General features: G+C 44.7%; 3 protein-coding genes across 3 annotated transcripts in view; all 3 read left to right on the top strand.

The window, feature by feature from the left end:
• Nucleotides 1–39,457: 39,457 nt before the first annotated feature.
• Nucleotides 39,458–43,951, top strand: cstf1 (cleavage stimulation factor, 3' pre-RNA, subunit 1). The gene is made up of 6 exons (XM_083660791.1): nucleotides 39,458–39,495; nucleotides 39,903–40,123; nucleotides 40,227–40,504; nucleotides 40,595–40,792; nucleotides 41,071–41,461; nucleotides 42,784–43,951. The coding sequence occupies exons 2-6, from the start codon at nucleotides 39,955–39,957 to the stop codon at nucleotides 43,041–43,043; spliced, it is 1,296 nt and encodes a 431-aa protein (XP_083516917.1). The 5' UTR covers nucleotides 39,458–39,495; nucleotides 39,903–39,954; the 3' UTR covers nucleotides 43,044–43,951.
• Nucleotides 43,952–50,300: 6,349 nt separating this feature from the next.
• Nucleotides 50,301–63,643, top strand: cass4 (Cas scaffold protein family member 4). The gene is made up of 7 exons (XM_083660980.1): nucleotides 50,301–50,408; nucleotides 59,410–59,811; nucleotides 60,526–60,609; nucleotides 60,784–60,936; nucleotides 61,046–62,383; nucleotides 62,517–62,597; nucleotides 62,829–63,643. The coding sequence occupies exons 1-7, from the start codon at nucleotides 50,403–50,405 to the stop codon at nucleotides 63,243–63,245; spliced, it is 2,481 nt and encodes an 826-aa protein (XP_083517106.1). The 5' UTR covers nucleotides 50,301–50,402; the 3' UTR covers nucleotides 63,246–63,643.
• A 2,951-nt stretch (nucleotides 63,644–66,594) lies between these two features.
• LOC310798587 (constitutive coactivator of PPAR-gamma-like protein 1 homolog) overlaps nucleotides 66,595–72,089 on the top strand; it is a 26,637-nt gene continuing 21,142 nt past the window's right edge. The window contains exons 1-3 of the mRNA XM_083661127.1: nucleotides 66,595–67,201; nucleotides 68,347–68,593; nucleotides 68,698–68,780. Of these exons, the coding sequence (XP_083517253.1) occupies nucleotides 66,728–67,201; nucleotides 68,347–68,593; nucleotides 68,698–68,780 (804 nt within the window). The 5' untranslated portion in view covers nucleotides 66,595–66,727. The remainder of the gene's footprint in view (nucleotides 67,202–68,346; nucleotides 68,594–68,697; nucleotides 68,781–72,089) is intronic.

The following is a 72,089-nucleotide window of genomic DNA, read 5'->3' as shown; positions in this document are numbered from 1 at the left end:
ACGAAATTAATTCTGTTCTTTTTCTATAGTTTTTTTTGTACTGCTATTTTACATTGAAGTCAATGGTGAGTGGCTTGTGTTTTCCCCTAGTCTGGGCACCTTTCACCCCGCTTTTTGTCATGGGGCGTAAACCACGGAACCAGAATGAACACCGGAAGGCAGTGCGCCAAAAAACGTCTTTGTTGCCGTTAGCTTGACGTCTCTTGCCTCGATTAATTGTCTGATGCAAAGCTTCTGTATTGGCTTGCAATATGTGAGATTGTGAATCCGCAATGTTTCTAAAAGAACTTCTTCAAAAACTTCGTTCGGAATCGGTGCGTCCATCTTTTGTTTTGTTGTTTGCCGTTCTGATACTTGTGTCAAATTGTCAAGTTAACGTAAAAGTTGATGAGCTAGAAACGCTGCCCTTCCTGTCTAGGGCGGGCTCTAGGCCGGAACCAGGTAGGGTGACAAAATCAATTGTGAGCGGAAGCCAGGCTCTTTCTCGCCGAGAAGAGCCTGGTGACGCGAGGTTAGTTTTCCCCTAAAAAGGGGCACGGCCTTCACGTTTTGCGAAGTACCCGGATGTGCCGGTCTGCTCTATCGGCGCGTGGCAAGATGGATTTATCATGATCTTGTGATTCCGCGCAAATCCAGCTGCCTCGCGCAGGTTAATATACTGAGTGACAGCGGAGGAAACACAGCGGCAGCATGATTCACACCACATGGGAGGTTGTGCCCACTGAGGATGAGCTCAGTTTAATCTGTAAGGAGTTACTGCTCGGAGAAAGCTGCCTCTTTGATGTTTCCTATCCTCTGCACCTGCACCATCTAGTCTGAGTCCATAGTGCTGCTGGGTGAGATGCCACCACTGGTGTATGGTTTCTTAAAGGAACTAATTACGCTGAAGACGCCCCAGGGCAGGGCCACACCTCTGTGGGTTAGGGCCAGGGGCCACACCTCTGTGAGCCTGCAGAACAATGGATTAAAACTGTGCTCATCTGCTTTGATGTTGCACATCGGCCTCAGTCACCATCTTCTAATGAAGGCGATGAGTTCTTTTGTTTTTCGGCCCAGAAACCACATTCACTTTGTTTTACAGTGGAGGTGAGGTGAGTGAGTCCCAACTTTTCAGCCCCACAGTGACATCTATCTATCCAGGTTTCACTTGAGCTGTTTAGAGACAGAAACAATCAAACAGCCTGACAAAAGAAGGTTGAATGATTGAGTAAAGGATGAATGAAAGAGAGAGAGAGAGAGAGAGAGGGGGACGAGGTCCATCATCTTGACTAGTCAAACCCACATGAGGGTGTTGGTTTTATAGTGTTAAGAGCCATTGCTTTACTCTGACTTCTTGTTCTTGGCCTCATTTAAAATTCAAACCGGCAGGAGAGTTTTGTAGATTTGCTATTGGATTGCGCCACCTTCATTTTTGGGGCTATTCAGTAACAATGAAAACATCTTGCCGGGTCAAGAGGTCACAAAGTTACAGGAAATACTGCTAAATGATATGATGGCAAAATGTTTATTTAAGCGTCTCTGTTTCCTCTCAAATCCTTTCATGGCTTGACAAATGAAGCATATTGCTTTAACACGTGTGTGTGTGTGTGTGTGTGTGTGTGTGTGTGTGTGTGTGTGTGTGTGTGTGTGTGTGTGTGTGTGTGTGTGTGTGCGTGCGTGCGTGCGTGTGTGTGTGTGTGTGTGTGTCCCCTAAAGTGATATCTCTAATAATATGCTGCACAGTGGGTCTTACAGCTGGCAGTTGAGAGCCTTCCAACACTTCTAATAGCATGTATTAGGGCTTCAGTCGAGGGTCTCAGGTCTATGATTAAATGAGTTATGACTGTAGGGCAAGATTAATGTGATGCTGAACTCTAGAAGTCTATGGATAAAACGCCCAAATCTGCAATCATTTATCTGTTGCTCCAGGAGGGACGATTAGATAATATCTTTCTTTTTTTTTCACTCTCCATTCACTGCCATTGTATAGAGGAACAGGTCTGAAAATCACACTTCTAGCATGTATGAACTCAAACAAAGCAGATTCTGAGAATATATATATGTATATATATATATATATATATATATATATATATAAACACTAGTCATTCTGCTTAATTGTTTTTGAAGTGAATAATTGTGTCAACAAGTCCCCCGAAATCTGGTCAAAGGAAAGAAATAACAGTTGAACGACAAAAGTAGTAGGCTATATTTACCCTAATAGGCAAAAGTGAGACTTATTTTTATATTGGCTGAATCTGAATTGGCTGAACCTGAATCCCCTGCTGGAACTGCTACTCGTGACCCGATCCCAGATAAGTGGTTGAAGATGGATGGTTGAATGGATGAAACTGCTCTGTCAAAGTCCTGTCTCCCAGCTTTTTTATACCATAAAGCCATACAGCCAATGCCATAAAGCACAATGAGGTCACTATAAACTTACTATCAGATACCACAGACACACTCCCTATGAATATTACAGTGACGTCTCATTCGTTGGAAGCACTAGAAGCACTTAAAACCTAATGTTTGGAGATGGCAACTTACTCTGGTGTGTTGATCCAGATGATGTCCAGGTGGCAATAATAGACACACTCCTTGTCTTTGTAACTGTAACATGTGCATCTCTTGGCACGCCTCCTGGGTCCCGGCTGGTTGCAGGAGGAACAGGAGCGCTGCTCAGACCGGGAGCCCACAGCGGCCAGGCCCACCGTCTCCACCTCCCTTCCCTGGCTCACATCTCTGCTGGATGGGGCACCTGCAGCATCACAGGGTTAGGGACGGTTCATTTGAGAGCTGAATTCTCTTTATACTATTTGCATACATTGAAATAGCATTTCCTCATGAAAAATCATAAATATAGCGACTTACTGTGTCTGTGGTAGTCAACAGTAGGTTTATAATGATAATTTGCACGTATTTCTTGATACCCTATGCAAGAATACCATAAGGCCTGTAGTATTACTATAAGATTTTCTGGGGTACTACCATACTAGTAGGCTACATTGTGTTTTTTTTTGTTTTTTTGTGATAGATAGTATAACATAGTTCTGAAATGTATTTTAGTCCTTTTAAATAAGGGTTCAATGACATAATTTGACATATGAATTTGACAAGAGCTGGTTTCGTATGGATTAAAACTATGTAGGCTATATCTTACACTTTTGTTTTGTCTCCACACACAAAAAAGTATAGCCTACTGAAAATAGTTGGTATAGGCTACTTGAAATTGTATATAGTTGTCACCGTTTGCCAGTTATGGCCAATTCTTTATTCTGATGAGAAAGTAGGCTAGTTACAACCTAGCAGATGTGGTGTGTGTGTGTGTGTGTGTGTGTGTGTGTGTGTGTGTGTGTGTGTGTGTGTGTGTGTGTGTGTGTGTGTGTGTGTGTGTGTGTGTGTGTGTGTGTGTGTGTGTGTGTGTGTGTGTGCGTGCGTGCGTGCGTGCGTGCGTGCGTGCGCGACCCACAGAGAGATCATAATAGTGACAACACAGATCATATATAGTGACAACACAGAGAGATCAGATGATTGGTCAGCATCGCAAAACTCCTGCCTAAACATTAAGTGCACAGGTGTATTTGGACCCGCAGCTATAGTTTGTGACTGTCAATTACTTATTCATAGGTTATCCTACTCACCGTTTGCCAAAAGTGCTGTGACCACGATAAGAAACAAAACTCCCACATCAACCGATGACACATTAGCCATCACACATGAACCAGATCAAATCACTAGGAGAAAGGATTTGAAATTGATTGAAAAATCCCAAACGTGAATCCAAAGGGTCCGAGCCGAGGGTCTTCTAAGTCTCTCTTGGAAAGTGAAAAGAGTCCCGATAGAAATTATGATTTTTTTTCTTCAAACACCTAACTAGTTGCTGGAAGGTCGTGGCGCTGAAGATGTACGACACTGAGTTTGCTTCCCACAGCGAGGCTCCCGTTTTATGAACTGACAGATCAGTGTCAAGACAGACATAATACAATGTACGGCTTCCTGTGACGCATTTCAAAATAAAAGCCTTATTGCCATACAGCTTTTTTTCATCGTCACACCTGGGAGCAGCTCCACTGGAGCAGTTGGAGTTAAGTGTCTTGCTCGATCATGGCACCTCAACAGTAGCTGTTATAGACGGTTTTCACCAGCTGCAACCCCACAGCACTTCCTTTTTCTCAGCTTCTTCTTCTGTGTTTTATGGCGGTTGGCATCCTTAAATGTTGCATTACCGCCACCTGAATTGTATCAGCTTCACAGTGCTAACTATTGACAGTGTCCACTTTCTCAGCTATTCGGGGAAAACACTGACATAGCCTACTTCTATTTCTATTTTTGCTATGTAAACGTTTAAATGTAAAGATAGGCCTATGCGTGCAATAACGTACTGATAGTCAGCTTACTCTGTAACATGTAGCTTTTATTAGCCTCTCAGGCTAGCTCCGGGACGCAATCTTTTTTTTCCCATGATGGCGAAGGCATGACCCGCCCCTCTCTGCCTCTAATTTGCTGACTGCACTCGGCTGCTCTCGGCTGCTTCCCAGGCGAGCCAGAAGTCATCTCAAACGAGCCTATACTTTCATTCAATGTCACGATGCTGCGGGGGGAAGTAGGCTACTTCATAGCTTAACTACGAAAATAGTGTCCGCTGTTTATCTCCCTTTCTGCTGCAGCATGTTGAAGAAATAAATGTTCAGTTTGAACAACACCCATTCTGGTCATTATAGAGCAAGATGATCGCTTCCACTACCAGGGCCGCCCAGAGGGATGGCAGTGCCCCTGGAGGGATCCAGCTCCTCTCCCCTCCTCTCCCCCTGGTTCCCCCCCTCCTCTCCCCCTCTCTCCTCTCCCCCCTCTGGTCCCCCCTCTCTCCTCTCCCCCTCTCCTCTCCCCCTGGTTCCCCCCTCCTCTCCCCCTCTCTCCCCTCTGGTCCCCCCTCTCTCCTCTCCCCTCCTCTCCCCCTGGTTCCCCCTCTCTCCTCTCCCCCTCTCTCCCCTCTGGTTCCCCCTCTCTCCTCTCCTCCTCTGCTCTCCTCTCCTCTGGTTCCCCCTCTCTCCTCTCCCCTCCTCTGGTTCCCCCCTCCTCTCTCCTCTCCCCCCTCTCTCCTCTCCCCCTGGTTCCCCCCCCTCCTCTCCCCCTCTCTCCCCTCTGGTCTCCTCTCCCCTCCTCTCCCCCTGGTTCCCCCGCTCCTCTCCCCCCTCTGGTTCCCCCTCTCTCCTCTCCTCCTCTGCTCTCCTCTCCCCCCCTCTCCTCTGGTTCCCCCTCTCTCCTCTCCTCCTCTGCTCTCCTCTTCCCCCCTCTCCTCTGGTTCCCCCTCTCTCCTCTCCTCCTCTGCTCTCCTCTCCCCCCCTCTCTCCTCTCCCCCTGGTTCCCCCTCTCCTCTCCCCCCTCTGCTCTCCTCTGGTTCCCCCCACCCACCCCCATCCGCGGTCGCCTTTTATACACGTCTCAAACAACGCAGGACAACGTGATTGGCTGGCTCAGATTTGAACAGATCTGAGCCAGCCAATCGCGTTATCCTGTGATGACGTAATGTCCTATGACCCATGACCGGATGGACCATATATGGACTTCCTCCCCCCCCTGGCTGCGCTATCATAGCTGCTGACTGTTACTGCACTATCAGTCAGATCCGTGACATGGACGTTACTCTGCAGAAACTACAGTAACAAAATCACGAATTGCTCTGTTTTTGGAGCTCTGCATGTCTGTGTTTGTCTAGTTAATGTGTTAACGTTAGCTAACGGCTAACATTCGCTAGTTAGCCAACCAACCAGCAGCTAACATTAGCTAGCTAGCTAGCTTACCGGAAGCGATATTTTTTTTGGATGACGGCGAAGGCATAACCCACCCCTGGCCCTCTCTGCCTCTGATTAGTGGCAGCGTTATAAACCATAGATATGACTATATTAAAAACATAAACACACTGGCGTCTTTCATGCAGGCTAGCAAGCGTAACTGCTGTATGTCTGAGTCTGACCCACTGAGTTTGACGGTCTGACCACAGACTGTAGAAAGAGATGTAATGCAGGATAGCCAAGCGAATGTGTTTGGATGGAAGTTTGACGCTAGGCCAATCAGAGGCAGAAAGGGGCGGGTTATGCCTTCGCCATCATCCGAAAAAAGAATATCGCCTCCGGGACAACAACGCTTCCTACCCAGCGTGTGCACGTCTTTCCGACAGGGGTGGTTGTTATGGCAACTATCAACAACAACAACAACTACTACTAACTACTACAAGACATAAAGACCGAAATAGGCTACCTTGTTAATGTGTCTGTCGGAGACACGGCCTAACGTTAACATTTAATAAGAGCCGAATATCAGCCTGCGCTCAGCTATGTATACAGGAAGTAAACCGGATATTCAGGTGGGTTGTGACGGTTGTTATTGTTGTCAAGTTAAAACGGCTAATGATGTTCATTGACTTCCCCACATTTTCAGTCAGTCCAGGGATTGCAACCAGCCCAACCAGAACCAGCCACTTTCATCCGCTTCTCTGACTGCAATCCAGGGCCGGCCCTAGCCATCTGGGGGCCCTAAGCAGGATATAGATCAGGGGGCCCCTCCCAGGGGCGGGGGTTGGGGGCATCCGCGCTGGAAGTACTTTTAAGTAGGGGGTGCTGTAAGGAGGGGAAGAAAATTTGACGTTTTTGGACTTTTAGCCATATTTAGAAGAATATTTAAAACAAACAAACATGACAATGACGCTCGTTTGTAGCCCTATCAGTGTCAAGCAAGCGTGTAGAACCCAGCAGCCATAGGTGTTGCCAGGTCAGTTAAACCAGGGGTTCCCAACCTTTTTTGTGCCAAGGACCGGTAGATACATGCAGGACCGGTTGTCAATTTGAATGGTTTTAGTTGCATATATATTTACTCACCAGGTGGCGACAAAAGGTAAATAACAGCCTTTTGTGTTGTATGTAGCCTACAGTATTTATGTTTTTGTTTAAACTACAAACATAAATAAACGTCAACCTATGTTTTAACTACCACACACAGCCTATAATATTATAGCCTATGTTTATTAAAAAAAAAAAAAAAAAAAAAAAATTGGAGGGCCCCCCAACTCCCGGGGCTCTAGGCAGCCGCTTGACAGACTCACCGAAGCCCCAACTTCAAGAAGTTGACTTGAAAAGACGTAGGCCTAATTTACATCTTCTTTTTTGCTGACATCTTCACTAGCCTATCCAATCCATAGATATTAGCAATATAGATAAGTCACCGCAGGCTCCGCCAGGCGCCAAGTCGAACAAAATGGTAGCAGGAAGTCTCCTAAATTGTCACGTGATACAATAGACTAGACCTGCCGAAAGTCTCCCAAGTGGCCATGTCCGTGGAAAAGAAAACACGTGACAAAATGACAGGAGGTGAAGTCGGGCCGTCTTGCTTGAAATCCCATCGTCTTTGGCCTATCCGTGTGAGTTTAAAGTGAAAGTGAAACTGAAAACGGGATTTCAGCTCGCCAGTCGCCATTGGTTTATGTTTGAAAGTTGGTCACCATTCACTTCAATTGTTTAGGAGAATGCTGTAGGCTAACGAAAACGAATGTTTTATCATATGGACCAAAAAAAACTTCACCCGAACTTTGCTGGCATGGGGGTGAGTTAGCCTCAACGAAAGCAGAATGAATGAATTGAGTCTGGCATTGAGGATATAGGGGTGAGTAGATGACTGACTTTAATTGAATCGTTCTTGAAATGTTGACTTGAAATGACCTGTTCTATCACTTGACTGTTAATCAAACAAACGTTAATATCTCAAAAACTATTCATAATCGCTTATCTTTTGACATTGTGAGTGAGAGAGCAGATGTAGGCTAGGTAAAGGGTCTGAGTACTGTTAAAGTTGTGTGAACTGTCGCAGTTTTAAAATCTGTGAATTTAGTAGAGAAAGTTTGTCCTACACTTGGAGTCCTAAAAGTGGTGACTTGTTTAACGTTTGAATGGAATGTCTAGTTTAAAGTATGATGAAGGAGTACTAGAGTTCAAAGTGTGAAGTGAAGTTATCCTTTATTTATCCCCATGGGGTAATTTATCCTCTGAATTTGACCCATCCTCTACTAGGAACCTCCCTATAGAACTAGTCATTGTATCTGGATAGACTACCCCCCGTTTGCGACAGTTCATCCTCAATGACAAGCAGCACCTTTATGTTTTAGGTCCTGTCTACATAGCTACTAGGGGTGTGCCACCTTAGGCACCTCACGATTCGATTCGATTACGATTAAGGGTGCTACGATTCGATTATTAAACGATTATTACGATTAATCACGATTTTCGATGCATCTTTTTCACCAAACAGGATTTTTTTTAAGCAAGGTATATTTGTCAGTATCCATTAATTCAAGTAAACAAACAAATGTACCTCCATTATCTTCAGTTGCGACTGAAGTCCACGCATCACATGTTACAGCCACCCTGCATGCTTTCTTCAGTGATTCCAGTTTCCAGTACTTCGGTTTTGGTCTCGTTTTACAGTTAAGGAACTGCTTTCCGGGCGAAATACCGTATTTTTTGCAAATAAAGCAAAAAGATAATTGCAAAAAAAAATTATATATATATATATTTTTTGCAATTTTTTGCAAATCGATAATCGAACATTGTGAATCGATTTTAATCGTCACGTGACTCATCGCGATGCATCTAAAAAACGATTAATCGGCACACCCCTAATAGCTACATGGCAGATCTCTCTGACATGAAAAGGTGTGGTGTGGCCAGGGTCCCCTTATCACAAACACACATATAAAGTAATAATATAGCATCTTGAAGACACATCACATCTCCACACATGCATGAGCTGAAAACCTAATTCCCTGGTTCTAAAACTGTCAGTGCCAGACCAAAACCATTTACCAATTTGAAATGTATCAGAGTGTATAAGAGCAAAAATATAAATAATAATTATATATCTGCCTCAGTGTCAATCAAATGGCAACTGGCAAAGCCTGACAGGAAATCAAATCAGCTTCAAGAAACACACACACACACACACACACACACACACACACACACACACACACACACACAGATACAGTACAGACCCATACCGAGCTGTCTCAATAACAGGTTGAAACTGAAAGTGCTTTTGTGTCAGTTTTCCCTCTGCTTACTGTATTGATTACTGTATGTCTGTCCTCACATAAGGGAACAGTTAGCAGAGGGACCACAGTAAAACACAGGGTTAAAGGAACAGCAGGATGATGGAAGAGCGATAGAAAGAGTACTGCAAACTTGAACTTGTCAATTCAGAGGAATTGCACTCAGGCGGAAGTAAACATGCCTTAGTTTGTCTTGGACCATATTCAAATAGTATCACTAAAAATTATGCAAGTGCTCGGTTGAATGAAAATCATTGTTCCAAAATGGCCCCACCCCCACGCCCATGACTGATTCATCTGTTTTGCGGTGGCTCTTGAAACTAATCTCAGTCTGGCAGTCAAGTGTCAAAACTAGTTTTTGGAAAGTCTACTTCACTTCACTTTTCATTTAAGTAATGTTAGGAGGTTAAACCCAGAATGATTGAATTTTTTTAACTGATACCGCACTAATCTTTTTTTTTTTTTTTTTACTGAAAGCTCCAATGTTCCAAGACTGGGATGGAATCTTACCTATATAGCCAGAGTTGATTGATAAATTGTGATTAATGGGAACTAGATGTTCTTGCTAAGTGGATCCCTAAATATTATTAAAAAAAAAAAACATATTCTTTATTGTGCTTTCTCACACAGAAAAAAGTTGCTCCGACTCCTTTCATCTGAGGCCTCTCAGCTCGTCTATATCTTGTATCATCTTGTATCCGACTCTGCCTACAGTCTCCTGGGGTTCAACACCCACTTTACACTTCTAATATGTCCTTTGAATTTCTGGCTTTGAGCCTGCACTTCAACTGAAGTGTGTGGCTTGTCTGCAAGTTTCCAGTTGGCCTAACATGAATATCACTGCTGTCAGTGTGAGAGCGGGTCAAGATAATAATAATAATCATTTGTAATTGGATACACAAATTAAACGTGAAAATCCCTTACCTGAGTTTCCGACAAATTATGACTGACAATTTAAAGTTTCCAAATCAGTCATTATTTCAAGACCTACACATTCGCTGATGGAAATCGCATAGATCCATCATCCTATCATCTATTGCATTTGTTTTCTTTCAGCGAGGGCCTCGATCGCTCTGGAGCTCTGGAGCCCAATGGTATTTGGATAGAAAACACTCAGGCACAATGAGGTCTGGAGCAGAGTGCTGGTTGGGTGGGAGAGGAATGTCCTTCAGAAGTTACCTTGGCTTATACATCATGGGAATGTAAGGTATGGGACTACAGTACATACCTCAGTCCACATCGATCCACAGGGAAATTAATCTTAGCAAAACACTCCTTATGGATTTACATCCACATTTGGCCTTAGAGATTTTGATTGACAATACGGGACACTCCTCTTATAGTGATCACTTTGGGACGGGTCAAATTGATCACTATAAGCGGATGATCATTATAACAGATTTTTTCTTTTTATTTATTTCTCATGCAGATCACCATCTAATTGACATTTGTATATTATGTATTACATGAATACAGTACATATAAAGTAAAGGAATGTTATTGACTTAAAAAATCCATGCAGTAACTTAGGCCTCCAGCTGTTTCAAACACAGTGGTCTCGCGTAGCCAGAGACGCAGCCATCTCTCCACAGACAGAGATGCAGCCATCTCTCCATATACAGACAGACATGCACCGAGTATCGCTGCTGTGTCTTGTTTGCTCATTTTTGGCAGTTTGTAAGTAAAAATAATAATAAAATGACTGTACTTTTAAACAGTTATCCATTGTTCTCAGGTGGGACAAGGCCCAAAATGATCACTGTTAAGTGGCATATTTATCACTATAACGAATTACTTAAACAGTATGTGTATAGGAATGATTCAGTTTGATCAAGCGGTTGATCACTATAACCATGATCACTATAAGCGGATTCCACTGTAATCCATTGTGTTACTTGTGAAAACCCTTCAAATGCTTTTGTGACGTCAATAGGGGTCTAGTCTCACTAGCCAGCCTCTCTTCCTTTCCGTCAGAGAGTCTGGCGCCATGGAAACAGGCAACAGGGATAAGCCCTCCCCTGCTCTAAAGCTGCTCTCCCATTCGAGCGGCTGTTTCAGTGGCAGCAGGATATCCGCTCCCCCGCTTGCAAGCTCTGTCAAGCTCTGTTCATTGGCTCCGACCATATGTCAATCAGAGCGGCTTCCGCTCCCATGTGTGTCGCTGTAATGCTCCCGGCCGCCGAATGTGAAAACAACGACGCTAACTAGCTAGCGTAGAAAGCTAACGGCAGAAACCTACAGGCTAACTCGTTGCTACATGCTGAAAATGGCAAGTTTTGAAGAAAATTTGGATTGTGCGATAAAGAAGGCCTGCTCGGCACAAGTTCCACCCCGAAACTATTTTCCAAGGGCACTAACGCTAAGCACCGCCCAAGACGAGGATGATTGGTTAACCCAAACAGAGCATTTTTTGCGCAATCCCACAATGGAAACCTGCGACGCCAGACTCTCTGACGGAAGGGAAGAGAGGCTGGCTAGCGAGACTAATAGGGGTCTGACAAGGGGACACGGTGCATTATAATGTAGACACATGTACAGTAGGCACACACACACGCATGCGCGCTCGCACACACACACACACACACACACACATACACACACACACACACACACACACAAACATACACATGGAATAGTAGGCCTCAAGGTATTTATCACACGATTGGTCTTGCTAGCTTGCTAGGGAGTTGGTTTACAGTACAAACATGCTAAACTGTTTTTTTGGCTGTAAAAGTTGTGCTTGACCAACCTCTGACCATAAGTCATGCTGGTCTCTGAGAGGGTTACAGAAATGCTGGCATAACAACGCCAAGAAGGAAGACATTTTGAGAGAAATTCGTTTTTATTTCTGCTCAATTATCTACTGAGTTTAAAACAATGATGGATGGATGAAACTCCCTCCCGGTCCTTTGCAGAATCCAGTTGCATTTGCTTATGGATGTTATGGTTCTCATTGTGGTCATAGTTCCCGTGGTCCTCATAGTCATTTGATTTTTTGATTTTATTTGAATCCTTTTAGCCCATTGTCTAATCTTCCAAGAGTCCACATTAAAACATTTGAACATACAATAATTTATAATACAACACATAATTGTTGACACACATCATATTGTAATGTGTTTATCTGATCTATTATCATAAAATTCTTTCATTAATCTCGTTGTCTAGGGTATGATTATTATCACACTCAAAACCGGCGACTGCAATCTCAAAATGTATATTTGGTTTGGGCTTAGTCAGCATTGATAACCACAGGGCAGGCTCTACCTGCTAGTAGTTCTGGCTGGAATCGTCCTCTGCTCTGAACCACTCCGTCTCCCGGTCGCGGACCTCTTGGTTCCCAGCCAGCTCCTTCTCTGCAGGTCTCTGCTCGACCGACGCCCTTGGTCCAGCTCCTGCTATTGTTGTGTTGGGCCTGGTTCCCCAACACGCAGGAGGACGGTCGATCAGGTTCAGACAGACAGCTACAAACATAAACACTTCGTGAAGCATCCACTAAAGTTCAACTCACTGTCAGAGAGTCATTGGGTCATTTGTTCATTCATACATCTCCATCATCGTCCATCAGAGTACACATGCTTACTTACTTACCTACTCTTCTTCTTCCCAATTGGGAAATAAGGCTCAGACGATCCGATGCATTCATCTCTGTCTTTTGCTATTTTCTGGGCCTCGTCCCATGTAAGTTTCATTTCTCTCACTTCGCCTTCAACGGGTTCAACGCAGATGTTCATTGGCATTCTAGGGTTTCGCTCTCCAAGTGGTGTCCATCTTGACACTAATGGTATCCTGCCCTGGTCCATTCTGAGTGTGTGGCCTAGCCATCTGAGCCGTTGACATTTTATTTCATGGATCACACTGTTGCAAACCGTTTTGTGGTACAGCTCCTCATTTAGCACTTTGTTGGCCCAGAAGATGTGGCATTGATCTTGTCTGTCCATGTCTCCTTTTACCACTTGCCAGCATTCTGAGCCAAAGATTAAGACAGATTTGAATTGACATTGATCTTATAGTCTAATCATAGTCATAGCTGTATTGCCTAGACTTCTAGATTGACTGAAGTCTTGCAAATGCCCCACGAGCTTTGGTAAGCCTTGCTTGGATGTCCTTTCTTTGCCCCTCCGCCGACGATAGCCATGCCCGGAGGCATTGTTTTCGGGTTGTCCGTCCCTCCATCCGTCCATCCATTACGTACGTACAATATAGTTCTCATGGTTGTAATGGTTCTCATGTTCTCAGTTGTCATGGTTGTTGTGGTTCTCATGTTCTCAGTTCTCATGGTTGTTGTGGTTGTCATGTTCTCAGCTGTCATGGTTGTTATGGTCGTCATGTTCTCCGTTCTCATGGTTGATATGGTTGTCATGTTCTCACTTCTCAGCTGTCATGGTTGTTATGGTTGTCATGTTCTCACTTCTCAGCTGTCATGGTTAGGGTTCTCATGTTCTCAGCTGTCATGGTTGTTATGGTTCATTACTTGGTTGTCATGCTGAAGGTCCATCTCTATAAAGCCCTATTTATTTGCCATGTGTTGACAAAATGTAATTCAGTCAATTTGTGAATGGAAAATATATTTAATCCAATAAAGTAACATTGCATAGCAAGTGAAACCCTGTGTTGTCGTGGTCCTAACAACATGGTCATGGTCAGACCTGCCTGTAATTAAGAGGAGGCTGTTGGGAACTGGTACTGTGTGACACTGAAAACATGGAAATGTGTAGTGGCCATGTAGGTGAAGCCAAATGCTATAATATAGCATTTGGCTTCATCTACTGTACATCGTTCTACTGGACAGCTCCCAGGTGTGAACGTGGGCAACAACGTGGGTCCTCAGCGTCTATAAATCAGTGAATGAAAAATGTAGCAAGCTCTGATGAAGATGAAGGATTTTATTTTTTTATCCACCAGGGAGACATTTCTCTGTCTCTTGACAGATGCAGCCGGTAATGTCAAGGGGTTCGTGATTCAGTGTTCTTCTCTAGCGACACACGGTGTGGCAAGTGCAGAACATGTGGACCAAGCCTGAACCCATTTCACTTCATTTCCAGCAACTGAATGACTTTAGTTTACAAGCTTCACTCTGCTGCCTCTGCCACACTCTTAACAACATGGGGAATGGGGGCAGAATGGGGCAAGGAAGAAGGGAGAAAAATGAAAGCCATCTTTAGCTATAGGCCTCTACTGTAAGATGAGAACGTCCGTCATTTGCTTCCATGTGTGACTGCTTCTACTTCTCCTGCTTTCACTCGTGCCCTCAGGCCCATCTCAAATACAATTGCTGGGCTGAATGTGCAGCAGAAGGCCTTTTTGGGTATCTGTCTGACTGACAGCTTAGCTGCAGGAATGTTGCTCCCAGCTGCTCCAAAGCTGAAGCCTCTTTGAGTCAGCCGAGACGGCTTCCATCCGTCCCCTGTTCGGCTCCAGCTCTCTGTGCCTGGTGGTGGTGGTTATGGATGCGGGCCGTGCGTGTTACATCAATAGCTTCAACCTGTTATGATGACTCACTTCTTGCAGCATTGATGAAGGGATGTGTCAGGATGTGTTACAGGTTGTGTGTCTGAATCTCTCTGTTCTTTTCACAAGCCTCCTTTACAGAGCATCTTCTTTTTGTCTTTCCAGCTTCATGACAAACAGTGATGATTGTGTACAGACTATATATGAGTTAATAATAATCATGAATTATTAATAGCAATAATAGTAATTTTTGTTATCCTGATTCCTGAATAATACCGTTACATTACAAATAAATAATATATCAGAAATGTGTGTGTGTGTTGGGGGGGGGGGGGGGGGACTGTGGAGGAGATGATGGAATCGTGTGTGGGAATATGCTTTTAATGAGGTTGGTGCTCAGGAATTCATGGGATTGATGAATAGAGTCCAGATTAATTCAAATTCAATAAATTTGAATGTTATTTTTTCAATTATATGTCATTAGAGGAGGCCTTTCCATTGTGTGATATTTAGGTTTTTTGATACCCCATTTGTGAGGATATTTTTCTTGGTGACCGTTAGAGCAGTGAGGAGTGTAGTGCGTGGTGTAGTCGTGGATTCGTAGTATGAGTTGGTCATAAAAAAAGTTGTTTTATCATCCAGCTGTCTGCAGTGGGAGAGATGGATAAATCTTGTTCCCATTTAGAGGTTGGGAGGGACATTGTTGAGTCTGCTTTGGCCAAGCATGCAGGCATGGCCCGCCCTACCCTGCTTCTGATTGGCCTGGCCTGAAGATGACGTAGAAGAAAATGGAACTTCCGTTTTGTGAATACTGGATACATGTGTTTATGTGCAAAACATTTTTTTATTATTATTTTATACCAAAAATGCCGCCGCCGCCGCTGCCTCCGCACCATCACCACCTCCTGTGAGAAAAGGCTTTCATCGTTCGAAAAGCGTCTTCACTTCAGTGCCCGGCTAAAGTAAGTAATGTCTAGAGATGGAAGTGTCGACAGAGGGGAAAAGTTCAATGGCAAATGATATTGAGAGTGACAGGGCATTAAGGTGAGGGATCTCCCAACAAAGCACACTGGAACAGAGCTAATCCCCCTAAGGAAGAAGAAGGGACGACCATTTGGAATTTGAATTTTCAGCGGGGTCCACCTGCTATGCCGACCACCCGCAGTGCCGACAGCCCGCAATGCCGACGCTGGGAGGCGTGATTTCTATTCGCACATAGGATAAGCAATAACCACGCCCTGTGGCGCCGGGATTGGCCAGGAGCAACACTGGAGGGCACGCAGCCCAGCGATTTCATGAACCAACTGAATAGCTCTTGAGAACGGACAGCGATTTCGAGAGCGGACATTGAAATGAATTATGGTCACCTACCTTCTTTAGCATAGTAATAATAATAATAAGCATAATAATTGTAATCTACACAATGTACACAATCTACAAAAACATGCAATAATATAAACGGTGTTGTGTTCACGTTCATAGCTCATATAATATAATGTATCATATCGTTAATTTCAAGCTCAATTCTTACCCAGAGAAAAGGTACAGCACTGAAAATGTAACAAGCAATAGTTTTTTAAACATCTTTATTTTAAAAGATGAAAAACCCCAGGTGCTTTAGTCCCAAGCTTCAATGCTCCTGGCCAATCCCGGCGCCACAGGGCGTGGTTATTGCTTATCCTATGTGCGAATAGAAATCACGCGGCTGGGAGAGGTTAGGTTTAGGCGTGGCGGCTGGGAGAGGTTAGGGTTAGGGTCTGGGGGAGGTTAGGTTTAGGCGTGGGGGCTGGGAGAGGTTAGGGTCTGGGGGAGGTTAGGTTTAGGGTTAGGGTCTGGGGGGGTTAGGTTTAGGCATGGGGGCTGGGAGAGTTTAGGTTTAGGCATGGGGGCTGGGAGAGGTTAGGGTTAGGGTCTGGGGGGGTTAGGTTTAGGCGTGGGGGCTGGGAGAGTTTAGGTTTAGGCATGGGGGCTGGGAGAGGTTAGCTCCAGCTCCAGCTGCATGGCGCCTTGCCCAGCTGGTTCTGCTTGTGGGCTATCGGCACTGCGGGCTGTCGGCACATAGACGGGGCACCTTTTCAGCTGCCTGTTTGAGGTTTCCGGTTCATCTAAAGGAGCAGCTTACAGCACAATACAGACAGATGGAATGGAGATGAGTAGGCGTGTGAGTGGTTCAGCTGGTCCTTTAGTTAGGTGACAATTCCAGCAGAGGGGAGTGTCGGGGGATGGATGCTGTAAAAACATAATTGTCTCCTCATGGGCTGACACCATGACGACCCAAAGGTAGGTGGGCTGACACCATGATGACCCAAAGGTAGGTGGGCAGCATCCACTGCAGAGAAAATGTCCAAGCTGTTGCTAGAGAAAAGATAAGCGTGACAAAACAAGGTGAGCACACGTTCATCTTCATTGTCGGTATTATGTTCAAATAAAACAGCTTAGTTGAAGTTCCTCATTCTTCATCCTCATTGCCTAGCTTCCCGGCTGGGCCTTGATAGCGCCATACCAGGTGATAGGACATATTATGGGAAACACCTGATTCCACTGAAGAGAAAGTGATGGATGTGCTACATCGATATGTATCAAAACACGACGAGACGTCTGTCCCGATAAACTAAGGGGGAGCAGACTAAACAAACGTTATTCTCGCCGAATTAGGAGGAGACTGCAGCGCTATCGCCGCCTTTGTCCAACGGCCCAGTTCAGAGAATACACGCAGTGATTTACATTAGCTCATACAAATTATGCAGCTGTTCTGGCGTCTGTGCCAGACTCCTGAATATGTGTTGATCCTTACCAAAGCTGTTTTCACTGAGATTCAAAAAGACTGCCCAGCTGTAGGAAATTATGCTCTCTGTGGTCTTCATCTGTGGTTGATCTTATCCACTTGGTGTAATCCAGCGGAGAATAAGTGGAGATCTGTGGGTGTTCCTTATCAGAGTCCATTAATCATTAGCAGACATTAGCTGTCATATAAAATCTTAGTGTCGGGACCAGCAAATAGACTTCCTCAAGCATTACACGTGACGCCTATACAGTCCCTGGATGTGTGCTGATTGCCCCCCGGGCATTTTCTAATACACAATGAAAACTATGGTTAAATCTAGTTTGACTGAGCTCCGGCTAAATGGTCAAATATCACCGCCTGCTCGCCGCCCAGGCACTTATATGTATTAAACTAACTTAACTTAACCTAACTAACCTGTGTGCACAAAGTCGTCGGAGATGTGATATACCCAGAATGCCCGGTTTTGAGTGGTTTTCAATACCTTTCTGAACTTCCCTGTGTTTGTATTGATAATTGCTTTGATTATTTGTTTGCATTCCGCTTGGTGGTTCAGATTGATGCTATGCGGGTTCATGGCAGAGTGCGCAAAAATATTAAACGTTAAAATTGTCAGACTAAACTCCGGCTGGTAACCCAAAAAATTACAATCCACTAGAGAAAAATGTATATTATATCATGTTTGTTTATTAACTGGCCCCTGGCCTCCTGTCATTTGGCAAAAGTGGCCCCCGGGCAAAGTAAGTAGAGTATCCCTGGGTTAGGCTGTCATGTGCAGTGCAGATGGCCTGGCATGAGAACAAAACACACCAGCCAAAGAAGACGAAGAATCTGAAAAATGACCTGTGAAAGATGCTAAAAAATGACATGTGAAAGATGCTCTTTCCAACAGTGAGACACGGCCTTCGGCATGCTCTGGCAGCGCCGTGAGGCTGAGCTCTCAGTCTGAGCACCTCTCTGCTGATGTATGTCAGGTTTGGACCACTTTCTCAGCTCAAAAGATTCAGCATAAGTGGTCCTGGGCTGGCAGGTCCATGTCCAAGCTTTGGCGATGACAGTCCTTAAGGCTATAGAATAGCATGCCGATGATGTCAGCATGGCCATGTTGTGATTTGCATGTGTTCAGTGAAGCTTTCATCGCTTGTTTTTGTCAAACTAATGACGGTAACGGGAGAAGAGATCAAGCTGGAGATATTTAATCAGACCAACACAAGACAGCCTGATGTGCTGCGTGTGTCTTATTCTGGCTTGACACCTTGACTTAATTCTTCCTGTAGCTGCTCCTTAGAGCCTGCTCCTCCAAACGTATCTTCTGACAATCCTTCCCAGTCTTCTTCTTACAGGCCTGCTAACCACTGATGTGTGATTGTGTTTACCACATCTTGAGTAACACAGTTTGCTTTAGACAGTAAATGCCTGTCTCTCAAGTATGAGAGACATACTACTGCTCACAGCTGCAGTGTAAAGCCAGCTCTATTCTACAACACTGTTCCCATCCCTTACACAGTGAATTCCAGCTCCTTCGCTCTGGCCGGCGGTTTGCGGTCCCTCGCTGTAGGACCAAACGCTACAAAAGCACTTTTGTATGCTGCCATTGCACTGCTAAACAAAGCTGTTACAGGATGATTTCTTTGTTTTATTTCTCATTCTTACTCCGCACATACATGACACTCTGAGGGTCTCATGAGTAGCTACATGTGTGTGTGTGTGTGTGTGTGTGTGTGTGCGTGCACGAGTGTGCGCGCACAAGCGTGTGCAGAAGCACTTTAGTCTTTCAGCACTTTAGTGTCCTGTCACAAAGCACTTTATCATGGTTTTACTTTACTTTGATCTTACTGTATTTTAAGGTGCTCTATTGTATTGATGCTTGTTTGATGTCTTGTGATTTCGTATGTTTTATTTTTATCTTCTGGACAGCTGAACTTCCCGTCTGCATAACTATTTTACCCTCGGGTACTAATAAAGAAACCTTGAACCTTGAACCTTGAATGAATCTTAAAGCACACGAGAACTGTCTAATGAAACTCTGCATGCCAAAGTTCTATGGGTTGTCTACAGTATCACTGTGTCTCACATGTTGGTGCAACCAGCTCAAAACCCTCATCCTACCGAGTGGGGTACCCCCAGACCCCCAGAGGAATACTTTTTTGTCATATCTCACAGATTCTATTATTCTATCATTCCAATTTTTCATGACTTTGTAAATCAATTCTTTCATTTACTTAATGTCTTTGTTTTATGTTTCTGTTTTAATTAGTTATTTATTTTTAAAAACACCACTGTATTAGGGTCCCCAGTCAAATTCTGCCTATGCCATTTTAGTAGATGGATTTCTTTTTCTTTTTCCCATATTTGCCATGGGTCCTAATAAAGTTTCAAACACTATCAGGACACTTTTTCAGTCATTTTGTGGTCCAGTTCAGACCCTTCTATACAGGCGCGGACTGCATTATTGGGCACGTCGGGCAAATGCCCGGTGGCCTGGCCTGGCCTGGCCTGGCCTGGCCTGGCCTGGCCTGGCTGGCCTGCAAAAAAAAAAAAAAAAAAATTTTGTTGTGCCCGCAGTCAGGCCACTCACTGAACAGCAGGCCAGGCGCCACCTACTGGTTTACTAGTGGTTTTATTACTTTATTCAGGGTTAAAGTGGGTGCATCTCATTGTAAAATTGTACTCGGCCCAAATTGGGCTTCAAACGGCCCAAATCTGGCTTCAAACGGCCAAATTGGGCTTCAAAAGGCCCAAATCTGGCTTCAAACGACCCAAATTGGGCTTCAAATGGCCCAAATCTGGCTTGAAACGGCCCAAATTGGGCTTCAAACGACCCAAATTGGGCTTCAAACGGCCCAAATCTGGCTTCAAACGGCCCAAATTGGGCTTCAAACGGCCCAAATTTTTCGCCGGTGCCCTTCGGACGCCCGTATCGGCCTGGCCTGCTTGGTATCTAATGCCCGGCCTAAATTATGATCCCAGTCCGCCCCTGCTTCTATAAGTGACATGTGTATCCATCCATTTTGGCCGAGATTTGAGAAGTGCACCGAGAGGTGAGTACAGTGGTGCTGGAAGTACTTTTAGGTAGGGGGTGCTGCAAGGCCGTAGCCACCGATTCAACATTGGGGGGGACGGCTGCCGGAACATTTGGCGGCGACCAAATTTTTTTTGGCCACTATGTCGCCAGATTAGAGGAATATTAACATTAAGATTAGACTGTTGTGTCATTATTCAGTCACCTTTTCTCACTCACCTCCATGTCACCACTTGCTCCCACTGCTGTGTTGGAATCCTCATTCTCTCTCCCACCCTTTTTGGACTTTTAGCCATATTTAGAGGAATATTTCATTTTAAATTAACATTAGGATTATACTGTTGTGATGTCATTATTCAGTGTCTTCTCCTCTTCTCTGCAGCATTACTCAATTTACCCTCAGGAATCAGGGACAGTGATAGCCTACCTGCTATTCCTCCCATATATCCAGGGCCGGATTAATAGTACCATGGGCCCCCGGGGCTATTCATTTTCTAAGCTATTCATTTAGCCTTTTAGTCATAAAGATTATATCTTCCAGACTGAAATGTTATAGCAGAAGTGGAGTATTGGCCAGAATTCCATGAACATTTGGACACTTATTCAGCGGGTATTTTGCATGTTGCGTTCAGGTACACTGTAAAAAATAAAAAAAAACATCTCTTGCCACCAGGGGGTGCTGCAGCACCCACCGCACCCAGCTTCCCGCGCCCTTGGGTGAGTACGAGATTTAGCCTAGCCCCCTCCCCCCTTCCCCTTGGAGAATACTTAAGGGTGATTTCGTGCAACCATTTTTATTTTAATGAAACCTTAACTCGGACTTTAAAGGTGTTTTGTGCAACCGGCACTGGGTGTGATTTTTAAGGTGACACAGATGCAGCAGTCAGATTTCCTCATGTGCTCTGTCGATGACCACAAATAGTGCCCTTCTCTTCTGTAACTTTCCTAAAATAACAATAATCTTTCAGCAGACATTAATTACATGTTTTGAGAAGAAATAAGTTAACATTTCTCTATGAGTTTATTCTTGGGGCCCAGTCGGTAGTCCTTGTATGTTAAATATTGGTTCATCACTAGTTCATCACTCCTGTTTGTGAGAAAATGTTGGACCGCCTGCTGGTACATCAAAAGAGGGAGTATATGGGGATTAAAAGAAACGTGATTTAGCATGAATTTCATGGTGTGTTTTATGTTTCTGTTGTTTTTAGTCCCATCACACAGGTTTCAGCCAGATACATGAGTAAATAATAATAATTAATTTATTGTTTACACTAGATGTAGTTCCAGACACGTACAGTATATGCAGCTGGGCTCCATAAAAATATTCCCAAGAGGTCACTAAAATGCATGTTTTTCTGAGGCACTGCAAGTTTGCTACTGTATGTCCCCCCTCCCCACACACACACATGCACACTGTCCCCCCTCCCCACACACACACATGTGTCGTCCCCCCTCCCCACACACACACATGTGTCGTCCCCCCTCCACACACACACACATGCACACTCACTGTATGTCCCCCCTCCCCACACACACACATGTGTCGTCCCCCCTCCCCACACACACACATGTGTCGTCCCCCCTCCCCACACACACACACATGTGTCGTCCCCCCTCCCCACACACACACATGTGTCGTCCCCCCTCCCCACACACACACATGTGTCGTCCCCCCTCCACACACACACACATGCACACTCACTGTATGTCCCCCCTCCCCACACACACACATGTGTCGTCCCCCCTCCCCACACACACACATGTGTCGTCCCCCCTCCCCACACACACACACACATGTGTCGTCCCCCCTCCCCACACACACACATGTGTCGTCCCCCCTCCACACACACACACATGCACACTCACTGTATGTCCCCCCTCCCCACACACACACATGTGTCGTCCCCCCTCCCCACACACACACATGTGTCGTCCCCCCTCCCCACACACACACATGTGTCGTCCCCCCTCCCCACACACACACATGTGTCGTCCCCCCTCCCCACACACACACACACATGTGTCGTCCCCCTCCCCACACACACACATGCACACTCACCTATACTCAAGCTATCGTTATGACTCTGTTTTGGGGGAAGCAAACTAAGGATGCGAGGATGAGACGAATCACTTTGACATCCTCACTTAATCTCTGCCTTCCCTCACCTAAGGTTAGATTTCCCTTGGGATGCATGAAAACAACCGTTACACCAACAGGTGTCTAATGGAATAGTCAAACTTACAGAATGTGTCATTATTGTGATCGCTGCAGAATTACACTGGATATTGCAATGCTTTGAATGTCGGCGTACATGCATCCATTATGCAACGGAATGTTGACATTAATGTGGAAGATGTAGCATATTGATATCCTTCAACACGGGTGTAGAACTTCCTCTGCAGTCCTATTTCAACAGAAGATGTAGCATATTGATATCCTTCAACACAGGTGTAGAACTTCCTCTGCAGTCCTATTTCAACAGAAGATGTAGCATATTGATATCCTTCAACACGGGTGTAGAACTTCCTCTCCAGTCCTATTTCAACATTTCACCTGAGCAGCTACTGTGATGGGTTGTACGTGTGCCTATGGATGGTTCCTCCCATGATTTGCTCCTTAATGCCTTAATAAGTCTTTTCAGTATATTGTTTTTTGAATGTTGTTTTTAGTCTTGTGATGTCATTTGTTTGGTGTGATGTGTGATGTTTGTTGTTCTGATGCTGGTCACACAACCCATTTCCATGAAAATAGGTTAATGGGCATGCAAGTCTTATCTTATCTTAAGTCTGTATTGGTTGTGACAGGTCATTCTCCTTCACTACCAGCAACCAACGACAGTAGCCTCTCTGGAGGTTGAACTTAAGCCCTGAAGTAGTTTTCATTTTTTTGTATGAAGCTTCAAAGACTCTAAAACGTTTTGTATTCGATCTAAGGTTCAATCATAGTTGAGAAAGTGACCTAAAGGTAAAAATGGTTTAGAAGAGATGCAGTATTTTATGAAAGCTCCAAGATCAGAAATCGATTTTGCCATCTGTAATTCATTCTTACAGTATTTCAGTTGATGGACAGAGATCGTTGAGTGGATAGGCTGTGGTTTTCTCTAGTATTGTTCTATGTCAATCAATGAGACAGTTTGTAAAGAACAGAATACACCAAAGAACGTTATTTGAGTTTGCCTTTGAATGCAGTTTAATTTAACTTTTCCTTTGTTGAAATGGCTGAATAACAAACATGAAACGAATTAAGTGCAATTAATTCAAGAGAGACCATTTTTCTCAGTTATGATAGCTTATGCAACATGGAACTGTTTCAAGAAGATAAAATAGCAAGATGAAAACAAACCAAAGATAAAGTGAAAGGATCATATTAAACGCAATTACAAAATCTGTATGTAACCTAACCTTGAAAGTGAACTGTTGCACATTCCTAAGCCATGTCCTCCTCTCCTCTCTGTCGAGCAGTACCAAAAAACGTATCATGTCGTGTCAAACCAAACAGGCCCGAGGGCCAACAGATGCGTCAGGGAGAAAGTCAGCTTCTAATACACCTGTAGTCCAAAAAGGTTTTATGAGTCTTCCTAGAACACTAATGGGCCGATGAATGATAGCCAAGTCAGCCCAAGTTATGACTGGGTTTATGTACAGGTATGTTCAAATCCACCCACTTCCTGTGGTGGGAGCTCCAGTGCACAGTCACACTGACTCATATTGTATAAAACGCAGACTAAGGGTTATGTTCCCCAGGTGATTAGGTGAATCTCATTGGCAGCATTGATCACCTGGGAGTAATGGGCTTATGATTCATACACACAGGTGTTGTCTGGAATGGTAGTGTGAGAGGGTTATTTATGAGAGAGAGTGGGCGTGGGACATGGGACTAATTTTAGTGGTTTAGTCGCATGTGAGTACTGTAGGAGACAAATTATGTGTGTGTGTGTGTGTGTGTATATCCGGGTGACGTGACAGCAGATTAGAGTTTCAGTTTCACATGCACTATTGGTTGAGATAAACCTCAATGGGCCCTTTTCACAGTGGCCATTTCGTGTCAAAAAGGCAGGATAAACACAGGTGCAAGCAAAACTCTAATGAGGGTTTACAACTTCCATGATTGGAAGTTGGAAACCCTCATTACTGTTTTGGAGCCGTTTTTTTGGATAAGTAATAGCAGGAGAGCAGGAAGAGAATAGGAAGCTAAGCTAGCTATTATGGATCCCAGCACTCTGGCTAGTTGCTACTAACTTGAAAAAATGCAATCTAAGTCTGGGTCCTTGAGGGTGTCACAGGGCAACCAAACCAAATGAGGATTTGTAAAATGTGACTGTTATTTCATTGACTAGTTATCACTGAGAGAATGTATAATAATGTATAATCTATAATCTATAGCTATAGGCTATATGACTAGTTATCACTGAGAGAATGTATAATAATGTATAATCTATAGCTATAGGCTATATGTCGCTTCAATAAATATGTTGTCAAGTTCAAACGGTCTTACTATTGAAACGACCGCTTCAACTTGACAACATAAATATTCAAAATGGACTCTAGTGATTTTCTATTGCAGTATTTGCTGACAGGAAGTAAACTAGGCGTACTGAAAATAAACTGGGGGCCAAATTGTTGGTGGTCCTTTGACTCCTTTGAAGGTTTCTGTCAGACTTTCCTGGATAAATAAAGGATAAATCCAAAAAAACTCAACCAATGAGGTTATTTCTGCCTCCTGACCGGCTCTGCCACACACACACAAAAAGGTTGAACTGAAACTCCAATCAGCCACACAGTCAGTACCCGTTCCCCTAAAGCTCGATGATGAGCTTCCCCTCGTCGTCACTGCTGCTGGTGTCTTCTGGGTAATCTTGGCAGCTTTGCACAGGTCTCACTGCACCGGTCAGACACTCGGGCAGCTGGTAGCCGTGAAGCTGGCCAGTGGGGAAAAGAGACTGGTATTTGCTGGCGCTACCACTCAGGGTCCTGTGGGCATCTTCTCCCTCTTGCATATAGTCAGGCTCTGAGTATATGAAGGTCCAAGGCTTTGATGGCCGCGTAGTATCCTCCAGCACCCTGCTGTTGGTTGCTTGGGTGTCCCCGGTCATTCTACTGACATCAACAGAATGGGAAACCCGGCTGGATGAAGTTTTGGCTGCAGATGAGAGGCTTGGGGCTGCAAGGCTGGAACAGCTGGCAAGAGTGCTGTTGTTAACCGCAGTACCAGTGTCTCTAACTGCCGTACTAGTGTCTCGTGGCGGGAAGGCCTCAACCGGAAAAGCAACCGTGGCATGGTCTTGGTCTGGTGTTCGGTGGTCCCTGTGTGAACACGCCAAACCGGTTTCACTTCCGATCTGTGTTTGTTGGTTATGGCTGATGATGCTCATCTCCCACTGTTGTTGTGACTCATAAAAGTTGTTCGTGGCCAGCTCGGGCTGTGGAGACGGGAAAAGAAAGGTATGGCTGCTGGCAGGTGAGTTAGGGTCATTTGAAGTGCATGGCGCTTGCTGAGGGGGCTGTGGAGGGTATTCCGACATTCCTGTCTGTGTCTGGGAAAGATGCTGATGCTGCTGCTGCTCAGATAGCCGACAGTTTGTATATGAATCCGTCTTGGGCGCTCTTTCTTCTTCCTGTTATTAAAAGAGGAATATGAGGAGGAATGTTGCCATCGTACCAGCATAACAATAGTCATTATATTCCCTCCATTGAGCCCTCTCATTAGTTCCCTGCAATGTATAAATACCACAATAGCTTACACGTTTAAATGATGATAAACACATTAAAGGGAGCATGGCAAATTCAGATGTTATTGGAAGGGAAATCTGCCATATCATGACCACCATTGTTTAGTAGCTGTTCATTGAGTTTTGAATCATATGGAAGAAATTCTATCATGAAAAATGACTTGAATTTAAATATTCTCCAGTGCTGTCAGTGTCAGCTACATAGTTCCGGATAGAGATTTATAATAGATTGCTGATGTTTTACAACTTTGCCAAACGGCTCTCAGAGCCTCATACTTGATTTGACTTCCGTACGCATAATTACAACAACGCATACATCATTAAATACAGTACAGGGATGTATAAATAGATCGTTTTTGAGTGTATTTGTTATTATGTAAAAAAAAAAAAACGGTATATATCTTGTGTCATATTGTATTCATGTATCTAGGGGATTTATTTTGTGGCGTGCAAATCATTTATTTCTTCATATTGAAGAAAGGCTGTGGCTTTCATGTCAGTTCTAAAATGAAAAACAGTACTATAATATAACTAGTGGTATGTTATGATGCCTGGAACACGCTCCACATTGAGCCAACGGATGCATTTCATTAACTTACCTCTGGCTTTATCTGATCTGGCAAATGGGTGTATCTGGAATTAGACTCTGACTCCCCCCACTGTCCTAGCACCTCCTCTGTCGTGATACTTCTCGTTCCTCCAGCCTCATCATCCCCTCCCGCCACTCCCCCGCTCTCCATGCATTGGTGGACTGTCTCCCCAGCCTCTTGGCTCTGCTTCGGCTCGCTGTCTGGCTGCCCAAGGGTGCCTCCATGGCCCTGTGTCTCTGGCTCCTTCTGGGCTGCACATTCAGCCAGGAAGCCTCCCTCTATAAGCCCTTGGGGTGGAAAAACAAAATGAAAAGCAGTTGTTTTCTGTAGGTTGGTTAAGTCCACAATCCTAAACGCTTATCAGTCTGTTTTCACTTGTCTGAGAAGTGAGGTGATGGGGGGGATTATTATGCTTGCGTAGAGCTCTGTGCTGCAACTCCCTGAGTTAAGAAAGCACGGCTGATAATTACATTTACCGCTGCATTAAGTGCATGGCTGCAAACTGTATGATAAAGGCATGTCAAGGTAATTCCACTGACTGTACTGTATGACGAAAGTAACCACACAAGAGCCCTTTCATAATAGTCAAGCTAACCAGATGTACTGAAATGTGGTCATGTAAATAGGACGCACACATGCAATGCTTGTTTAGCATCTTATGAGCGCTAACACAGTAATGAAAGGTATGAACATTTCCGTCCTCAAATGCATGGCTCCCCGCTAGCCCATCCATAAAATGAAAAGATGTGCTGCTGTGACTGTTTCCTGCCATATTCATATGGTAAGAATACATATTCCTATATACATATGGTCCAACATATGGTCCCTAGTACGCAGTGGAGGATATAATAGCAATTGTCTTGATGAAAAACAAATGGGGGGGGGGGGGGGGTAGACTCTTTGATAGATTCTTTGCTTTGGCTGAACTCTTGCACGTACCGCTGTGCAGAGCTTTAAGATGAGTGTGCCTCAAATCACGTGGCTCCATGCCATGACCCCTCCACCCCCCCCCCCCCCACCTCACCTGGGCTCTGCTGTCTGACTTCCTCTCTCCTCCAGACTGTCCTCTGCACTAAAGGCTTTTCATCACTCATCACAGCAGCACCTCAAAGAGACTAGTGGAGTGCAGCCAATGGCAAGAGAATTACAGATGTTACGCCAATGCTTATACTATGGACAATAAATTTATGCATAGCCGATTTACATAATGGAGTTTCCCCCCCCTCTCTTTATTCAATTGCATTTTGCAATTACAAAGTGGCAATGAAATCCTCAATTCAGTTGAAATGACTTCGATTTAAAAAATAAAATGAAAGCTCAATCGATTACATTTAATTTTGGTCTCTTTATTCGAATGCATTTCAAACAGCGCCCCCAGTCTATTGCACATTGACTTGTCACCGTCACACCTTTGGTGTCAAATGAGGCAATTGAGGATTGCATTGCCACTTTGCATATTGAATTGCAAATTGCAAAATAAAAAAATAACGTCCATAAGTCAGGTCCCTTAAACTCCTAAACTAGTGTCAGTGACATATCTTTCCAAGACAATTAGAAACTTACGTTGCTATTTCAATTTGGCCAGGAGGCAGTTGTTGGAAGCGCAGTGCGGGGCAGCTCTTTGTTTATTCTGCACGACCTTTTTAACTCTCCGTTTATTATTGTGTCTAATCCTCGGGACCTTGAACACCTCAAAAGGGCTTTTCTCTGAAGGTGTCTAATGCTATGAGGGGGATCAAATGGCACACTTCAAAATGCTTTCTGATACCACTAAGCCCTCCTTCTAATGCTCCACAGCTCTCTGTTCCTGTGAAGGCCAAGGGCCAACTCACATAAGCCGCTTATAATCATGAGGATGTGGGTGAAAATGGCAAAGGTTACTGACTGTCACTGTGGACCCTAGATATTTACTTGCTTATTTCACAAAAACATTTTTTTTACTATCATTGATTTTTGCCTGTAGAGAAAATGTCTTGATAGTGTGTCTGATACTCTGATTTCTATACCCAACACAGGTTTTGTTTTATTCTGCAATGTACTCAATGGCAATAGCGTTCAGAGGAAGGCCTCCATTCTGAAAACCTGTGATCATATAGTGCCACCTTGTGGAAAACAAGGGTTTCAATCTTGGAAATAGCAAATCCATTTTTTTTAAATTCCACTCAGTTGGTTGTCTAGAAAAGCAAGTATGTTGTTGAGATTCTACACAATATGAATCATTAATATGATTAATAGCTACTTATACCTGCCACATTGCTTTGGTTGGTTGTAAGGACAGCCATGACATCTTTAGGTCTTTCCACCTGGATACTACAAGACACTGAAGTAAACTGACCCAGAAGTGTTTCTGAGCGTGCTGAGGCTGAGCTGATTATGTCCTGTGATTCACTGAGAGTCGTGTCCTGTGAGGGGGCAGAATGATCCAGATGTCCAACCCTGTCCCACCCCATGTGAGCACACTCTGAGGACTGCAGGATCACTAATCTAGAATCCACAAGATCACTACTGCACACGGCCTGTGGAGTCACTTCTCTTGGAGCTTTGCCGTTATTGACGGGGAACGGAGAAAGTGTCCTGGGGAGGGAGTGGACACACTCGGCACTGGAGGCCTGAGCGGTCCCAGCCTGCAGAGATGGACAGCTCTCTGAGGCGTTACACTTGCTTTTCATTGCACCTGCGTTACAAGTGGACCTTTGATTAATACGTGTGTGTTGGCTTCCTTTACACGGTAATCCACTTCCCGTGCTACTCTGTGCTGCTGTGCTGGGAGACAGGGAGGTCATGCCTGCCAGACAGACGTTGTATTGGCCAGATGGAGTTTCTGAGAACAGCCCTGCTTGGCTGACAGTCCTATCTGGCAAAAGGTGGTCTTCAGCAGAAACACTTGGAGACAGGGCCTGTTGTCCGTCCTCCTCTTCCTCCTCTGCGGTTTGGCTCCTTCCCGACTTCACACCTTTGAGCAAAGCAACAGCTGATGTAGCATCATGGCTCGTTGTCCTCATGCTCTCTGTGACCATGTTGACCTGACCATATCCATGTGGGTGTATTGACGAGCTTGAAGCTCCCACTGCTATTGTAGCCTGACTGACATCACCACGTTCAGTAGCGAGTGTGTTTGGTTGTGTCTTCTGAGCGCGCACTGACAATGAGGGTTTTATGCTCTCCGTGTTAAGTGAGGGTGAGGGCTCCCTTTGGTCCAGCTCCCTCTGATGTCCAGGATCTTCATGGTGGTCCCCACCCTCCTCATTAGTATTTTCCAGCACGACAGCGCTTTGTACCTCTGGGTCCATCGCTGCCGTGTCATGTCTCTGTGAGATGCCGGCTCCTCCTGTGTTCACTTGCCTCTCGATCTGGGGTTCGATGAGAGCGAGCTGCTCATCAGAGATGATCTGCAGGCAGATCTGCAGGTCTGCTGTTTGCACATGAAACACATTCTGAGCAGCCGGGTCAAACGGTGCAACAAGGTGACACGGCACGGCAGGGGCGTTCAGGCCAGCCGTCACTCTGTTCACAGGCTTGAGCCGGTCTGGTGTTGGTGAGGGACGCGTGTGTGACAGAGGAGGATGTTGACTTTGTGAGACAGCTGTGAAGCCAACAGCACGCAGATGATTCCTTTCTGCGCTCATGATGATAGGTGTAGCAGGTATGTTCTGCATCACAGGCACAGGAGGTCTGGGTAGTGACGTCGGTGCTGCTGAGACAACAACAGGTTTGGAAGGTGAACTTTGCATCAAAGTGGTGCACGATCGCTTGTGATGATCGTGCACCGAGGTTGTGGCTGTGGTGAGTGTTGTAAATTGTCTGTGCACTACATTTACATTTTGATGGAGTCTTTCCACAGACGCTTCAGACTGACAAAGAGTTGTCGGCATAAGAGGAAAGGCAAGCGGACCCTGTCCTGAGCTGAAACTATTTGCATTTCTAATGTTGTGAGTGTGCACAAAACGTGGGACGGGGGGATCCGTACATTTCTTCCCACCTGCTGTTGACGTTGTTATGGAGGGTGTGGTTTGATCAGTGTGAGGGGATGGCAGAGCGGAGGTGAAGGTTGGTTGATGCAGAGTGTGTGGTGAAGGTTGATGCAGAGTGTGTGGTGAAGGATCTGAGTCTGGCTCAGCAGCATTAGGTAACTTCAGCTGGTACTTGGGCAGGAAGCTGGTTTTAGCGCGGGAGAGGATAGAAACGTTTGGTGACGTGCCGACAGACGTTTCGTTTGCATTGATTATGCGCGGAGGAAAGAGCGTTCCCTCCAGCTGAACACGTTTCTGATTTGTTTGAAGATTGATATAACCAAGATTTGTATCCTGTTTGGACACAACGGCCGTGACCGAGGGAGACAGCCGAGTCGACGGGTTTGGGTCAGTCTCCATCCCCACAGGACATATTATTTTGTCATCTGTTCTCTGTTTCTTTCTGTCTGAGGGAATGTGGGCTCCATAGAGTTGTGAGGTGGAGCCTGTTAGTTTTTCCTCGTTAATCAATCTGTCTGCCTCTGCTCTGCTGATGCTGTCTGTGTTAATGTGGGTAATCGATGATCCAGTAGAGGAGAATTGCAGTGTTGACAAAGAGAGATTTGTCTTGAGAGGCACACATGAGGAATGAAGCTGGCTGGCTTTTTGATTCAAATCCACACCGGCGACAGGGGGTAGGTTGGCAGGGAGGCAAAGTGGATGGCACACGGTTGCACTGCTGCTCGTGGCGTCGGTTGTTGAGCCTGCTGCTGCTGATATATCTTTATGAACCGCTGAAGTTTTCTCTACACCCTGAACAAGCTCATGCTCTGGGTGAGTCAAAGATCTTCTGCCTTTATAATTGCTATTATCACAGCCCTTTTCTGAATTGTAGAGCTTCTTGAATGTCCCTCCCCCATACATGTACCACTTGTTGTAGGCAAACTTCTGTGTTTTCTTCCTGCGAAACTTTCTGTTGCTTGGCTCTCCACAAATGTCACCGCCATCACCGTCACAGCTGAGGCTGCCGGTGCAGGCCTCCTCCACAGATGAACTCGTGAAGATTCCGTCTGTTGCGTGGTTGCAGTCTACGGCTGCCTGGCGGACCAGCGGGCGGTGGGTGGACGCCGGCTGGTCCACAGACTTTATGGCTAAACCTGTTGGGTGGATCTGGCCAGAGCTTCCCCTCCGGACTACTGTTACATAATCTCTCTGATAGGAGGAGTTTGGGTGGCTCCTCTCAGGTTGCAGGAGGGTAACGCTGAAGGGCAGGGAACTGCTCCGGGTTATGGGGGCATGTTCCATGCTGGTGGAGCACTGGCTAGGCACAGAACTGTACAAACCGGGCTTCATGTTCCTGTGTAAGCCAACGTTAGGAGCTCTACTGAGCCTCATGTCAAAGTGAAAGGAGTCTTTGTAAGTGTATGGCATGGGGAGGTCAATGCTGCCCTGTTTTGACAGCACTGTCTTCCGTGGCCTCACGTTCTCTAGGTGTTTGTCCTCCACAACCGCCGAGTTCTCCGAAATCAGTTTGGATATACGCTCCTCCAGTGTCTTCTGCTCCTGCTCGGATACACTGTTTTTAGGCTCCTGCTGCCCTCTATGGCCTGGCTCTGAAGGTGTGTGTGAGCTGCCAGGCTGTGGGAGATGTTCCACGCTAGACTCTGTGAGGGAATCCATGCTGTGCTCGTGTAAAACGCTGCCGGGGCTCGGGTACTGCTCACTGCTCGGGTACTGCTCACTGCTCTCACTGAAGCCTGAGTCGGTGCTCTCATGACTCTGTGATTTCCCTCTTGACGTGGAGCTCTCCCACTGAGTGGCCGCTTGTCTCTGTAGGGGAACATGTCGATTTGCAGTCAGAGGAGGCTTTTCGTTTTCCGTACTCTTCTGCTTTTCCTCCTCTCGCGTTTTCTCCGGACTTTCGTTTGGCTTTGTCTTATGAGCTACTACGGGGGCCACCTCGTTCAGCTCATTGACTGGGTCTCTTATGGCGGTCCAGCCTGTGTCTGGACCCTGCTCCTCTACAGAGTGGATCTTTGCGGCGCTCGCCGGGCAGGTTGTCTCAACGGAGGGCACTGTGATCTCCTTGTCCAAGCTGCCCGCTGACACCTCACTGCGGCCATCTAGAGACGACGAACCGGAGGCACACGTCTCCCTGGAGCCGTACAGGCTGTCTTGGCTGCCCATGCTGCTCTGCTCCGACTCGGACGAGAGGCGAGCGTGGGCCTGGGTGCGCTTGTGCTTGTAGAGGTTGCTCTGAGTCTTGAAGGAGACTCCACAGGTGGTGCAGGGGTAGGGCCGCTCCCCGGTGTGGCAGCGCAGGTGCTTCTCCAGGACGCTGGGCTTCATGCAGTCCCGTCCGCAGTGAGGACACACGTGCTTCCCCGCCGACTTGGGTCTGGCTACAGGAGGAGCAGCAGCCGCCGCCAGGCTGAATCCCTGCTGCTGCTGCTGCTGCTGGGACGACTGCAGCCCACCAGCAATGTGGAACGTCAGGAAGGGGAGCATCTCTTTGGAGTAGAGAGGCGGCATGGTCAGATGGAACGTGGCTGGTTCCTGGTGGGCTGCTAGAGGCTGAGCGTGCTGCGGGTAAGGCTGCGGCTGCACTGTCTGGATGTAAACAGCCGTCAGCGGGGCCTGGATGTCCATCTTTTTCTCTGCCGGCGGTGCCGCCGCGACGGAGCCGCTTTGCACTGGACCACTCACCAATCCCGGCTTGCCAGTCTCCATGGTAACACTGCTGCTGTCGTGATGTACCAGTGCCAGGTTTCTAATTACCTGTAAGATAAACACAGTTTACATTAGACCTCTGGATTAAATGGGCAAATCTGCCAAGACGGTTTCTGTGTCTATAGGTCTGGCTCTTACCAAAGAGAAAATTACACTTGACTCAGACTGTTATCACATACAGTATACTGGAGAAGAGGAGTATAGGAATGAAGCAATGTAGCCTCCTGTAGCAATCAATGAGGATAGGTACATCATAGCCTGTATAAGACAATGTGTTAATAAAGCACTTAATCCAATATGGATTTGACATGTTGGTGAAATCCAGGGAGTTGTGTTCAGCAAAGATTTCAACAATACTGCAGCACCAAAACAAAGACACATCTCTATCTGAATGATGTCATCATTGTGATGTAGAAATAATGCCAGTGCAGATGCACAGAGGAGAGAAGAAGAGATGTATGAATTTCTCTTGTTTTGTTTCACCGCAGGCTGCAGGTGGTACAAGAGAACAATGCTGAACTTCTGAACATTTGTATGCGGACAATGGAGATGGAGAGAGAGAGAGGGAGGGAGAGAGAGAGAAGCAGGGGATGATGTGGGAGAGTGACTCACTCACTCTGAAGAGAGAGAGAGAGAGAGAGATTGGAAGAAGGGGGAAGATATCAGATGCTCCTATAGGCTTTTATCTCTTCCAATGAAATGTGTCTGCAGAGACATCAGCAGCAGCACCTGTTCCCAGTCAGCACCAGTTGAACGACATGTGCCCGATGTTAACGTTAGTATGTGGTGGGTTTGTTTCTCCTCAGACTGTGATATATGCGTGTAGTAATCTAATGAAAAGACAAGTATCTCTTTATTTTTAGGGCATGCAAATTTCAAATCCTCTTGCTGTGACTGTATGACGTTACTCTGTGTGTACGATGATGATTTTGCATAATGGTCATTTCACCCACAGAGTTTCTCTTCGCACGCGTCTCACTGATCTACAGCGTGATGATCAAGCCTGCACTTTTTGCGGCGCTATTGAGTGAGGAAAGTTGTCTTCTGCTCATCTTCAACAGACGGTGGCCGCTGTGAAGCGAGCCCTCCTCCGTGAAAAGGAGCAACATTGCGTGACTTTTAATTTTAATTTTCAAAATGATTAACTTGGAATAATAAAGTTGTACCCGCGCTGAGCTCTCATTTGCATTCAGAACAGCCCTGGGCTAGTGTCCCTCTCCAACCTGCTCATTTCCTTGCACCAATGTAAATATGTAGCATTTTTATATGTGGTGGTGTACAACTTGATACAAAAATTATTGCTGTTCTCCTGATGGACCTTTGAATTATTTACAACCGTTTTATCAAATGGCCATGTTTCAAAATGAGGTGAAACTGTAGGCTAATGAAAAATAAGCTACTGCTTTTAGTTATAATAGGTAAGTAAGTAATAAGTCAGAGTTTTTACAAACAAGATGTCCAATTTATAATTTCCTGTTTCATTATCTCATTTCTCATCTCATTTTCAAACTCAATATTCATGTGTATCGGAAAGGTCACTGGCAGACAGAAGAGAAGTAGAAGATCCTATAACAACTGTAGACCTGAACTATTGTGTGCCAGTTAATTATTGAGAAAATCAGGAACTATAAGCCCCATGACGTAGGTGAAATCAATCAAGGAGGAGTCACTTACCTCTCTACCAAGTTGTCCTTGGTTTACGGCACATTCAGTAACAATTTGCCAGCCTAGAAAATCTTCTAAGCTGGACAGCCCCATGTGAGTCCACAGTGTACATCACATTTCAGTCTGCTGCTCTCTCATCCGGGCCCTTTGTTCTTCTATCTGATTTTCTCCCACAGGTCTTTGACAAGAACTGTTTCTCGTCACAAGGAAGCGGAACAAATGCAAATGAGAGAGAAGATGCACTATGAGAGTGGTGAGAGAGAAAGAGAGAGAGAGAGAGAGAGAGAGAGAGAGAGAGAGAGAGGAGGAGAGCTAGGCAAGAAGGGCTGGGTGGGTGGCTGTGTAGGAGCTGTGGGTGGCTGGGTGCTGGTGGGGAGTTGTGAAACAAAGACTTCCGGAAGACAAGTTGAAAAATGCAGATTAGAGAGGGGTGATCAACACAAGCAATATGGAGAGATATGACCTGCGGAGGCACATGCTGCGTGAAGTGAAAGTGCAAACAACATCCTTGATAGAGGAAGTGCAGGGGCAAAAGCCAGCTTACCTTCAACGGCAAATCGCTGGCTGACTGACTTCACCATCAACAGTTTGAGTCGGTACCTGACTTCTGCCTCAGATATATACTCTCTCCCCCCCCTCCCACCTGCTTCCCCACCCATTGTGCTTCATACACCCACTCACACAGGGGTGCAGCAGGGCTAACGTTGATGTGGCCGTGTGGCTGCTGCACGTGTTCTGCACTGACTCTTTTAGGCAGGGAACCCGTGGATGATTTGCGAGTGATTGGACTGAATTTAACAACCTACAACTACTGGCACCATTGCACGTGGTAAGCCAATTTTGCAACGGTGAACCAGTCCAGAGACCGAACATGCGGTAGAGCAGGCAGCACACTGTTTGATGCCTCTTTGAAATCATAAACTCCAGATTTTCAATGCATTCAGTGTAAATGAAAGGATTTAAGATAGAGACCATTATTCTGTATTGATGCGTTTGTGACCCAGGAGTATGAAAAATACTGCAATTCCGAACCATTGCCTCCTTTCTTAGGTTATTTTTGGCAGCAGTTTCCCCCAGCTTGCCCAAGTGTAAAAAAATAAAATAAAAAAATAATATTGATCAGTTTCCTTCAGTTTATCCTGCACATTTGGTCTCAGACAGAGAAGTAAAATGTCCTTCCATTGTGTGGAGCCCTTAAAAGATTATTCATGTTAAAAGGTGATTTTTGCCATCACGGTCATCGAGAAGCAGCTTGTCGGTGACATAATATGCATAATGTAACACTCTCCAATACACGCATACACGTACGCACACACATGCACGCGCGCGCGCGCGCGCGCACACACACACACACACACACACACACACACTCCAAACAGCAGCACGTTCACAAGAAGGATTATTCAGGGTCCAAACTGAAATCTTCATCTCTGATGACGTGGTCGGCCAAGTATGAGCCAGAGACAAGGAGCTCATACAGTGCCATGGAAAGCCAAAGGGTGTTATGAAGCTTTATTCTAATTGAAGGATGCATAAATCAAACATTTCACATCACATTCTTTGAAACAGTGAATCTATAATAAATCATCATTTGGCTCAGAGGTGATTGAATAATAGATGTTGTGCTATTTGTTGGCTATAATAGTCCATGGTTTGAGCACGCCAGGTAATGACAAATCTATAGCCCCCGAGGCAAACTTCTCCATGTTATTTCTTTTACTTAGTGTCTGGTTGTTAAATTGTATCGGTGCAGCAAAGGCCATGCTTATCATGCATCTTATGGCATTAGGCAGCGAGATTGTTGTTATTGTGCATGAAGAGTGCGAGGCATTTTAGAGGGGATTTTAGTTATCTTTTAATTTTTTTGCAGCTTTTAACTGCGGCAGCCTGGATGCCATCCATTCGCAACGGGCTAATCTCACCTGAGCCGAGGCGTCCCACTCCTGATATCTTCTCATGATGTTCGTGACAAAAACACATTTCGTAAACTACGCCAAACTCTATATTTAAAGGATTACGTGGCTTTTAATATTGTACTCATCCCAACCAACTGCTTTTTCGGTCCAAATGAAGGAATTCTTCCTTCCGTCAATCTGCTTCTTTTTCCGAGCAGGTGCACATCTTCTGCCACAGGCTGGGCCGGGTTAACAATATGGGCCACTGGGTTGAGCCCAGGAGCACCAAGACTCTGATTTTTACCGACCCCAATTTTTACCGGCTGCGATAGCTGTTGTTTTCACACCGTGTGTGAGTGAATGAGTGAGTGAGTGAACCAAAGTGCCCTTCTGGGACATACGAATAAACTTGAACTTGAACTTGAACTTGAACACACACACACACACACACACATTTTGTTGACTCAGTCAGGCTGGTACACAGCACAAGGCCATGCCACCAGATGATCGAGTGGTGTGGTGTGTAACAGTGTAACACACTCAGAGTGTGTTTTGCTGCCTCTGCCTCCATGTTATGTGGTCTCATGAGTGAGATGTTTGGTGATGAGGATATGTTTGGTGATGAGGATATGTTTGGTGATGAGGATATGTTTGGTGATGAGGATATCAATATACTTCTGCAGGCTTTAAAGTCCAGAGATATTCAAAGTGCTGCCGTGTAATGCCTGTCAAAAGATAATTCTCTAAACTTGCTGCCTCAACAAGTCTTTTCAACATAATGTGATTGTTTGATCTGATATATTTTCCTTTTACAGAATGGATATATGAGGGGAAATGTTTTTGATTTAATTTTATTTTCCACTTGAAAAACATCTGATGCGAGCAGCGTCTGCAAAAGCTCATAATAGTTTCTTATCAAATGGATGAGATCGCTTGGAATCGCAATTAATGGCATTTGCTGACAGAAAACAAATAATTTTGATATCATTTCACTGGTACAGATAGACTCGCTGGTCGCCAAGGCAACTGCCGGCTGGTCCACTGAGAGCATGCTTTGTGTTGACATGGTAACAAGACACCTCCTACCCTGCATGTGTTCTAGCTCCTTTCCACAGCTCACAGAAGAGGAGGGTGGAAGGACAGTTCGTCGGCATGTTCACATGTTCTTCACTGCATATTGTCAGCAGGATGGAGATGGAAATATTTAAAATGATCTCATTCCCAATGAAGATAATCAAGGTCATTGTTCATTGTAATGTAATGTAATGTAATGTAATGTAATGTAGGTGTCTTCTCCAAAGCAGTTGGTGGCAGTTACATGCCATTGGCAGATAATAGGTTCAACTCCTGTCAGTAAGCATCGTTTTGTTTACGACGCTTGGGAACATCCTTTAGCTCTAGAAAGTAAAACCTTAATCACTGAGGCATAAAATAGTTCCTGGTCCCTTCACTGTCATAGCTTTTATGCCATTCTGCGAGGATATAGTGAACTGAACACACCTGCCACAATGGCTCTGGATAAAAGATACACATGGGAAATATCCAGCTTGCTTCATTATAAATGGATCTCTTGCTGCAGTCTTGCACGTGGAATTATGGATCGCTTGATATCCAGTAAACCAAATGGCCAATAACAATCTGTCCATATTATGCTACAGTTGTGATTTCTGTCTTTTTCGGCTCGCATTTGAACTGAGAAGCCACATGCAGGAAGTGGCAACCGAGAAAGTGTGTGGGTGGATGCTGATTCGCTGTAGGCCTATGCACTCAAATGTTCACTTACCGTATCTGTTCAATAGCAAGAGTGGCAGGCAGTCTTGTGACCTGTCTTATCAGCATCATCACCACATCTACTACCAGCTGTCCAACACACAATCTGTGTTTATCAGTTATGAACTGTAAACCATCATTGCTTTCACTATTTCCCTCTTCAAAACACTCACTGCATAGTTATATTTAAAGCCTACTTCTGTAAAAACAAAGTGGACCATTACAGCTGGGATCATAACCTGAGCATGTGCTGAGAGGTTTCAAGCTCTCTTTATGTGAGAGACTGTGCATGTGCGCCCTCTGCTGGCTCATCGGTGTACACATTAGGTTAACCAGCTGCAGACAGAGGCATTGTGATTATGGGTTGTCTGTGGTGATTAATGTTGGGCAAATAAATCAGTCAAAACAAACAAAAAACAAACAAACAAAAAAATATGCTAAAATAGGCTGAGGCCAGCACTAAACATACACTGCCTTCAAGTGCTCTTTGTAAGCACCTCCTCCCTAGGTTAGAGATGGAAGTAGACAAACGTAGTAATATAAGTATTATTATAATTATAATTTATTTTTTTCTGAATTTACTCCATGTTTGCCGCTCAAACGTCACATATCGACAGTTCGGCGTAACCGTCACCATAGAAAAACCTCACTTTCACAGGCGTAGTTGAGTTGAATTGAATCGAATCGAATCGAGGCATTCCATCAAAAACATTCCGACATGATTTGAAGGCATCGTGAGTACTACTCGTAGTGACGTAGGACGTCGACTGCGACAGTACGACTACGTACAACGTAACACACGTTCAAGCGGCACTGGAGCTGGAAGCTTGGAGAGGTTTTGACATTTTTAAGTTTTTAAATTAAATAAAGGGAGTAGCAATGTTTATACTCCTGTCGATAAGCAGCAAATGTTCCATTTGTTGTGTCGTATACATGCATAGTCAGCACACGAATGTTTCCCGCTTAGCAATTGTCTTTGCACTCTTGACTGTAGCAAGAAGCTAACGTTAGCAGGATTGCTAATTATTAGCGTTAGCTAGCTAGTGGCAAACAGGTTCCATTCATTCGTGATGGTATTCAAAGCTAACAGTGTGCGTTTCTAACGGACTAACGTAACGTTACTTAGGTTAGCGGACTAGCTTAAGTTAGCACGGTGTTTGCGCTCAACAGTGATGTCTATTTGTTAAACGTAATAGCCAGTAAAAAGCTCGCCGCATTGTTGACATGTGTCTTTTGTTATAGGTTAGTGAAGTTGCTGCTAACGTCCCGGAACTGGTCACACACGGTATCCACCATGTATCGTCCCAAGCCAACTCTGAAGGACCGTCAGCACCTGTACAAGCTCATCATAAGCCAGTTGCTTTATGATGGATACACCAACATAGCCAACAGTCTCATCAGTGAAGTCAAACCACAGACCATCGTGTCGCCCTCAGAGCAGCTGATGCAGCTTGCCAAAGTTGGTACGGGATCATGAGGTTGCTTATGCTCACTGTATGTATGTATGGTTATTTTGTTTGGGTCTCTTGAAGTGTCTCTGACGGTACAGTTGACCACCTCTTGCAGGAATGGAGAATGACGACAGTGCGGTTCAATATGCTATCGGTCGGTCAGATACAGTGGCGCCCGGAGTGGGCATTGACCTGGAGTTTGATGCCGACGTCCAGAGCATGTCTCCAGAAGCGTCCGAGTACGAGACCTGCTATGTGACATCCCATAAGGGTCCGTGTCGCGTTGCCACCTACAGCCGTGATGGCCAGCTCATTGCCACTGGATCTGCTGATGCCTCCATCAAGATCCTGGACACAGAGCGGATGCTAGCCAAGAGTGCCATGCCCATAGAGGTAAGGCAGGTTTGAGAAGCTTTTACTTGTGGCAGATCAGCAGGCTCATATTTATTTTTACTGTTGTTGTTTTTTTTTTAAATCTGTTAGGTAATGATGAACGAGACAGCCCAGCAGAACATGGAGAACCACCCGGTGATTCGGACTCTGTATGACCACGTCGATGAAGTCACCTGCCTCGCCTTCCACCCATCCGAACAGATCCTGGCCTCTGGCTCACGAGACTACACGCTCAAACTGTTTGACTACTCTAAGCCCTCTGCAAAAAGAGCATTTAAACACATACAGGTCAGTATTTGCACATAGAATTTCCCAAATTTCACAGGAGCATTTTCATTTAATCTCTACATTTGTGTTAGAAGGTTTAGCCAAATAAGACTTGGTCTCAGTGGAGAAGCCCAATTATGCAGAAGAAGAAAAAGAAAGACATGGCTAACATAAAGCAGGCTGGGGGAAAAATATAACTATTTAAATTCAGTTCACTTGCAAAAACAGGATTAGAGACATTTGCTTTTAAAAAGTAGCATGGTATTTCTGTTCTAATCTTATCTATACCCGTTGCACAGGAAGCTGAGATGCTGCGTGCGATCTCCTTCCACCCATCAGGTGACTTCCTGCTGGTGGGAACGCAGCACCCCACGCTGCGCCTCTATGACGTCAACACCTTCCAGTGCTTCGTGTCCTGCAACCCTCTGGACCAGCACACAGACACCATCAGCGGTGTCGCCTACAACCACAGCGCCAACAGCTACGTCACGTGCAGCAAGGACGGCAGCATCAAGCTGTGGGACGGCGTGTCCAACCGCTGTGTGACCACCTTCGACAAGGCCCACGATGGCGCCGAGGTCTGCTCCGCCGTCTTCTCCAAGAACTCCAAGTACATCCTGTCCAGTGGCAAGGACTCCGTGGTCAAGCTGTGGGAGATCTCCACGGGACGGACGCTGGTCAAGTACACAGGTGAGTGGGACAGTGTTTACCCTGCTTCACACCTGAACTGATGATGCTTATTTGTCATCACTCATGTTTTTTGTTTTGTTTGACTTAGTTTTTTTTTGGGTGGGGGGGGCGGGGGGGGGGGGGGGTGCACAAGTACTCTCAAAGTGTCAGAGATGATCTATTTGTCTTGGCTGCTATTCAAAAATAAATCAGTCACTCAGACCTTCATCAGGTAAAATGATCATTTTACCTGATGATGGTCTGAGTGACCGAAACGTTGTGTAATAAAGTTTGCCAATAACTGGATAGTGTGCAGGAATTCTTTCTAATGCGTATGCTTTATTTTACTAAAATCTGATGAAACCCCAAAATAGTCTAAATCAATATTTTCTCATAAAATCATGTTTCTACACAAACGAATTTCCAGGCTATGAAAAGTTCAGGAATTGTACTGAAACTCAGACAAATAAGCCACGCATCATATTGAACACCAAACAAACCTTCAAATCCAGTCATGAAATTAAGGCACAGGAAGAAGTGTGGAATTTTGAAATGGAAAATGTATTGCAACCCTGATAGATCCTGGATACTGCAAACATACACTGGCTGTACACAATTTTAGGGACACGTCCAGCAGGGAAAGCTTTACTGCTTCACTGCTATCCCTTATTGATTATTAATAGACGAATCACAAAGGACGCCATGTAGATGAAAAGATAAGACAAATTAGTAGAGCTGAAGAAGTAATCGGTGAAAATACAAATCAATCAAACAAACAATTACAATATGAACCTCTGCAATTTCCAAGTCGCAGAAGGCACAATCAATTTCTTGAGAGATGGGCGTCCAAACTGGATTTCAAGGTGTTTTAGAGCTCCATGTATTTTGTCCCTCAATCAAAACCTTTCATCATACTCAAACAACTCAATCACAGTTTGAATCGCAATTGCAATGTTCTGTCAAATAATTGTTGCAATTAGATTCTATGTCCATACCTTTCAGCCCTACAAATTAAAAATGATTTGTATGCTTTGAGACAATTGAGATGTGGCTTGTGCAAAACGGGCTGTAGCTAAACATCAGGAAGACTAATATATTTTGTACGTTCAGTATGACATTCACCAACTAATGGACCATTTTCAAGCCGCCATTTTGTCTAAAAGGCGCCAGACAGGTGCAACCAAATCATTAATTAGGGCTCCAGCACTGGAACACCTAAATGGGTTGGAAGTTGGAAACCCTAATTTATCTTTGGTTGCACCTGTGTTACTTCCATAACTGAAAGCAGTTAAACACACCCCAGTGACTGTGTCCCCCCCCCCCCCCCCCGCCTGCTCCCGTAGGTGCGGGGCTGAGCGGCCGGCAGATGCACCGCACGCAGGGTGTGTTCAACCACACGGAGGACTACGTGCTGCTGCCCGACGAGCGCACCATCAGCCTGTGCTGCTGGGACTCGCGCTCTGCTGAGAGGAAGAACCTGCTGTCCCTGGGCCACAACAACATTGTGCGCTGCATCGTGCACTCGCCCACCAACCCCGGCTTCATGACCTGCAGCGACGACTTCAGGGCCCGCTTCTGGTACCGCCGCACCACCACGGACTGAGGCCGGGTCCAGCCTCCAGGTTCTGACTCTATTGAAACCCCCCCCTTCCCCCAAAACAGGTCACCGGACAGTGCAGCCTCTGTCCTCCACTGTTCCGAATCCATACCTGCCAATGGCTGCCATACTGTCACACAATGCATAACACACTGGTCTCTGGCATGTGGCTGTTTGTTCTGTTCATTGTGTTTTTTTGTTTAGGAGACTATAGATTAGAAAGGAGTAGTGAGCGCTGCACCACCATAACATCACAGGATGGGGGCACTGTTTGTCCAGATGTCTTTTCTTTTTGGTAACACTTGTCTAATTGAAGTAAGAGCCTCCTCGAAGTCTGTCAAATCTTTGTGACTGTTGGAAACATCAGTCAGTCCCTCCAGGAAATTGCAATTTGTGTTTGCAATAACTAATGCTAATTCAACCAATCTCCGCAATATTTGTGGGGGCTTGTGATTTTTCAAAATTCCCACGATTTCTCTGCAAAAACGGTGCACAATATCATGTTGCAACTTGCAAATTCCTCAAGTTTTGCCAGTTACTGCAATTTTACAGCAAAAAATCAGATAAAACAGCAAAATCCATTGCAATATTTTTAGAAAAGTTGCCATTAAGTAGTAGTTAGGACAGAAATATTGTAATTTTTCTCCTCGACTTGCAATTTTTGCCAGTTCCCACTTTTTTTTCGAAAAAAAATCACATAAAACATTCCAAATTGCATCGCAATTTTTGAGAAACGCCACTGCAAAATCAGCGCAAAATCACAAAAAAACTGCGAAATCCTGGAGGAACTGATCAGTTCAATCAAGCCGTATTTTCCTCCAAATTTTGTCAGAAGTGACCACAGCGTTTGTGTGGTTCTTTTCCACTTTTATATTTTGTTTATCTACTGTCTTATATTGTGATTCAAATTTTTATTAAACAAACAAAAAACAGATGAGCTGCTATTATATTTATCACATACTAATTTCTTCCTCTCTGAGCTCATAACCACAAAGACATGCAGCCGAGGTATTAATATCACAGGATATCAGACACCCTATGTGTCGATAATGTTCATTTCCTGTACAGCCCTTCATCACAGCTGCAAAGGCCCGGTTCTATAGGTGTGCAAAAGCATACATTTCACCCTCAGTTTCATATTTTGCACCGTCAGTTTACATGTTTATAATAGCGGTGTCTGCGGCAGACATGACTGTCTTTTAGAGGCTGTAGCAGACATGACTGTCTTTTAGAGGCTGTAGCAGACATGACTGTCTTTTAGAGGCTGTAGCAGACATGACTGTCTTTTAGAGGCTGTAGCAGACATGACTGTCTTTTAGAGGCTGTAGCAGACATGACTGTCTTTTAGAGGCTGGAGCAGACATGACTGTCTTTTAGAGGCTGGAGCAGACATGACTGTCTTTTAGAGGCTGTAGCAGACATGACTGTCTTTTAGAGGCTGTAGCAGACATGACTGTCTTTTAGAGGCTGTAGCAGACATGATGTCTTTTAGAGGCTGTAGCAGACATGACTGTCTTTTAGAGGCTGGAGCAGACATGACCGTCTTTTAGAGGCTGTAGCAGACATGACCGTCTTTTAGAGGCTGGAGCAGACATGACTGTCTTTTAGAGGCTGTAGCAGACATGACTGTCTTTTAGAGGCTGGAGCAGACATGACCGTCTTTTAGAGGCTGTAGCAGACATGACTGTCTTTTAGAGGCTGTAGCAGACATGACTGTCTTTTAGAGGCTGTAGCAGACATGACTGTCTTTTAGAGGCTGTAGCAGACATGACTGTCTTAGAGGCTGGAGCAGACATGACTGTCTTTTAGAGGCTGTAGCAGACATGACTGTCTTTTAGAGGCTGGAGCAGACATGACTGTCTTTTAGAGGCTGTAGCAGACATGACTGTCTTTTAGAGGCTGTAGCGGGCTCAGTTTCAAAGCTAGAGTGAAGATACTGGTATGATATGAAACTAGAAGGCCTAAGGCAGGGGTCTCCAACTCAAATTACCTGGGGGCCGCTGAGTGTCCAGTCTTGTCACACGGGGGCCACTTTCAAGTATTAAAAAAGAAAAGAAAAATCCAACCGTTCGAATTCTCAACATTAACAATTTATTCATTTATTTGAGGGACAATCTATTTTTTACATTAACAATTTATTTGTTTATTTGAGGGGCTTTGTTTTCTTTTTTTAGGGACAATGCACATTACTAAATGAGCCAGTGTTAATTTTCAACTGTCCCTTGGAACTCCAGTTAGAATTAGAACTGATCATAAATGTCACTTGACAGCTCAGCACTCCGCTCTGCGGTTGGCTGAAAGGCTGATGTTGCTGAAGTGACTTTTTTTTCTGGACAGACGATATAGAGAGCCCCAGGAACGAGTCCGGAAATCATCGATGCTAACACTCCTGGTTCTTCACTGTTTTCGCCTATGGGATTTTTGAATGGGTTTTTGGCCTGATGCTTCTAATAAGGTCTCTGGGCAACGCAAGCTTAATCAAACGCGAACGAGTGTTTAGTAATATCATCTTCACACATGAGGACCACTTTTATGAGTTTTGAAGCTTTTACGTGCCGTTAAAAGGGCGGCTAGCTAGCAAACGGCTAAATGAGACGACACTGCTGAGTTACGGGGAAAGCTGAGATTTGTGGATTCAATCCCAATTGTTTCATTGATGTGTGATGAAGTTAGTCCTCATAGTAGCCATTTCATTGTCGTGAGACCATTTTTCGAAATCTGACCTCACTGTATAAAATGACCTATTGTGATCTCTAGGTCTAGGATAATCACAGCCTCATGAAACTTTACAAACGCAAAGTAGAGACCTTCCGTGAATGAATGTATGGCCTTCCTAGGTATATTAACAATAAGGGCGTTTCTGAGCAATTTCCACAACAGTTGCCACCCAATCACGGAAAAATGCTATTCTTACAGAAATCTCCAAATGTCAAAAGTTTTGATGCCAAATCACAGCATCAATGTTTCTATGGTGTTTCTCAAGGTGTCCTAAGTTCTAATTCCTAATGTGGTATTTTGGAAGGATTTTTGCCTTTTTTTCTAATCCTCAAGTGGTCAAAAATGGCTCAATCAACCCAAAAACTGATGCAAATTAATGAGACATAATTGACCATGGAGATGGGCATCATATAAGTTTCATCATAATGTTCTAAGCCCAATACAATCTAAACTACATTTGAATAGACGCCTAATCAAAACACAATGTTTATTACAGATTTATTAGACAGAGTGCCAAGCTGCATCTCAAATTAACCTTCACGTTCCCAGCTTTCAGGTGATGTGTAGGATACCACTTCTATGTGGCATATACTCTTGACCTGCTATCTCACCCTAAAGATCCCCTGCCCTCCCCCTAAAAAAAAAAAAGACAAACATTGGTGTCTGGTAGGCAGGGGTGGAGTAGAAGAGGTTAATAAATAAATGATAGAGAAAATTTACATCACATTAGCCTTTATTTGGACAATCACTAGTTATTAATATATTCATATACATTTCCATTTTAGTTACATATAGTTATGACACAGACATACTTCATATTTAGATGACCTGTGTACATACACAGATAGACATCATATTTGGATAACCTGTGTACATACACAGACAGACGTATTTAGATAACCTGTACCTTACATTTGCAGCTCCTCTCTATCGCACACTGTGCCCTGTCACCGTGCCACGGTGCTCTCTACAGGGCCAGAATAACAGATAGGTTGAGTCTACAGAGTGGCCTTCAAGTGTGCGTCAAGACATGTAATCTGATGTGTGTCCTATAAGTATCTTTGACTTTCTGTTCAATGTATGTAAGCCTGTGTATCCATTCGTGAATATGCAAGAGTGCATCTCTTGGCCAAGAGTGCATCTCTTGCTCTTGGCCAAGATCTATGTCAAATACATCATATCAGACGACTTCTTATGACTCCTGGCTCCATCATTTCATTTCAACTGGTTTCCTTCAAGTGGTTCACTGTTTACCTTTTGGCTGTGGAATTTCATTCTCTATCAACTGGCGTCACGAAGAACGGATATCTACAAACAGTTCGGTAAGTTGAATTAAATTTTATAATTCCTTACCTAACTGTTTGTCTGATATAAAAGAACCTAAGTTAGTTGTTGTGGGTTTTCTTGAGACTGAAGGGGAACGCCCTGGGTAATTGGCAAGGCCAACACCATGCAAATAATAGATCTCCTCAGAATTACTAAAAACTCACTCGGCGGGGTGTAGATTGGCAAAGCCGACACACTGTCTTTTATTGCGCACTGGCCAGGATCGGCCAGAGATACAAGCACCGAGTGAGCCTGAGAAGTGTTCTTTACAGGTTGACATAATTATAGATGGCCAGAAGGCGACACACTATGTTTTAGTCGACATAGTAGGTGGAAAAAGGCCACACATTATTGGGAAACCAGTTCAAGAATATATAAGGAACAAGTCTGAAAGAACCCCACAACCATACTAATGAAACCAAAAGCATTATAAACAGCAAAAGTGAACAAATTCATACATTTCCAAATCCATACATTTCTCAAGAGCCAAAATTAAAGGAGTACAATAATTGTAAAATATGGAAGTTCGCAATGAAGTATTCCCTAACTGTTTGTCATACTAACAAATAACATCTGGGAAAAGAGCAAATTAATCTGCCACAAGGTTTCTGATTCCAGGATGCTGAAGCCGTGAGAAAAGATTTCATTCTCTATCAATAAATGATAAAAAATATAAAAAAAAAAACAATTGTAATGAGACTTTCACTATTCGCCAGTGATTAAGCTGACAGTCACTCAACAACATCAGAGATGTTTGGGAGAGATACTTTATTAATTTGCTTGGGAAGAGGATTTACTCTGCTACAGCAATATGGATGTTGCTAAAAAAGAAAAGAAAAAAATGGACAAAAACCCGACGTGAATACAGCATGTCGTGTTTTTGTGTGGGTTTTTTTTCCAGCTGTGATTCAACATAATCTGTTCATCTGGGACCGTTCATCTGGTCCCGTAACACCTACACTGTTTTTCCTTGCTGTTGCTACTAGTGCACCCCCACTAATTGAATTTAATTCTGGACCCGGGCCTGATCACAGGCACATCTCAAAGGACAGAGAATGAGCCTACCTAGATCTGACTACCGTAAATTCCGGACTATAAGCCGCACCGGTGTATAAGCCGCACCTGCAAAGTTGACTATTTTTTTCTTATATAAGCCGCACCGGACTATAAGCCGCGGGTGTTTTAATGGTATTTTTTTTTTATTTTTTATTTTTTTATTGTGTTTTAATGTTTAATTACCATATGTAAGGGTTCATGCACAGAGGGGATTGTTGGGAAAGAGATGGCTGTTTGAGGAAGCTCCCATTTATTAACATTTCAACAAAACAACATAACACAACACCACCTGTGTTGTTTTTTACAGTGCACACAGTGTCATACAGTGTCATACAGTGTGGTGAAAAGAGGGCAAGAGAGGAAATTAAAACTTATTATAGTTATATAGGATTTATAGTTAGAAAGAGTGCTAAAAAAGAGAGATTTTTTTTTTTTTTTTTTTTTTGGGGGGGAAAAAATCCATAGATAAGCCGCACCGTTATATAAACCGCAGGGGCCAAAAAAGGCCAAAAAACGGGGAAAAAGGTGCGGCTTATAGTCCGGAATTTACGGTAATCAACACTCAATCACAACAAAATGATCCAATACAGTATTCAACACAATACAAGACGAGGAAGGAAAACGAGCCATAAAATAACGTGTCGGAGACGCATGACACAGAAATACCATCGCACAAAGAAAGTGTAAGTGAACCCCGCGGTAACGCTCCTGCTATTCATTTCATTCCCTTTATCTCTGAAGGCAGGGGGGGGGGGCAGCCCTACATATCTCCCATGTTTTTCCTTTGCTCTATTTTGAGGTGACGCAACTCGACACACTGTGATTAGTTTCTTCATCTCTGACCAGCGCCCCCAGACTGGAGGGTCACCCCTCTGCCCCATCACCCAACCCCCCAGCCAACTCTCCCAGACACCACTGCCTGTGTCGTCCGGACAACAACGGCCACCGCCACAAGAATGTCTGCTTCAAATACCCCCCCCAACCCCACCCTGACCTGCTTTATAAATCTGTCTAAAAGCCTTTTGGTGGAATGTATCCAGTGTTTCCCCTACCATTCTACAGGCCTGGCGGGCCCGCCAGGCCAACGGCGCCCCCGCCAGGCCAGAAAAGAAATTGAATTTTTATTTTTTATTTTTTTTAGATTTTTCCCCCTGCTCTCCCCAAAATTTCAATAAACCTTTATGGCATATTATTACAATACAACAATACTGGTGTTGACAGTAATAGAAGGTGCCAAATCATTCAAAACAATAAGCATTTTGATTTTAGGAGCATTGTGCCAGCGTGCAGCGCTGTTCCAAAACGTGGCAACGTATGTCGTTGCCCGGGAAACGCACATCCCATAATACAACTGTTTGCATTGCATCCCATAATAGTATGATGATACTTGGGATGCCATTGCAAACATAGATGCCAACAGGTTAGCTAAAAGTTTAGCGTCGCCAGCGGCGGCCCCCACCGTTGCGGTCGGGGTACGTTTAGAAATCCCTCCAGGCCTGAAAGATTTTCTAGGGCAAACACTGGTATCAAATGTATAGGAAAAGGGAAGTGATGGAGACAAAGAGAAAATAGAAGGTGAAGACATATACGAAGAAAACAAAAAATCCCCCCAGTTCATAGGAAAGTTAAAAGTAAAGCGGTGGCAGTGCGTGCGTTGGTAGTGATGCACTTCTGCTTTATCAACAGGGCCAAGAGATGGGGCAGAGAAGAGAGAGAGAGAGAGAGAGAGAGAGCCAATAGTGACATGAAGCTGAAGAAAGAAAGGGAGCTGTGCAGAGTGGTGGGGTGGGGCAGCTGCAGGGAGAGAGGAGGGGGGGGGGGGGGTTCCTCAGGCCAATGGGTTTGCAGGAAAGCAGACTCTATGAGCTAGATTTCCCCGCCCAGTTTGTAAAAGCGTCTGGCGCTCAGTGACAGCTCAGACAATATGTGTGCGAGAGAGAGGAGGAGGACGAACACCCCCGAGCGCTGGAACCACACAGTTTTCACATAGACTCTCCCAGTCATGGTGGACAAGGACCACTGAGCGCTGACCCTGTGGACATCACGGAGCGCTGACCCTGTGGACATCACTGACCCTGTGGACATCACTGACCCTGTGGACATCACTGAGCGCTGACCCTGTGGACATCACGGAGCGCTGACCCTGTGGACATCACTGACCCTGTGGACATCACTGACCCTGTGGACATCACTGAGCGCTGACCCTGTGGACAGACTTATTTCTCGTTGGATGGATGCTGAAGACCTGTTGATTCAAAAAAAAGAATGGAGGTGAGCGCTGCACCTGCTGTATTATGTAGCACTTGTGTGAATGGTTTTAGTCGAGAATATTACTTTAAAAATCAGTAGACTTTTATGTTTGAAATGTCAGTCAAATAATGTGATTATTATAATAATAATCATTATTATTATTATTATTTTTACCGGATGTATTCCGGGGTCTAATGTTGCTCATCCAAAAGAATTTGCCCGTAGACCACCTGCTTGGATTTCACTTTTAACTTGCGGTGTCAGCTACCAACTATTTCTATACACAGCCCCCCACCCACCCTGCCTGACCTGCACCCGTCTCCAGCTCCACTGTGTGGGGTGTAACCTGAGAGGGCTGCTCCTCAAGAGAGCCGAGCTGAGAATGGGCCTTTATGAGCCTCATTAACGCACACATCCTTTAGAAGTTAGATTATCAAGGCAAGCTGCTCAGCAAACAGATAATTGGCCTTTAAAGGCATAAAGTTTAATTTTGAAAATGTTGCACTTAGTTTGCACATGTGAGGCTGTGCGGCCGCGCTGTGCTTGAACATTCATCAGTATCAGATCTGGCCCTGGCTCTTAAACCACCAACATGTTTGTCTCCTTTTATTCTCTACGCTCCCCATCTTACTTTGATTTGAGGTGCACTCCATTATAAAGCCACAGAATGGCTCGTACTCCTGTGTGCCTCCCACTTCTTAACCACCTCCCAACATTTAAACACAGTTGTCCCCGTCCGCGGCTTGATCGCAAACACATGCGTGTTTGTTTCTGATGTCTTGTGCACATTTGTTGGTATGCTGCCTGTGTCTTTCTATGTTCTTTGCCTGAGAGTGTGGGATCTGCTGAGTGAGCCTTTTGTGTCTGGAACTGTTCCCGTTCTCGTCTGTGGAAAGCTCAAGCGCTCGGTCCAGCCTGATGCCTCCTTGTGAAACCTCAGCTGGACTCCTGCTGACCCACTTGCTTCCTCATTCAGAGACATCCCTATTTCATTGACCTGAATGCATAGGAATATCCATTTTACTTTTTACAACCCCATCCTCCACTATCTGTGCACCTACACATTAGGCCTATGTATGTAGTTACAGTAGTAACTACATAGTAACTACATACATATAGTTGAATGTAACTAAAAGAAAACCTTAATCTCGCAGTAAACCGTTCCAAGCTGGTATCCATAGCACACAGCAGTGAAGGGACACACATGTATCATCATCCTGACATTTTCCCATACCAGGCCACTATGGGAGTGAGCTCACCCTTTTCACCTCGTCTTCAGACCAGTCAGCAGTGGCCAGTTTATTCGATGACTACAACGCCACTGCGAGCGATCTCACTTCCGTTCCATAAGCTGATTTTGTACTGGAAAGTTTATTTTTAGCATGTCAGTGACTATTATAGCATGTCTTTAGTGCTGTCACTGTTGTATTTGTCATCTGAGAGCAGGACAGTCATCAGTGCTCACACAACATGAGGGTTGCATTGCATGGAGAAGTGGAAGTATCCACCACGCATCCCACTCAAGGAAGTTGAAATAATCATGTTTTTGGGGTGTTTTGGTTTTTACCACGACGTCCCCGCTAGTGGAGTTGTGGTCATAAAGGAGACATTTTCGGGTGAGTCAATCAAGGAAGGATGAGCGCCATGGTCCTGTACAGGATTTGTACTTTGTTTTGGTCCATTTTGGCCCAAACTGTTCTCCTGTCACTGTCCATGTGGAGGATGGCTGTGGATTATGAATCAAAAAGTGAGAGGCCTCATCTCTCCTCACGTGGCCCAGAATCTTCGAGGATATACATCATACAAGATCCATTTCGGGCAATATGTTCCTTCACAAACCCTTTTCCAGTCTGCTAAAAAAAGAACCAAAATTCATTCATCAGTGAGGCTCTTATCTACACGGGTTGACTGAGATTCTTGTTGGTACCCATAACTGTGGTGTTCCTGAAGTGACAAGTCATGCAAGGTTTTCTGCACATGTCTTGAAAACTTGGGCGGGGGAGAGGTTGTGTGGGGAAACATGGTTTAAATTGCTGTTATAAATATCACCTTTTTAAATGGATTAATTTAAATGTGTAATTTAGGCTACACTAAAAGTACAACCTTTAAACACGTAAATGTATCATTAGGAAATTTAAAATTTATATATTGCGATACTTGCTGTGAGAATTGAGAGCGGTGGTAGCCTGTTTCTCACAACAGTGAATGATATTGTTAGTATTGGTGTTTCTCAAAATCAAGACCACACTCGCCACAAATCCCATTGTTCCTCTTGCAAAGAGGATGTTGCTTCTTGCTCCATTTCTACTTGAGAAACAGCCTGTCTGCCTGTTTTGTGCCATAAAGCAGCTAGTCTCCTTTAGTGCTGTAAAGCAGCCCTGTCTGCCTGTTTTGTGCCATAAAGCAGCTAGTCTCCTTTAGTGCTGTAAAGCAGCCCTGTCTGCCTGTTTTGTGCCATAAAGCAGCTAGTCTCCTTTAGTGCTGTAAAGCAATGTAGCAGATTTCCCACCAAATCTGACCTGGTGGCTGCAGTGTACCGAAGATGCTGCCGGGCTTCTCAGTGATATCTGTGTTCGACACGTGTTGTTTGACTCCTTTATTGTAGTATTGTAGCCTACTGCCCAGGTGGGGTATCTCGTCGTAAGGGCCTTTCTCTCTGTGTGGAGTTTGCATGTTCTCCCCGTGCTCCCCCAGGGGGTTCCTCCGTATATAACCCCCCCCCCCCTCCCCCCCCCACTAAAAACATGCAGAAGATCAGATCGTCATCGTCATCCGACCAGTGACGACAACATCCGAAGTTGGTCCCCGGGCGCTGTACGAGAAAGCGACCACTGCTCCTGGCCTGCCCCCCGGAGGAAAGGACATGCCTGGATGGGTTAAATGCAGAGGACACTTTTCACCGCGGCCACCGTCAGCATGAGTGTGTTGTGGCCGCATGCATGTATTGTGGTGTTCGTGTGACAATAAAAGACGGGCTTGTCCGATACGAGAGTTTTTAGTGGTTAGAACTGAGCAGGAAGATGACCACATATACGCGTAGCATGACTGTGACAAAAAGCAGAAGATGATTCTCAGGAAGTGTGTGTATAAATAAAACCAGATGGAGCATATAATTTCCTGCAACAGGGTGCAAAGCCTCCAAAGCAGCCGGCCTGCTCTTATCTGCTGCTGCTCAGCCTCTATATTTTGGTGCTACTTACGCCTCCAAGCAACAGCAGCTCTCTGTAGGTGTTTGAAACACTTCAATATTCAGCACATCTTGCAGTGTGTCACTTGATGAATTGGCAAATACCATGGAAGTCTAAAGTTGCACTTAAAAGAAAAGAAATCACTTTTAGATTAATCTATCCCCCCCTCCCCCCAACAAAAAAACAAAACACGTTTGTATTGTTATATTAAAATCTTCCTATTTTTTTTTAAATATATTTTAGCGGTGATGTCATCATGTACCAAGTGACATAAAATTCCAACCAATAAAACCACCATAGATTTTTGGACCATCGCGCTCCTCTGCCCATCGCATCAAACAAAACTGCTGTTCTGTTCCAACTGACGGTTTACACTTTTGAATGCCCCCCCCCCATTATGTCCCGCTCCAACTTCCTATATTCTTCTAGGAAATACATGATATTAAAGGAACACTCTGCCCATTTTCAACCAGTTTTGTATCATTAGAACATCAGTAGTATATCAGAAAACTGTAAACGGTTTTGAAGTCTGTCATTTAATTTGCCAGTTATTGAGTGTTAAAGTGTGGACCAGTGACATCACTGGTCCACACTAACTCAAATTAATAACTCATTAACTCAAATCAACTCTCAATAACTGTCAAACTATTAATCATTCATCTAGTTTGACAGTTATTGAGAGTTGATTTGAGTTAATGAGTTATTAATTTGAGTTAGTGTGGACCAGTTATGTCACTGGTCAACACTTTAACACTCAATAACTGTCAAATTAAATGACAGACTTGAAAACCGTTTACAGTTTTCTGATATACTACTGATGTTCTAATGATACAAAGCTGGTTGAAAATGGGCAGAGTGTTCCTTTAAGGAATCAAGATGCTCTCAAAATGCAGTTTCATTGCGACTTACTTTGCTGTATATAATATATATATATATAATATATATATTATATGTATATTATGGGGGGATTTTCCATTTTGTTGTTCTTGTAACAAGCACCTTTTCGTTAGAAAAGTCTCACGTCACTTATGTATTGAGTCATGTATTGAGTCAGCAGGTTTGGTGATTCAGTTATTGCAACATGATGAACAATAGTAGTATAAGTGACAAGCACAGTAAATCTTGAGATTTTACAGACTTGATTGACAATGTCACCCGAGGCACCGAACAGCAGAAAAAGAATCTGCTGGAAATGTGATCAGTTTGCTCATATACTCGGCTTTCTGCCAAACACATTCAATCTCGGAACAGATGCAGTCTATTTAGTATTGTGTCATGTTATTAACAGGCTTTAGAATAGTTGTCGAGGGGGGAATGTTGGTCTAGCCTGGGTAAACCCATCCCCCACGTGACCTGCTCTCAGACCTGCTCTCAGTCACTAGTGACTGAGAGCAGGTCACGTGGGGGATGGGTTTACCCAGGCTAATGTTGGTCGTCGACGAAGGGTCCTTGGGAGTTTTGTCAGTTGTCTGTGTTTGTGTGTGAAATTTGACATAGTTCTCACCAGTTCCCAAACAGGAAATACCAGGGCAGTTGCAGTGAGTCAATGTCACTGCCACGGAGCCTGAGTTCGTCTCCACAGCCTCCTCTTGTATTTGTTTGGGTTGGAGAGAGCGTTGACAAAAGTGAATTTCCATGGAAAATGTTGATCGATGATCTCCTCTTACTGGTCTAGATACTAAAAAGCAAATCTTTCTTGATCTGTAATTCTGTCTGTCTTTCTTCCTATCCTCCTCCCAGTGTTGTATCTAAGTTACTGTGGGAAACATCCTGTCCAAATTCAAGAGAGAGAGATCTGCTCAGCTATGCGCTTTGAGTCATCTTGAACCCTCCTCCTTCCACTGGGTCTTGCTCTGGGAAAATTGGGATTTTCGATGTCAGTGGATTTTTTTTAGTTGAGTCTGACAGATTTGTGTACCACCATGGGTGTTGTGCTGCTCCTGGCATGTGTCTGAATGCATAACGGATGAGGTGCTGACCTGACCCGGGGGTCGTGCCCAGGCTGTCAAGGGAGTGAAAGGTCAAAGTGAACCGAGAGGAAACAGTTCCCACAGTAGTTGTAGTCCCACACTTCCTTGAGCGGTTCCTGTTCCAGCGACACTTTGGAGTTTGGCATAGCCTAGTTAGTTAGTATAGTGACACTTTGGAGTTTGGCATAGCCTAGTTAGTTTAGTGCATATAGCATAGTTAGTATAGCCTAGTTAGTTAGTATAGTGCATAATATGCACTATACTAACTAACTAGGCTATACTAACTATGCTATATTATAGCATAGTTAGTATAGCCTCGTTAGTTAGTATAGTGAATCAAGAGTGTGGCTGTAAATTCACTCCCTCAGATGAGAAACTTTAATGTGGAAAACGTATGCAATTAACCGTCCAGCATCTTTTGCTCTTTCTGATTAGCTGAATCACATTGGAAGTTGTAAAATACCAGATAAATACACCCCATTGAACAGTTACTTCAAAAACGTTTTATATAATATATTAGCATTCACCATAATGATTAATTTAGATAGAAATACAAAAAATTGAATCAATCGCCATTCATACCTCTATTACCGTTCATACCTCTAATGGTAATGTGCAATGTAATGTGTCACAATAGCTGCTGAGTAACTCTTCAACAACTGGATTTGTTGGCAGAATTATAACAATTATGAAAGCAATAAGACACTCAAAGTGTTATTTTGCATTGATTTTAGAACATCCAAAAAGCAATGTGTGGCCTGACACAACTGATAACTCCAACAGAAGAACAACACACAGAGTTTTAGAGGACATTTTTCAGCGTTGCGTTTGATCAGACCATGTTATGAACAGGATGGAGGCGAGAGACGCGAGAGGGAGAGAGACAGCTGTGCAGTTAAAGTGCTGAAGCCAGCTGTCAAAGAGTGGCTGATCTGCACAAGCAGGCGTGTGCAGGAATCCAAAAGAGCCACAGCTGAATGTGACTTTGTTACTGTACACAGAGACTTGAGCCACCGGCATGAGTAAACACAGCGCTGGGTTCCCCCGCTGCGCAGCATGGGCTTCCACTTCTCACAAGTGACCTAAATCCTAGAAAGTCTGCACATTATTTGCAGTTTCACGTGTCGAATTGTGCCTAGAAAACGGTACACATGAAGTGAACTGCCGTGCATCATCGGGTCACAGGATAGGCTGGGCCGTGCATCATCGGGTCACAGGATAGGCTGGGCCGTGCATCATCGGGTCACAGGATAGGCTGGGCGTTTGTGACCGTGATAACATTTGGACACTGAACCTCAACACAGCAGTGCAAAAGCTCGTAACCCGAATGGTGCATGCTCCCTAGTCCGATACCTCACGAGTCCGACACCTCACGAGTCCGAAAAAAGAGGCATTGGACAGGGGATCATGTCTATGTTCCCCGGCTTCTATGTTCCCCGGGTTCTATATTCCCCGTTTTTCACTAACCCTAAACCTAACCTCCCCCAGACCCTAACCCAAAACCTAACCTCTCCCACCCCCACGCCTAAACCTAACCTCCCCCAGACCCTAACCCAAAACCTAACCTCTCCCACCCCCACGCCTAAACCTAACCTCCCCCAGACCCTAACCCAAAACCATGAGGTGTCGTCGGACTCGTGAGGTATCGGACTAGGGAGCAGTCCCCACCCGAATATGTGGAGCAATGCTGAAGTGTGGCTCTGATCATATAGGCCTAATCTTAACGAGGACCTGAATGGACCGATTCAGTTGGCTATGAGGGCAATGCAAGTACGGCGGTTGGACCCAAACATTTAGTAATCAAACATTTGATAATGTCATCTCAGGATAGTAAGTCTGCAGATGAGGTTACAGAGAAAGTATAGCAGCATAAATCTTGACGGACGGTAAGGTTGCCAGCTGTCATCTGACCCTATGTATTGCGCATGCATGTCTGCAGCATGACCCAGAGGATTATGAAGGGAGTTTGCTGAGGGTGTGTGTGGGGGTGTGTGTGTGTGTGGGGGGGGGGGGAGACGGGACGCTGTGGCCTGCTGCGGTCAGTGTGGCAGGCCTGCACCCAGACAGGTGGCGAGCGTGTTGGTGCTCTGATGGTGAATGGTCTCTTTGTTATGGAGGATTCACCCGCAGAAAGAGGGCAGCTCCATGTACGGCGGTGCCAGCCCCACCAACCCCACCCCCCCACCCACACCCACCCACACCCACCCACACTTATATATCAGCTGAGGGTGTGTGTATGATGGTGTGTTTGTTTTGTCAAGGGTGCTGACTGTTCAGTGTCTGTACCATCTCTCCTAGTTTCTGGCCTTCAGCTCGATGCGTAACAAGCAGCCATTTTTTTTTGTTTTTTTTACTGACACTTTATCAGCACGGACAGAAACAAAATGATGACAAATGTACATCAACAGGATGCACGCATGGCCATCTGGATCCCAACTGGAGAGCAGAACATGCTGTTCGGGAGGGGGGCGGAGGGGGGATCTTGTAATATAGTTCATTCGTCACCATTTTACAAGATGAGTGTTTACCGTGTTTTTCTTCTACTTCTCCAGCTTAAAGGATGAGTTCGCCCCAAAAATGAGAATTCGATCATTATCTACTCACGCCCATACCGATGGAAGGACGGGTGAAGTTTTGAAAGTTGGTCCCAAATCCACTTGAATTGTGGAGGAGAATTCTGCAACAGTGTTTTGCTGTGAAACTCCACAAATGTTTTGTGGACTAAAAAACTTCCATCGACATGGGGGCAAGTATAGATAATGACTGAACTTTTATTTTTGGGTGAACGTATCCTTTAACCTTAACCTTAACCTGCACTTCTCTGTGCATCTACACAGCAAGCAAGTCAAAACCACATCCCTTTAAATTCAGTTCTAGCCAATGGTTGTGGGTTGTAGGCAGGTTTGATTATTCACAGCTTGTTTGTCATAATGACAGCCTATCATCACAGGAGCGGCCACACCAAAGAGGTTCTCATCATTAGGCCTACACACACACAGTGAGGTTTAGGTCTCGTTTGAAATGATGGTAAAGTTCACACATCACTGTTTGTGGTCACGTAGTCTGGTATGTTCGTATGCACATAGTCTCATGACTGAAAGATTTCTCAAACGAGAGGAGGGTGCAACAGCGTGTGGCCAGGCATAACTGGTGACAGTGAAGAATGTCCCAACACATGGCAAAGGTTCTGCAGAGATGCATGCAATGACAGTGTAACAGTATAGGCCTACTCTCCATTTGTCATTCATGGCCACAGATTTGATACAGTTTGAACTGTTTAAAAGTGTTTTTTCTACAAGTGGGACTGAAAATATGTTGAGTGAAACAAAGGTTTTATTTGCACAATGCAACATATTTTTGGAACAGTGAGAAAGGATGCTCACTAGTCTGCAAGAGGAAGCTTTGAAGAATCTAGTTTCTATTTAGTCCTCTGTAGGAAGCACCGACAGGAAGTGAAAATACAGGACATAGAAAGCAACCATTCTAACAAAACACCTGTACTTAGTTTTTGTATTCACTGTTAATCTAAGAATGAGACTGAAGAATGACTTGACACACCTGTGCACATTACCGTTCTTTGTGTGGCTTTATGTTGGGGTTTTTTCCATTGTGAAACTGATGCCAACACGGTTGTGAAGCCTGCTGTGGTATTGCTTCGCAAGAGGAAATGTCCAAGGACTACAGCTGCGCAGAAATGTAAAAAAAACTGAACAGATCATCAATATCTGCATGTGAAAACTCTTGGAGGTTGCCTGGGTGTCGGGTAGGCTATTATTGTCCTTTTTGTCATGTAAAATGTGTTGCATAGTAACAGCCTATGTTTTAATATCCTTCTATTTTCTTCTACTCTGTTCTTCATTTTAGAACAAACTCGCCAAAGCTCTGTACGACAACACTGCAGAGTGCGCCGATGAGTTGGCCTTCCGAAAAGGGGACATCGTCACGGTTCTAGATCAGAATTGGGCCGGCACCAGTGGCTGGTGGATGTGCTTCCTGTACGGACAGAAAGGATTGGCCCCTGCGAATCGACTGCAGCTCTTACCCCAGTGTGGACCGGCCGCAGGTTCCCCGAGTCATGACGGTCAAAGTGATGACAGTCCTCAAAACATCTACCAGATCCCCAGTGTACCCAGACCCTCCACCAGCCCTGCTTATGAACGCATGGACAGGATCTATAAGGTCCCATCCACTCCTTTGTCAGCTTCCAAAAGTCCCATCCCGTCAGCAGCACTTAAGCACAGCACAGAAGGACCGGAGGGACACAAGGTACAATTTGTGTTTGGTTTACATTCAGAATTGGGCTAGCAGGTAGCAGGGTTGCAACAAGTATGATTCTGTGTTTATTACAGAAAATGAGCAGAACCACATGGCTAAATGCAGATGTTAAGCCTGTCTGTTGCTCCCGGGGTCAAAGTGGGTCCTCTTCCTTGGGAAGTGTTAACTCTTATGATTAGAGAGGTAAGACTGTCCCTGAAATGCAACGTTCTGGAACCCCTGCTGGCAAAAGCGCTTACAGATGGGGACCAGGGGCCTCTCCATGGGGACAGGCATGCAGCACTGGGTCTTTATGGGCCTGTAAAAGACAAGCAGAGACAGACTTCAGACACTTTTTAACTGCAAACAGCAGCTCATGCCGCCAGGGACCCCAGAAAGATGGAGGTGTCTGTACGGGTGCCTGTGCGGCAGAGGGCGGGGACAAGTCTGCCCACATGTTCGCCATTTCCTTTCCTGCTCCAGGCTGAGTCCTGCTCTCCTCTGCAGTAGCCAATCTAATATTCAATGAGCAGCATGGCTTTCATTATAGAGCTGAGTTAATTGGCAAAATGCATAATGACTTTCTCTGGCACTCTCAAGGGGCTTCAGAGAAAATACTATCTCCATAAAGGCATTGATACATAAGATCAGTGAGGTAGATTAGATATGTCTATGATCAAAGCAGTGCAATTGTTCCCAATCAACCCCTATATTTGTTGTTTGCAGCCTTCAGTCTTCAATGGGCTATCCAGTCCCAACGGGGAGGTTTACGATGTCCCGAACCAAGCAAGGCGAACCTCCCTTTACACTGTGAGTCTTTGCAAATATAGACTGCAACCCGTGCATCAATAGAAGCAATTATTTAGTGATATTTAGTGGTATCGGTGGTCAACGTCCACGATATCTCGTTACCTATCCTGATGTATTTATTATTGTTTTTCTTTTTTCCTTTCCTTTTGCTTTTTTTTTATATTCTGAGGACAGCCGTCATCTCCAACAAAGCTGAGCCGACAAGCCTCACTGATCCCTTCTGAGCTGGAGAGGAGGTTTGACCCTCGGGACAACTTGGGGTGGAGCAGTCCAGGTCCAGGTCCAGGTCCAGGTCCAGGTCCAGGTCCAGGTCCAGGTCACTCTTATGTAAGTTTCACACATTTGGCCAGTCATTGGATTTGTGTGAACCGAGGCACTTACCAGGTACTCACTCTGGTTTGCTTGATATATTTGTTCATTTTGTTACTCCGCACAGGTGTATGCAGTCCCACCCACTCTGTCTCAGGACCCTAGTTATGACATTCCTGTTCCCTCGGCCACAGAAGCCCAACAGAATATGGTCACTGGATCCACCACCCTCCCCAATCCCCGCAAGCCAGAGTGGATCTACGATGTGCCCGTGTCTCCTGAGAAGCCAGGTCCAGCCACAGGCTGCTATGACACCATGCCCTCCAAAGCTGTCGATAGGCAGCTCTATGATACTCTTCCAATTCCAACACGTGCTTGGCCCATGCAGAGCTGCAGTCCAACTCCTTCGCTTTATGATATCCCAAAACCCAGTTCATCTGCACTGTTACTAGACATCCCTAGTCCACCCAAAGTGCTGCCAAGGGCCCCTATTTATGACAAACCACCCACACAAAGACTTTCAGAGGAGTTGGTGTATGCCGTCCCACCGCAGGAGCATCTCTCCTCCCGAGGCCTCACTGATCCCCGTAGTGAACATATCCCTCTGGAGTGCAGGGGGGACTCTGGCAAAGCTTATGGACACACTAGAGTGCGTCTGCAACGGATTAGGAAGGTCCTGGCGCCTGCTTCTCTCCGTGAGCGGCCAGGGAGCGGGGACTCGCTGCTGCTGCAGGAGGACGACGAGAGAGGCAGAGCCCCACATCTCTCCGCAGCAGACAGTCAGAGGATCAGCACCGCCTCCAGCTCCTCCACCAGCTCCTGTGACTCTCTGGCTCTGAGCTCGTCTTCTCCGGAGCCTCTGCGAGAAGTGACGCTCAGCCAGGACGAGGCCGGCCGCAGGCTACTGGAGCTCCAGGAGGCCGTGTGCAGGGCGGTGCCCCGTCTCATGGAGTTTGTCAGCAGCCGCTGGAGGAGCAAAGAGCATCTGGAGAAACACCTGGAGGAGATCAAGGAGGCAGCAGAGGGCATTGCGTGTTCCGTGATGTGCTTCCTCAACTTTGCCCTGGACGTTAAGGGCAACGCTCGCCGTTTGACCGATGCCAACCTGCAGACCAGGCTCCACAAGCAACTGTCCATTCTGGAAGACTCTGGCGTAATCCTACAGCAAACAGTGAGTGCTCTGAACGTGGCTGGCTGGCCTCTGAACACTCTGTACCAGGACCCAGGACAGGTCCAGACACCCGACCAACTGGAGCGCTTTGTTATGGTGGCCCGTACTGTGCCGGAGGACGTGAAGCGCCTGGTGTCCATTGTCAATGCCAACGGCAAGCTTCTGTTCCGACCTCCACAGAAAGAGCCAGAGCTTCCTAGCACCACAGGTCCGCCAGAATTGAAGAAAAGTCCAGACGGGAGTGAGCAAGGAGGGGACTTAGCAGAGGATGACAATGACTATGTGCAGCTACAGGTGAAAGCTTTTTTAAATATTTTGTGTCTTACTCGTCACCAACAACAAATCTAAATGAACGAGTCTAACTGAGGAAAGACGAAGCACACTTAGTAATGTGATTGAATTTGCTTGTGCCTTTCATCTTCCTCAGACTAAGAATGATTTTGAAAAGCAGCAGAGGGAAGTGCAGAAGAGGGAACCAAAAGAAAATATCACACCAGCCCCTAAAAAGGTGAGTGAGTACTTCCCAGCATCACTAATTGATTTATTCTTCTTGCTTGAAGAACATACCCAGAACAGAAAATACACTGTTGCCTCATAAAATAAGATCTTTATAACCTCCCCTTATAATTTGGCTATCCATGACACTAGCCTTTCTTTGTAATTAGAAACAGACAGAAATCGTACAGTAATGCTTTTGGGGAACACATAGTCATCTTCACCCTCTTTCTCTGGTATATAGGGCAATGAGAGACCTCATTCATCTGAGCCCAGTGTTGGTACAGCAGAACCTCATAAGCCGTCCCTGTCGGAGCACTGCCGCCTTTACTTTGGTGCTCTCCAGAAGGCCATCGGGGGGTTTGTGAGCAGCCTGCGGGATGGCCAGCCACCAGAGCAGTTCATCTCGCACAGTAAGCTGGTGATCATGGTGGGACAGAGACTGGTGGACACCCTGTGCAGGGAGGCCCACAGTGGAGGGTCCAGCCAGAGCCTGCTGTGTAAAAGCAACCACCTGTGTGCCCTCCTGAAGCAGCTGGCCGTGGCCACCAAGAAGGCGGCCTTGCACTTCCCGGACAAGCAAGCTCTGCACGAGGTGCAAGAGTTTGCAAAGGAACTGGCCCAAAGAGCACAGCACTTTAGATTGTCGCTCGACCTCTGAGAGATCAGAAACTGCATATTCGTTTATTGGTTTGAGTGACAACAGACACTGCTGTAGTCATCAATCATTGTTTTCTGCTTAGGCATTTCATATTAAACTATGGTTGGACTATTTCAGCTTCACTAGCCACAAAGGAATTTCTTATGGTGTATATTATCTGGTGTTATTTAATGAATACATTTGCTGGTTAAAATGTATATCATGTTGCAAGAACATTTCAAAGCGAGAGGGGCAAGCAGAACAATTTACATATGTATGGAGTTTTGTTTATGATAGAGAACTGCAGGGATGAGTCCGGAAGTATACTTCCGGGTTCGTCAGGGGAAAAGTGAATGGGGTTTTAGAATGCATAATTTCACTTAAATGCATAAAATAAGATCTGTGGTTAACAAAAGTTTATGGGAACACGAATTTGGGTTCAGCAGGATAATCTTCACAAATGTTAATAACTTGTATGACTTTTGGAACGTAAATGCGTTGTTTTTTAAACACAATTTTTAGAAAATGCTTCAAAAGGCATAAAAATGATTAACGTTTGTGATGATTATCCTGCTGAACCCAAATTTGTGTTCCGATAAACCTTTGTTAACCACAGATGCATTTAAGTGAAATCCCCATTGTAAAACCCCATAGACTTTTCCACTGATGAACCAAAATGGCGGCGATTTCTGGTTAAGCCTACAAAAATACATCATCCCTGCGGTACTCTATTAAGTCTAGGGATAGGCTACCTTACATTGTCGAGCAGAATCTAAAACAAACTACTAAATTGCACATTTAGGAAGGCATTAGTTCAAGCCAATTTTAAAACACGTGTAGCCTAAGCATAGAATATAATTTGTTTTATATAGTTTAGACCTATTTTATATTGTCTGAATATTCTTTGTGTAGGCTGCTGTATTTCTGTATAGTGTAAAGTGCATACCCTCCCGGCTAATAGTTTGATGTTCTAGTCTACCTTTTGTGAATATCTGTAAATAACCTAAAAAAAAGTGTTATGCATTCCGAAGCTTTTCTTTAAAGATGACTAAATACAATACATGTCATACATTTTTATTGATACAAGATTAAAAACGTTTGAAACGATTTCATTGTTTTATTTGGGGCCACAAGGTAATACCTGAACTGCCTATAATATACTAGAGACCATCTTGTGATGGGATCACACCAGCCACGACTTACAACAAATTCCTAATATCTGTAGTAACTAGTGTGTGAGTTCATCTGAGGTATTTCAGAAACCTGTAGTTAGGTCCTTGAAAGAATGCACCTTTCCAGTGTTTTTTTTAGTGGTGCTAAACCACTAGAAAGTTTGAAGTATAAAGTACCAAAGGCACAGAACTTCAGGACAAAGTTTCGGCCTCTTGGCCTTCATCAGGGTATCATCAGCTTCATCAGGCCAAGGTTTGGCCTGATGAAGCTGATGATGCCCTGATGAAGCTGATGAAGCCCCTGATGAAGCTGATGATGCCCTGATGAAGGCCAAGAGGCCGAAACGTTGGCATGCGTTTTCTTGACATGGTCAAATAAATAGGTGAAATAGATATTTCCTTTGTCCTGAAGTTCTGTGAGGGCTAACTTGTGCCTTTGGTACTTTATGCTTCAAATTTCAGAAACCATGAGACAAGTAAACAACAGCAATGACTCCAAAGGGAGGCTCCTTCTCTAGCACCTCTTGGAGGAAAACTATGCAAAATAATGTAACAATGATAATACTGTAAAGCAATACTTTATTGATCCTTGCATGGAAATTGTATTATTTTGGCTTCTTAGAAGTCAGGGTCAACTTTCCAACATCAAACTTAAATCCAGGTGTATTTGAATGACAATCTCTTTAATCACTAGACCACATTGCCACCTAAACTATTGTGTTCAAACTATAAATGGCATCTTAATTAGATTCAAGATGTTTATTGTCACTCCGGTTGCACAAGTACACTCGTGTGAAATTCTTAGGCCAGGAGGCTCCACAGGACATAAAGCAACACGTGATATACATGAAACAGCATAAGTTAGCAAATCCACAATGAGCAACAATAAGTGAATGACAGCTGTACACGCACGCGCACGCACGCACGCACACACACACACACACACACACACACACACACACACACACACACACACACACACACACACACACACACACACACACACACACACACACACACACACACACACACACACACACACACACACACACACACACACACACACACACACACCCCTGAGAGTCCATCAGGCCAGGACTGGGCTCTGTCCCTGAGGTACTCTGCAAGACATGGGAGGTTTGACATTTTTAAGGCAACTCTGTGCTGACTGTATGCTGCCATCTAGCAGTAGTGAAGTGACATGACTTCATGTACTCCACACTTGCAGTGGATTGTTCAATCTCCTGGTCAAAATCTGTCTTGTGTCTGGAACAGGCCTTTTTCAGAGCAACCGTTTTGAGGCGGTAAAGCAGGTGTATCCAATAACATTAATGAGGGCCCAACATCGAAATGGAATGGAACCATCATTGAGACAGGGTAGACACCTGCTTTACCACATCAAAACGGTTGCTGTGAAAATGGTCTTGTATCTTGCATGTGGCTTTTGTATACAGAGTAGGCGCTAATAGTTTCCAATTTCAAAACAAATCTGTGTGTCTAGAAAGGGAATCTCCTGAGGACTTTTTTTTTTAACTTGATGGTAGAAATTATACCATTGAGAATATGACTCAGACTCCTTCAGTAATCTATGAATCTCTTAGAAATTAACAAATTATTAGAGATGGGATTGTTATACCACATGTGTGTGTACTATTATACATGTTCCAAATATCCCATAGCAGCACATGCATAGTCTGGAATAAAGGCAGAACCATTGTGCCCCTCCTATTCAAGCTCACATCTATGTGACACAGTAGACTAGTTACAGTAGACTCCTCTCATCATCAAAAAAGGCTCTAAAGTTCTGAGAGCAATGAGTGAGCCAGGTTTTCATGATTTGATTCTTATTTGTGAAGGAGCGCTTTGGACTGTTTGTTTGAGGTGCTCTTTAGATAGGGATTCGCCTGTGGGCGTGCTCTGTACTTAGGGGGCGTGCTCTGTACTGGCCCCGGCTGGAGCTGGAATGAGCTGGATGTCCTGAGCACTGTACGTGCGTGCCTTTGCGTCATGACGTCACTGTGCTTCTGTCTCACTCCACCGCTCTCAAGACAGTCACACAACCAGAGACATGGCTCCGTGAAAACGACACATGGCAGCTAGCAGCCATGAACCAAAAACAACTCACCAAATACAGATAATGCCTAAATAACAGCCGTTTCGTTTATTTCGAAATTATTCCAACACGTGCAATATTTATAGCTAGGTTGTCAGTCACTGTCAAGGGGAGAGGCACCCTGCCTGCAACCCCCTCCGGTTTTATTTCTGCTAATATTTCGCTCTCTACAATCAGTTTTAAGGCGCCGGCGTCTCTCTTCACAGAAGCTCAACATCATGGGTGTGCAGGGTTTCCAAGAGTACATTGAGAAGCATTGTCCCAATGCTGTGGTGCCGGTGGAGCTGCAGAAGCTGGCCCGGGGGAGTATGGTCGGAGGTGGCCGGCAGAGACCGCCTCAGGGTCCGCTGAGGCTGCTGGTGGACGCCGAGAACTGCCTCCACCGGCTCTACGGAGGCTTCTACACCGACTGGGTCAGCGGGGGCCAGTGGAACCACATGCTGGGCTACCTGGCCGCCCTCTCCAAGGCCTGCTTCAGCGGCAACATCCAACTGCTGGTGTGCTTCAATGGCGCCCTGGAGAAAGGCCGTCTTCACGAGTGGGTCAAGAGGCAGGTGAACGAGAGGCAGACCGCCCAGCAGATCATCAGCCACGTCCAGAACAAGGGCACCCCGCCGCCCAAAGTGTGGTTCCTGCCTCCCGTCTGCATGGCCCACTGCATCCGACTGGCGCTCCTCAGGTTCCACATCGGGGTGAGTTATAACTCGGCCTGGCACTGCCTGTTGAGCCGGACCCCCCACCCTCCTCCTCCCGGACCAAGGCTGGCACACATTAGCATCATGCTCTCTCTGGCTAGCCTGCTAGCTGCCCACCATGTCACCACCACTGTGCCAACTTGACCACATCAAATCTGTTCCCCCACTTGCCCAAGTGTGAATCAGACTGGCTGTGTTGTGTTGCAGTGTAAAGTCAATGACCTAGTTTTGCGAATGCGATGCTCAACTCATTCTCATTCTGTGACATTACCTCACTGTCTCACTCAGTGCATGATGTGACCAACATTCAGGATGTGACCAACATTGATTTGGAGTGTATTCATATAAAGGCCATGTAGTTGCCCAGCCAGGACTAGTTGAGAGCAAAAACATTGGCTTTCTTAATCAGTGCAAGAGGTGCCAGTATTTTAAATACTAGCATTATGCAAACATTAGGCATGCAGGAACACTGGAAAGTGCAGAAATGAATATTGTTGAGAGAGTTTGCAGTACCTGAGAAGGCTTAAGCAGAAGACTGCATCTCATTATATAGCATGTGTCCTATATCATGACACACAGCATAGGATGGATTTCCTTGAAAATTATGTGCTGCACTTAATTAGCGCAAGTACAGTAGCATGTGCAAATATGAATTAGTCAGTTTGCTCCTCTCGGCCTGCAATGTGTTGAAAGGCCTGCCGTAGCATTGTCACAACAGGCTGCCTGATGGAGGCTGAAATTTCAGAGCAGAGACAAGCTGGTATCAGACACGGACAGCAAACCAGAGAGCCAAATTTGTCTCTATTTTCCAACCTGCAGTGTATGTCAAACAAAGCTTAACTTTACAGAGATTAAGTAGACCTGGATCTATCATCACCAATGATGATGTGGTAAACCTGAGATTATTTATTTGGTCTCAGTATTCATACACTAATAGTCTTTTGACAGCGTGTTCTTAGAACCAGTTATTTGATTTGTGTTGAACTTGCACATTTGTCTTTCTGTCAGTGTCATCACTGAGAGAGACAGACAGAGTCCCTCGCAGTTTGTAATTCTGTTTCCATAGCCTTTGGGTGAGTGGCTACTGTTTATTTTGAGTCTTTTGCCTCTAATGCGTCACTCTGGTCTTTGTCATTTCTCAGGTTGTCCAGAGCGTCGAGGACCACCATCTGGAAGTGATAGCCTTATGCAGGGAGAACGGCTTCCACGGCCTGTTGGCCTACGACTCCGACTACGCTCTCTGCAACATCCCCTACTACTTCAGTGCCCACGCCCTCAAACTGAGCCGCAACGGCAAGAGCCTCACCACCAGCCAGTACCTGATGCACGAAGTGGCGAAGCAGCTCAATCTCAACCCAAACCGTTTCGTCATTTTTGCATCACTTTTAGGTTGGCAAGACGCTATCGCCGGTTGATGAGAACATTTGCATAAAGCTGTATCGAGACTGCAGATGAGCCCAACTTATACAACTGTGCTGTCTCATGTGTTACAGGAAATCACATACTGCCTGATGAAGACTTGGCTGCCTTTCACTGGAGCTTACTTGGTCCAGAGCATCCTTTAGCATCTTTGAAGGTGAGCTGTTCTTTGATGATTCCTTCACTAATAATTGACCTGATGTGTAAGTGTGGGCGGGGAATATTTTGGATGATGAATACCATTAGGAGTGGAACAATTCACAAAAGTCATAGTTACATCTTGTAGTCACAGTTCAGTATATTTTCACTACAGTGGGGCACACTAGCCTGGCTGCTGCATTAATTACTGAGAAATCTCCATTCATTGTGACAACAGACAATACAATAGTTTCTCATGAATGCATAACTGCATGAATATTACCAAAGTAGTTGTTTTTGCATAGCTAAGGCTATAGCTACAATCTACAATGAAGCTTATTGTCTTAAAACATAGTAAAATGTATTTTCATAATGAGCAGCCTGCTAGTAATTAGCAACAATAAAAGATGATTATATTTTACATGGAAATGGAATCACATTCATGCTTAAGTCAATACGATAAAATTGAAATACAGTGCACTCCTCTTATAGTGATCACCTTGGGACGGGTCAAATTGATCACTATAAGCGGATGATCATTATAACAGATTTTTTTTTTTTTTTTTTTTTCTCATGCAGATTACCATCTTATTGACATTTGTATATTATGTATTACATGAATACAGTACATATAAAGTAAAGGAATGTTATTGACTTGAAAAATCCATACAGTAAGTTAGACCTCCAGCTGTTTCAAACACAGTGGTCTCGCGTACCCAGAGACGCAGCCATCTCTCCACAGACAGAGATGCCGCGATCTCTCCATATACAGACAGACATGCACCGAGTATCGCTGCTGTGTCTTGTTGGCTCATATTTGGCAGTTTGCAAGCAAAATAATAATAAAATTACTGTAGTAAAAAAAAAATCCATTGTTTTCAGGTGGGACAAGGCCCCAAATGATCACTGTAAGCGGAGTATTGATCACTACAGTATAAGCAAATTATTTAAACAGCATGTGTATAGGTCAGGAATGATTCAGGACCAAGCTTTTTGGTCAATATAAGCGGTTGATCAATATAACCGTGATCACTTGACTATAAGCAGATTCCACTGTATATTAATGAATATACTATACATTGGAATACATTTTATTCTTCATGTTCTGAAAATTGAAAAATAAAATATAGGAAAAAAGAAGACATAAAAAAATGGCTTTGCCTACTGTGAGTTTTGAACAGTGACTAGAGGTTGTCATAATGATGATTTTACTTCCCTGTTCCTCTGAGAAGAAAGTCCACACTGTCCTGCAGATATCTGTAGCTTACATCCTGTTTACAGCATGGCAGCAAACATCACTGCCTGTTAGGTAATTATTGACAATACAGCAGAGCCAGAAACATTTCCAGTTATAAAAGCTATAAATCTTTTGACACAACTGCTATTTGAAATTACGCCTGGGCAATATAATCGATACGGCAATATATCGCGATATTTTATTTCCCGATACTGCATCGATACTTGGACGCCAAGTATCGCGATATTAAAAAAAAAAAAAAATGTTTGCAGGCCATGCCATGCCAGGCCTCTGCATCTGGTGATTCCCACCCCTAATCGATACTGTATCGATATTTCCCATATCGATGCGTTCAGTAACACTCAACACTCAGTAGTTTTGACAAAATTTGTCCACTAACTTATCAGTATAAAGTGATGTACATATTATTACACTACCTGGGTGGTACACAGTGTGTTGTATCTTTAGCTCTATTATTTAATTTTGAGTAAATTCTGTAGAATATCGCAATATATCGCAATATGTATCGCATCGCAATATATCGTGATACAATCGTATCGTGACCCAAGTATCGTGATACGTATCGTATCGTGAGATCCTTGTCAATACCCAGCCCTATTTGAAATACAAACTCACTTGCATCTAGTCTAGTCATGTGCCAACCATTGGAAGGATATTATATAGTCTAGGGATGTTCATCAATTATCGAAAATCGATAATCGATCGTTAAGGATTGGAATCGATCCTGTGGCATTTGGATCGATTTTTTAATTATTAAAAAAAAAAAAAAAAATTGGGACTAGGTTTGGGTGGAATTCGTTCCTCCTCGCCCCACTCCATTGCACAGCCGACTAACGTGAGGTGGAGCTTCATATAGTCTCTAGTTTTCTGGCTGGGCACGGGCCTTTGTGCCAACAAAACTGTTTTAAACATGAGAAATTCACACCGGCATGCGTCGGGGACAGCAGTGTTGGAGAGGAGACACATTGAAATAAAGAGTTCATTGAGGAGAACACGTCTTTCGTATTTTCTGCCATAGGCATTCATTTTGTTAAAAAAAAAAAAAAAAAAATATTGAAAATTTTCTAAGTATTAATAAAATCGATAATCGATAATTGATCGTTAATTCTCACCGATTATCGATTTTGGAAAATTTTCAAAATGAACATCCCTAATATAGTCTATGGCCGGACACGAGGAGGGTTCTAGTCATAAAGCTTGTTTTTTGAATCAACAGTTAAGTCCAACAGTAAAGCTCAATTTGCATGACGGTGCTGTCAGTTGTCTGCAGATAGTTCAGCTATTAGATGAAACTTATTCAAATGGCTTGGACAGAAAGCCACATGTGCAGTGTGATCCAATGTGCAGTGTGACCGAATGTGCAGTGTGATCCAATGTGCAGTGTGATCCAATGTGCAGTGTGATCCAATGTGCAGTGTGATCCAATGTGCAGTGTGATCCAATGTGCAGTGTGATCCAATGTGCAGTGTGATCCAATGTGCAGTGTGACCCAATGTGCAGTGTGACCCAATGTGCAGTGTGATCCAATGTGCAGTGTGACCCAATGTGCAGTGTGACCCAATGTGCAGTGTGATTCAATGTGCAGTGTGACCCAATGTGCAGTGTGATTCAATGTGCAGTGTGACCCAATGTGCAGTGTGACCCAATGTGCAGTGTGATCCAATGTGCAGTGTGATCCAATGTGCAGTGTGATCCAATGTGCAGTGTGACCCAATGTGCAGTGTGACCCAATGTGCAGTGTGATCCAATGTGCAGTGTGATCCAATGTGCAGTGTGATCCAATGTGCAGTGTGATCCAATGTGCAGTGTGATCCAATGTGCAGTGTGATCCAATGTGCAGTGTGACCCAATGTGCAGTGTGATCCAATGTGCAGTGTGATCCAATGTGCAGTGTGACCCAATGTGCAGTGTGATCCAATGTGCAGTGTGATCCAATGTGCAGTGTGATCCAATGTGCAGTGTGATCCAATGTGCAGTGTGATCCAATGTGCAGTGTGACCCAATGTGCAGTGTGATCCAATGTGCAGTGTGATCCAATGTGCAGTGTGATCCAATGTGCAGTGTGACCCA

Source organism: Poromitra crassiceps (assembly GCF_964638095.1).
Source record: "Poromitra crassiceps genome assembly, chromosome: 25".
Classification (NCBI taxonomy): Eukaryota; Metazoa; Chordata; class Actinopteri; order Beryciformes; family Melamphaidae; genus Poromitra; species Poromitra crassiceps.
The sequence above is the reverse complement of the archived record's forward strand: the minus strand, read 5'-3'. Positions and strand labels throughout refer to the sequence as shown.

Coding starts and splice junctions, on each gene's coding strand:
- cstf1 (XM_083660791.1), top strand. CDS start 39,955: ATGTATCGTCCCAAGCCAACTCTGAAGGACCGTCAGCACCTGTACAAG. Junction 40,505..40,594: donor AGAGTGCCATGCCCATAGAG/GTAAGGCAGGTT, acceptor TAAATCTGTTAG/GTAATGATGAACGAGACAGC. Junction 41,462..42,783: donor GACGCTGGTCAAGTACACAG/GTGAGTGGGACA, acceptor CTGCTCCCGTAG/GTGCGGGGCTGAGCGGCCGG.
- cass4 (XM_083660980.1), top strand. Junction 60,610..60,783: donor GGCGAACCTCCCTTTACACT/GTGAGTCTTTGC, acceptor TTCTGAGGACAG/CCGTCATCTCCAACAAAGCT. Junction 62,384..62,516: donor ATGACTATGTGCAGCTACAG/GTGAAAGCTTTT, acceptor CATCTTCCTCAG/ACTAAGAATGATTTTGAAAA.